Here is a 72089-nt window from a genome sequence, read left to right as displayed (position 1 = left end):
GAAGTATTTTGGAAACACAAATGGTTTAGGGTTCAAAAGCAAAACTGTGAGCACAAACAACTCATTTGTCTCAGCCGGTTTGGAATAATTAATGATGAATATTGTGATAAACAGGAGGCAAATAAGCAAGACAATAAATCTTCATTGATTTGTTCGTTTTGTGGAAATGCAAATCATGTCCAAGATAATGTTGGAAATTCAAGACGAATAACAAAACGAAATTGCCAAACTTCAAAATGACATGCAAAGAATGAGTCTGGCCGTTGGTAATCAACTAGGTACTCCTGAAAACAAGAAAAAATCCAAAAGAACCAGATTCTGACGAGGTAAGAAGTCTGCTTATACAACGCACTTGATATATCACTGTGATGTGATAAAAGATGTGAGCATTCGGCTCACTCCATCATTATTTAATACTAATGATGTCTGCATCCTCATATTTATCTTGAGAAAATGATGATTGCATCAAGGTTGCTCAAGTTTTGTATTTTTATTAATTTCTTATTTTATTTATGTTAAGAAAATATCTTCTTGTTAAAATAGATAATGGATCATGAACCGCAAAAGACTTGTTCAAAGTTCTTCTAGGGTTTGGCTTTCCATAGGTCTATTCATATGTGATCAAAATGCCCTTCACTTCTCTTATCTTTGAAAGATACAGTTTCATGAATCCTGCGACTAGAGGTACCACAAAAAGGGATGTTGTTGAAGCAGTTAATGTGTATCTTTGTGAAGCAATCATTTCCTCAAGGAAGAAGAAGGAGTGATTCACAAATGATGAAGAAGGTTGTTAGAGCATAGCTCGGTTGAACCCACCAAGCATTGATATGTCAAGTTTGGTTGTCATATTTTAGTGAGCCAAAACTCATTTAAAGAGTCGCTTGATTATGTACTAGAGTCAACTTCGTATAGGTTAGCTTGAAAGTATTAGGATATGAGACATTACAAGTTTTGCGAAGACTTGAAGAAGTGAAGACGTGAGGAGCTACAACGACAACATCATCCTTCCACTTGAGGTTAGTGATATTTGACTTGAACTGTTTCATTCCCTAACGTATCTTGAAGTCGTGCATATTGAAAACATAACTGCGAAGCATGAATGGTTATACTCTAGTTAGACGTAGTATTAAGGAATACAATACGAGGTTTATTGCTTAACCATTAAACGTTGTATATAAGACATCGACATAATCGTTTGAATGCTATTGTGATTATGTATGAGTATAAGGTGAAGATTTCATCCTAGGAAACAATGTTTTACATTTTTTTAAAGGATGTAAATTCATGAACTTGTTTTGTGAATCGAAAGGGAAATTGCTAGGCTTTATTGGTATTGCTATTTATTGCATATCTTTTGAACTACCAATATATGTGATTACTATAACCGCTCATGACTTGTTTATGATCTTGATAAAACTATTCACAAAGGCCTGACTTGTGTATTGGTATGAATTTTATTAGTGAAACCGATCTTAAGTAATCACCTGAGATGGTATGATCGATTTAGTGTTATTGGTATGACCAACTCTAGGCAAAGCGGAACCGATCCTATGATGAGGTGCAACCGATCACAAGAGGGGAATCGATCCTTGTATGAGGTGCATCAAGTTTTCAGTAGAAAGGGGAACCGATCCTATGAACATGTGCAACAAGTTTTTAGTGAAAGGGGAACCGATCCTATGGACATGTGCAGCAAATACAAGTAGTTACCATAAGTATGTGGGGAACCAATCCTAATACCTAGTCAACCGAATTTTGGTAACTAGCATGACTATGCAAAGTACTCACATGTAGGTAAAACCGAAACTTATTTTGGTAGAACTGTGAAACCCATGATTTGTGATATAGTGTTCTTAATCAATCACATAGTTCTTGAAAGTCAGATGAACCAATTCTAAACTTGTTTGGAAGTGTGGCAAATCGGTTTCAAGATTGTAAGTATGAAAGAGGACTTACAAAGTAAAGATGTCGACATACTTTGAACATGTGCAGTAACGCTTATCTTTAATTGTTCAAAGATATTCCTTAATATCTAAAGGAAAATCCCGGATCGAAAAATAAGTTGAGAATCTTTTAATTAAGGTTTTTAATTTTAATTTTGGAAAATAAAAATTGTTAATGTGCATTTACTAATTGGAGATTTTCTAAGAGATTTTCGGTCATTGTTTGGACAAAGTATTTCCAGGAATTATGGAAACCGAATTTGGAATATATTGCATATCTTGAGAATATTTTCGGTTTTTGAAATTCCTTGGTGTCCAAACTTCCTTGTCTATAAATATCAAAGTTGCATTTCTAGCAATCAAATCCTCAAAGGCAGCAAAACTACCTCAGTTGTGTTGTTACTGGTGGAGCCGCCTATTCGGAGAGGAAAGTAACCTAATTAGGAGAAATCTCTTACGACCGCTCGTTTTAAAGACTTCTTTGGGATTGAGAAGCTTTATTAGTATAACCTAATTATCTTGTGTTTTCGATTGATTTGATTGACTAACGGTGGTTGAACTTTGATTGCACCTAATTTTTTTATGCTTGAGAATCTTCTCTTCTGATATAAGATTCACTCAAACTAGATCGAAGTTTCGACGGGGATCTTTAGATTGTTTGTAGATCTAAAGACGTCTTGTGATAATCCATTCTTAACATACTCTGTTCTGCGCATGATTGATCACAAGAGATTCAAGTTGATTGTGTGCAGGTGTTTGTTGAAGATCTAAGAAGATTTGAAAACAAAGAAGACTTTGAAGATTTCCGATTTGGGTTCATAATCTTTGGTGTGCACAATACTTGTTTCGGTAAAAGAGGATCCAACTATAATCGATTTATCCTTGTGGTAGATTGGATTGAGTAGTTTTCTAGATCAGCATCAATACGTTTCTTTGTGATTAAAAGTATTTATTGCAAAATCTTAACAATTACTTTGGTAGTTGTTGATAAGATAGATCTAAGAACCTGACAAAGGAGTTTATTGAGATAAACAGAAGAGTCTTTTGTCGAACTCACATCATTTGGTTGAAAAGAGTTGATACCAAACATATTTGTTGTTCCTTTACTGTTTGGAATACGAACCAAAGGAATTGTTCCAAGTACGTGACTTATTACAAGTCGGAGGCGTGGGAATACAGACGGAACTAGGTGAAATATAGGTTTAGTTGCTTGGTATCAACTATACGAAGTTGGTTTGATTTTGTATACCGGCTTAATGCTGAGAGTATTCAATTCTGGACAAGGTCTCAGGGTTTTTGTGCATTTGTGGTTTCCTCGTTAACAAAATCTTGTTGTGTCATTAAATTTTATTTTCCGCAATTATAATTGTTGTTATTATAATTTAAAGTAAATTACACAAACGTTAATTCTATTATCTTAATAGTAATCTTATTGTGTTTGGTTAAGTCCAAACCATTTATCAAGTAAACATACTTCGTTTTTGTATTGTCTCGATCTTGTATCCATAGTCAATCACACAAGTTATCTTGTTGTAGTACTGTCTCGATCTCGTATCCATAGACGATCACACGAAGTGTGAACCGATTTGTTGTATTGTCTCGACTCAGTCTATAGACAATCAGTTTCGGAGAAAGAACTTATAGGTGGAAAAGTTTTAGATTGAGGTCTATTTTGGTACCCTCGTATTTTCAATTGGTATCAGAGCAGACAAACACGAAAAGATCTAACAATCTGTGTTTGATGCGATCCTACCTAAAAGACATGAGTCAAAGTAAAGTTAAGCGAGAGAGAAAACTAAAGAAAGACTCAGTTAACGTATCGCAAGACGTTGAAAGTTTTTATTTCAAGATATGCTTAAAAGGAGCTTCTTCATCAAGTTCTACTTGCTCTTCTGAGAATAAGTCTGAATGTAATCTAGACGAGACTAAGTTAAGCCCTGTATTCGAAATCAATGATTCCGACTTTGAAAAATGTCTTTTTGATAACGAGAATTTTTTAAGTTCTATGCTTGAGATTTCTGATGAAAGATCAAGTGTAAAAATATCTGAACTAAAGGTATTGAGCAGACAATTTCTTATTTGTTCTAATGAACTTCTTTCAGCAGTTGAAAGAGAACGAGATTTAACCTTAAAGTTTCAAAATCTCGATGAAGAGCATAACTTGCTGAAAGAAAAATTCTCACAATAAATATAGAGTCTTCAAGACAAAGTATGTGCGAGTCTTTCTCGAGCGAAACTTTTAGAGAAAGATTGTGATGCTACTCTTGAAAAAGTACATTTCTTGGAAGAGAAACTTGCTGATTATGATGCAATGATTAACTCTCAACAAAAGAGTTTTGAAGATACAGAAGGTGAATATCTCTCTCGAGAAAAACGCCTTGAGGCTGATCTAGCCAGTGCTCTTGATAAAATCAAGACGTTGGAAGAAGAAAATTTGAACTTGAAAAATTTCAATGATAGCACAAACAATTTAACCTCAATGTTACAAGTATTGCGAAGACTTGAAGAAGTGAAGAAGTAAGGAGCTACAACAACAACATCATCCTTCCACTTGAGGTTAGTGATATTTGACTTGAACTGTTTCATTCCCTAACGTATCTTTCAAGTCGTGCATATTGAAAACATAAATGCGAAGCATGAATGGTTATACTCTAGTTAGACGTAGTATTAAGGAATACAATACGAGGTTTATTGTTTAACCATTAAACTTTGTATATAAGACATCGACATAATCGTTTGAATGCTATTGTGATTATGTATGAGTATAAGGTGAAGATTTCATCCTAGGAAACAATGTTTTACATTTTTTTAAAGGAAGTAAATTCATGAACTTGTTTTGTGAATCGAAAGGGAAATCGCTAGGCTTTATTGGTATTGCTATTTATTGCATATCTTTTGAACTACCAATATATGTGATTAGTATAACCGCTCATGACTTGTTTATGATATTGGTAAAACTATTCACAAAGGCCTGACTTTTGTATTGGCATGAATTTTATTAGTGAAACTGATCTTAAGTAATCACCTGAGATGGTATGATCGATTTAGTGTTATTGGTATGACCAACTCTAGGCAAAGCGGAATCGATCCTATGAAGAGGTGCAACCGATCACAAGAGGGGAATCGATCCTTGTATGAGGTGCATCAAGTTTTCAGTAGAAAGGGGAACCGATCCTATGAACATGTGCAACAAGTTTTTAGTGAAAGGGGAACCGATCCTATGGACATGTGCAGCAAATACAAGTAGTTACCATAAGTATGTGGGGAACCGATCCTAATAGCTAGTCAACCGAATTTTGGTAACTAGCGTGACTATGCAAAGTACTCACATGTAGGTAAAACCGAAACTTATTTTGGTAGAACTGTGAAACCCATGATTTGTGATATAGTGTTCTTAATCAATCACATAGTTCTTGAAAGTCAGATGAACCAATTCTAAACTTTTTTCGAAGTGTGGCAAATCGGTTTCAAGATTGTAAGTATGAAAGAGGACTTACAAAGTAAAGATGTCGACATACTTTGAACATGTGCAGTAACGCTTATCTTTAATTGTTCAAAGATATTCCTTAATAACTAAAGGAAAATCCCGGATCGAAAAATAAGTTGAGAATTTTTTAATTAAGGTTTTTAATTTTAATTTTGGAAAATGAAAATTGATAATGTGCATTTACTAATTGGAGATTTTCTAAGGGATTTTCGGTCGTTGTTTGGACAAAGCATTTCCAGGAATTATGGAAACCGAATTTGGAATATATTGCATATCTTGAGAATATTTTAGGTTTTGGAAATTCCTTGGTGTGCAAACTTCCTTGTCCATAAATACCAAAGTTTGCATTTCTATCAAACTAATTCTCAGAGCCAGCAAAACTACCTCAGTTGTATTGTTACTGGTGGAGCCGCCAATTCGGAGAGGAAGTAACCTAATTAGGCGAAATCTCTTACGACCCCTCGTTTTAAAGACTTCTTTGGTATTGAGAAGCTCTATTAGTATCGTTGGTGGGAAACTAGATAATTGCGGTTTATCTTTTGTTTTCGATTGATTTGATTGACTAATGGTGGTTGAACTTTGATTGCACCTAATTTTTTTATGCTTGAGAATCTTCTCTTCTGATATAAGATTCACTCAAACTAGATCGAAGTTTCGACGGGGATCTTTACACTGTTTGTATATCTAAAGACGTCTTGTGAAAATCCATTATAAACAGACTCCGTTCTATGCGTGATTGGTCACAAGAGATTCAAGTTGATTGTGTGCAGGTGTTTATTGAAGATCTAAGAAGATTTGAAGACAAAGAAGACTTTGAAGATTTCTTATTTGGGTTCATAATCTTTGGTGTGCACAATACTTGTTTCGGTAAAAGAGGATCCAAGTATAATCGGTTTATCCTTGTGGTAGATTGATTGATTAGTTGTGTAGATCGGCATTAATACGTTTCTTTGTGATTAAAAGTATTGATTGCAAAATCTTAACAATTACTTTGGTAGTTGTTGATAAGATAGATCTAAGAACCTGACAAAGGAGTTTATTGAGTTAAACAAAAGAGTCTTTTGTCGAACTCATATCACTTGGTTGAAAGAGTTGATACCAAACAGATTTGTTGTTCCTTTACTGTTTGGAATACGAACCAAAGGAATTGTTCCAAGTACGTGACTTATTACAGGTCGGAGGCGTGGGAATACATACGGAACTAGGTGAACTATAGGTTTAGTTGCTTGGTCTCAACTATACGAAGTTGGTTTGATTTTGTATAACGGCTTAATCCTGAGAGTATTCAATTCTGGACAAGGTCTCGGGGTTTTTCTGCATTTGCGGTTTCCTCGTTAAAAAAATATTGTTGTGTCATTTACTTTTATATTCCACAATTATAATTATTGTTATTATAATTTAACGTAAATTACATAAACGTTAATTCCTATTTAATTGATAGTAATCCTATTGTGTTTGGTTAAGTCCTAACCATTTATCAAGTAAACATACTTCGTTGTTGTATTGTCTCGATCTCGTTTCCATAGACGATCACACGAAGTGTGAACCGATTTGTTGTATTGTCTCGACTCAGTCTATATACAATCACTTTCGGAGAAAGGACTTATAGGTGGAAATTTTTTAGATTGAGGTATATTTGGGTACCCTCGTATTTTCTGCCTCTTGTCTGTTTGTCATTTTGATAATAACTTTAGAGGTATGGTGAAGGATTTCATCAACAAAAGAAATGATTTAAAATCTCAAATCATTTTATCTTTAGAAAAGATAGCTCACTATGAACGTATGTTGTCTCTAACGAAGAACACCTTGTGTGGACTAAAAAGATAACTTAGTAAGTTAACTGATATTTCTGAATATCTGGAGGAGTTGAACGATTCCATAATCAATGGGTTTTTCAATAATGAGAAGGAATTCTCGGCAGATGCTCTGAGAAAGCTCTACGATGTCTATGAAACTTCTTATGAGAATTTATTCTTGTGTTTAGAATTTATTTAAATTCTAAAATTTATTTGGAAGATGATTTTGTAGTATTAATCTTGATGGTTTTATATATTGCAACTTGTTATTGGATATGTGTGTTTGCGTCCGTGAACTATGATTGTCCCATATATGCTCAAAAGTCAAATCTATCATATGAATGAACTTTTGACAACAAAAGTTCAGCCTATTATGTCATTATGCAAATATTGATGGAAGATAGGATGAACTTTTGTCTACAAAGATTAAGTCTATTACGTCTCTATGCAAATATTGATGAAAACTAGAATGAATCTTTGAATATTCCTTAGTATTGGTCTTTCCCTGATCTACATCTTTGTGTAAATATTGTGCGTCTCCATAAGTTCTCTTATGTTGAGCATTTCCGATTAAATTAATCATGGGTTCTCTTGTGGTTAATTTAATTGAGTATTTTGGATACAAATTCATGTTTCATGTGATTTGTTAATGTCCAAAGAAATCCTTCTTTTCTTGTGAAAGTAAGGTCGCTCGTGTTGTTCTTTCGGGAATGACATTCTATGGGGGAGAGTTCTTATTTGAACTTGTGCTTAATTGCCAAATCTTTGTGGGGAGTGCGTCTGTGGAATATTGTAGGAGTTTTCTTGTATATTTATAAACTCCTTGATGAATACACTAGTTTCGAATATGTGAAATCATCGAAACAAAGTTGATATGTTCTCTTTTGGTCATGAAGTATCTCTATGGAAATTTCATTAGGATCCCACTAGTTTTCGTACATTTCCCAATTTATATTGATAAAAAGGGGGAGAATTAATGTGTAGTTCACACTAAAAATACATATGGTTTAGTATCATTATGTAAAGGGGAGTCGTTTTCATATGAGATGAAGTATTGACTAAGGGGGAGTGATACATATCACCATAGTATTATTGTCAAAGTTGTGATACAATTGGACTTTGATGTTGTGTAATAATACTATGACACTGTGAAAAAGTAGGGGTACAACAACCTCACCCAATATTTGGCTTAGCAATCTGTATGGACTAACTCCAATATACTTTTAAGAGAATCAACTAGACAGTCAGACTCAATCTTAATAAAAGTATATCAAAGAGTTGTATCTCAATTTCTCGATTCAATACTTACTCAAGCAAATAGAAACTGCGAGACCAATTGAATACAAGAGATTTTAACTTGAACGGTACTAAAGACCAATTTTCAAGGATCAATCAATTTCAATCAACAACCAAAGGTTGGATTTACCAATTGATCGATTTAACGCACAACCTGTGATATTTCAATTATATAACAAAATATAATGCGGAAAAGAAATAACACAGACACCAAAAGTTTTGTTAACGAGGAAGCCGCAAATGCAGAAAAACCACGGGACCTAGTCCAGATTGAACACACACTATATTAAGCCGCTACATCCACTAGCCTACTACAAACTAACTTCGGTCTGGACTGTAGTTGAACCCCAATAAATCTCACACTGATCCAAGGTACAGTTCTGCTCCTTACGTCTCTGAACCCAGCAGGACACTATGCACTTGATTCCCTTAGCTGATCTCACCCACAACTAAGAGTTGCTACGACCCAAAGTCGAAGATTCTAATAAACAAATATGTATCACACTGAAAATTCTACAGAAATAGATAAATCTGTCTCCCACAGAAATACCTAGGAGTTTTGTTCCGTCTTTTGATAAATCAAGGTGAACATGAACCAATTGTATACCGGACTTATATTCCCAAAGAATAGCCTAGAAATATGAATCACCTCACAGTAATCTTAATCGACTAGCGAAACAAGATATTGTGAATCACAAACGATGAGACGAAGATGTTTGTGACTACTTTTCTATCTTGCCTATCGGAGAAATTAATCTCAATCCAATCTTACGATTGCACTCAATCATGATAGAAACAGAAAGATCAGATCACGCAACTACAGAGAAAATAGTTGGGTCTGGCTTCACAATCCCAATGAAGTCTTCAGGTCGTTAACCTACAAGGTCTCGATATAAACCTAAGGTTAAAGGAGAATGGAATCTAGTTTATACAACTAGTATCACACATGAGGTGTGGAGATTAAGTTTACCAGTTGCTAGAGTTCTCCTTTATATAGTCTCCAAACCAGGGTTTGAAATCTAAGTTATCTTGGTAACAAAACATTCAATATTCACCATTAGATGAAAATATGATTAGATTCAAGCTAATATCTTTCAACCGTTAGATCGAAATTAGCTTGTTATACGTACACAAATGAAATGCACGTTCATTTAGGTTTGTGTAACTGTACCTTCCAAGTACTCCAATGATTCCAAAGATATTCAATGCAGCATCATCGTTGTTGAAGATACGTAGCCATAACAATGAGAAAACAAAAGCTCTCAATCATTGTTACAAAGTATCATAGTATTATTATACAACATCAAAGTTCAATTGTATCACAACTTTGACGACAATACTATGGTGATATGTATCACTCCCCCTTAGTCAATACTTCATCTCACATGAAAACCACTCCCCCTTACATAATGATCCGAAAACCATATGTATTTGTAGTGTGAGCTACACATTAATTCTCCCTATTTTTGTCAATAAAATTGGAAAAGGTACGAAAACTAGTGGGATCCTAATGAAATTTCCATAGAGACTCTTCATGACCAAAAGAAAGCACATATCAACTTTTTAGATGCAATCATATAGTCGAAACTAAATGCATTCATCAAGGAGCTTATAAAGATACAAGATAACTCATATAATATTCCACAGTCGCACTCCCCACAAAGATTTGGCAATTCAGCACAAGTTCAGTTAAGAACTCTCCCCCATTAAATGTCATTCCCTAAAGAACAACAAGAGCGACATTACTTTCACAAGAAAAGAAGAATTTCTTTCGACATTAACAAATCACATGAAAATATGAATTTGTACCAAAAACTCAATTAAATTAACCACAAGAGAACCCATGATTAATTTAATCGGAAATGCTCAATATAAGGGAACTTTACGGAGCAACACAGTATTCACATAAAAATTATGGATCAGGGAAGATCAATGTTGCGGAATAAACAAAGATTCATTTTATCTTTTATCACTATTTGCACAATGACATACAATAGACCTAATATTTGTAAACAAAATCTCATCCTTTCTTCCATCAAAATAATGACATAAAAGGCTAAAATTTTGTTTTGTCAAAAGTTCATTCAATCTTTTATCAATACTTGCATATCGACATATGAAAGACTTAACTTTTGACCACGTATGGGATAATCATAGTCCACGGACGCAAACATACATATCCCATGACAAATTGCAAAATATAAAACCATAAAGATTAATACTGCGACATCATCTTCCAAACAAACTTTAGAATTTAAATAAATAAATTTAAAAACATTGAATATGAAAAACGTTGGACATAGCTATGCGTAATCACAATAATGACTATTCCAAACTCTAGTTATTTTTCTTAAAACCTCAAGAATAAATTTCTCGTAAGATTTTTTCTATACAAAATCAAAACAACCCTTAGAAAACATATCTGGAAAAACATTAAACATGACCAATAACCAGAGATTGAACAAGAATGAGCTCATCAGTTGCTTTCTTCAGTTCGCTTTTCAGAAATTCAAGATTCCTTGTTGCAATTCCAAGTTGTTCACGAACGACCTCAAAATCTTGAAGAAGATTTCCTACCAGTTGTGATGACATCTGAACAAGTAGTTTGTTTTCATGATCAACAACATGATAGTAGGTTATGAAAACAGGTTATCGTGAAACTCGATAGTCTTGCCCTTCTCAACATTGTCTTCCTTGTTGCATCCATCCATTCCATTGTGCACACAGAAATCAGGTGAACCTTTTGACGTTACGTAACGTGTATGTATTAAAACGGAGCATGATACATATATATGAGTGTTTCATAGGAAACCCTAGGGTTACTCGTATAAGTTCCGTGTGGGTCATTTATACATGCACTTATGGTTACAACCTTGGTACGAGACCAAGAGAATAATGGAGCCAAATTTAGAAGAACTCTTGAAAAACTCAAGAATCATTCTAAACAAAGGTTGACATTCTTAGTTCAAAGGAACATAATAGAATTGTTGAAAATCAAGGCAATCAACAAGGACTTATTGTCAAGAGTAAACAATCAAAAACATTACATCATGTAAAGTACCGGAGCAAGGATCAACATTTTTATGATCATCGTTTCGTATAGGCAAAATAAAGTAAAGTATAACAACGACTACTTTCTCAAGACACAAAGGCTTCTTGATAATTATGAGCATCCTTACACAATTACAAGAAGGATGCTACATTGAGCAGATGAGCATTTTGCTCATCAAGAATATTGAATTCTTCTCTCTTTCCTTCATGAAGATTTTCAGAAAAATCACTAGGATTAGTCGAAGGAGATTTAACCAGAGGGGAACAAGGAATACCTGAACCAGCTGCTATCCTTTCCTTGTAACATCTTACATGATTTGTGTGAGACAGTCATTTGATGTAGAATTGGAATGTTTCGTATTGATCATTCTATCACTTGAAAATTTCTTTGAAGCTAATAGTTTGTGTGAGACAGCTATTGTCGTCCTTCCGAGAATGTTTCAATGATTGAAATGGAGTTTAGAACAATTGGATATAAGCATAGTATGCGTACTTGCATGTATGTAATCCAAGTCCGAGAACCATAGTATGCATACCCGTATGCGTACCGGTTGGTTTAGTGAAAGTGCGGGAACCTTGTACGCGTACTAGCGTGAGGTTCAGGTCCGGGAATTTTGCTGAGTTTGGAAGGTATGCGTACCCGTTCGCATACTGGCGGACCCAAACTTAGTCCGGGTACTTAGGTATGCATACATGTACGCAACACATGAGTAAGTTAAGTTCTAAAATCTATTTGTTCATGAACTAAGACATTTATATAATAAGGAATGCAATATTTTGCAAACCGTGGCTATAATGTTCATGACTTGATTCGAGTGAATCAAAATCGATTTTGCTTCAATTGTGTCTAGTATACTTCTATGAAAATATTAACAATTGAAAAACTCCAGAACTAGTTTCATTTGAATCATTTGAACTAGTTATATATGGTTGAGATGAATGAGGTTGATATGAAAGTGTTCATATGGCTAACTTCGGTTAACTACTGTTGAGCCAACAATGTGTACACGTTTAGGTACGGTTACTCATATCTAAAGGAAGTCACTTTTCATTTGTGTATAACAAGCTGATAGACGCATATATGTGTCTATTTTGTTCTCAATTCTATGTATTGTTAGTACTTGTTTTCGTCCTTATTATGGTATTTTGCGTGTTTGTAGGTATTTTTGGGAAATAAATAATTTTGGAAAAATCGGCTCGAAAAATTATGCGGAGCATCCCCGGTGGAAATTTATTATTCGGACTCTCATTTTGGTTAAGGGGAAACCCAATTACTAAGGGGCCCTCAGTTGGGCATTTGCTATTTTCACTCCACAGACGGTTAGGGGGACACCCTTCTTCACGATTTGAAAATTCAAAATGGCGGGAAAGTTCATGCAGTTCACGGAAGAAATTTGGGTTCGATCTTGTGTGGGCTTTGAGCGAGATTCAATCACTGGATTTTGTTTTGATTGACCTGCTTGGGCTAAACAGGGATTGTATGGTTAATGAATTCGATCCAGTTGGGCTAGAACATCGAGTCTTGGTTAAACAGGGAAGAGAGATTATCACGGGATATTGGATGATACGTAACTGCATGGGAGAATATTTTCTTCTTTATTCAACAAGATTCGACCAATCAAGCCAGGATAAACAAGGAAATCCAGCTCAGAACAAACGTGTGAGAAGAGAACATGAAAGTAGCTAACAGAAGACGCGTGAAAGGTGAACAGGGAAAGAAAATATTCCCGTGAAAATAAAAATCATTAAGGTAGAATTATTTGTATTTAACTCGGATTATCTCGGTGCTTTTGAGTATAAATATGTCTATGGGGTTGAATAGAATGGTTGTCGAGAGTTGGGAGGAGAGAAGGAACGCTGCAGAATCGAGAACCATGATTTCTCTCTGCTGCTGCTGCTGCCATTGATGAAGATGAAGAACACTAAGAACAGACATCCAAAGACCTTCGTTCTTCAACAGTGTATAAGACGCACGGCCGTGAGTCGTAATTCGTCGTACAACAGCAGTTATCATTTATCGTTCTTCTTGTAATAGCTGAACAACGCCTTTGCAACAGTTATTTCTGTTGCGATTTTTCTGTTCAATTGTTTTACACCTTTTCATCATTTGTAAACCACTTTTTGAGCAATAAATAATTATTTTGAGAGCATTTTTACTATGATGAGCTAAAACCCAACACTGGGACGACGGAGGGGGCCAAACTTCATACTTGGGGTAATTTCATTTAATTCTTTTTTATGACTTTTTGCATTAATTTAAAATTAAAATATGATTTGAATTAATTGGTTGTTATTTAATTTGATGATGTATGCTTGGCTTAGGTATTTTGATACATCATGCTTAGGACTTACAATCAATGTTTTGAAAATCTACTTTGGCAAAATAAGAGTCCATATAATTTATGTTTTGAACTATAATCGCCTAGAATTAAATTCTGAACCACTTGAAAATGAAAAATGGCCGAATCTTTAGTCCCAGTACTCTTGCCCATATTGTTAATATTTTTTGTATATATTTTTATTTTTAAATCTTTACAAGTCCGAGCAACGAACCTTTACTACCACTTTCAAAACTATAACACAAGCTAAGTTCGATCTAACGGTTGAAAGATATTATCTTGAGTCTAATCAGATTTTCATATAACGGTGAATATTGAATTTTTTATTACCAAGGTAGCATTAATTGCAAACCCTGATTTGAAGACTATATAAAGGAGAACTCTAGCAACTTGGAAACCTAATCCCCACACCTCTTGTGTGATGCTAGTTGCGACTAGAGTCGATTCTCCTTTAACCTTAGGTTTTTCACGAAACCATATAGATTAACGACTTGAAGACTTCATTGGGATTGTGAAGCCATACCCAACTATTTTATCTGTAGTTGCATGTTCTGATCTTGTTGTTTTCTATCGTGATTGAGTACTATATTCCATAAAATTTGCTCGATATTTAATCTCCGATATGCAAGATAAAAAGTAGTCACAAACATCTTCGTCTCATCTTTTGTGATTCCACAATATCTTGTTTCTCTACCATACGATTAAGATTATTGTGAGGTGATTGATATATCTAGGCTGTTCTTCGGGAATATAAGTCTGGTATATCAATTGGTTCCTGTTCACCTTGATTTATCAAAAGACGGAACAAAACTCATAGGTTTATCTGTGGGAGACAGATTTATCTATTCAATAGACTTTTTTGTGTGAGATAGATTGGTTTATCAAGTCTTCGACTTTGGGTCGTAACAACTCTCAGTTGTGGGTGTGATCAAGTAAGGGAATCAAGTGCGCAGAATCCGGCGTGGTTCTAGAGGCGTAAGGATTGCGACTGTACCTTGATCAGTGTGAGATTGGTTAGAACTCAACTACATTCCAGTCTGAAGTTAACTTGGAGTAGGCTAGTGTCTGTAGCGGCTTAATACAACGTGGTGTTCAAATCTGGACTAGGTCCCGGGGTTTTTCTGCATTTGCGGTTTCCTCGTTAACAAAACTTTTGGTGTCTGTGTTATTTCTTTTCCGCATTATATTTTTTTATATAATTGAAATATCACAGGTTGTGCGTAAGTTCATTGTGAATCCAACCTTTGGTTGTTGATTAAATTGATTGACACTTGGATATTGGTTTTTGATATCGTCCAAGTTATTTCTTATATTCAATCGGGCTCGCAAATTCCTATTTGTTTGATTGTGGATTTAATTGAGAAATAGAGATATAACTCTTTTATATACTTTTTTTAAGATTGAGTCTGACTGTCTAGTTGATTCTCATGAAAGTATATTGTAGTTAGTCCATACAGATTGTTAAGCGAAATATTGGGTATGGTTGTTAGACCCCGCTTTTTCACCTTGTACTTTTTTTTCCCCTTCGCCAAGGTTTTTTCCTACTAGGTTTTTCCTTGTCAAAGTTTTAACGAGGCAACATATGCAAATCTAATTTTTTCCTTAGTATTGTTCTCTTTCTGTTTAGTTCAAGTTTTGTCCATATGAGTTTTCTTTAGTGTGGTTTTAATTAATGAGGCAATTGACTTAGATACAACAATCATCAAAGATAAAATCCAGATGTGAAAAACTATATCTAAAGCACTACATATGAAGCAATGTTGTTGGACCGCACATGGGGGGAGTTTTGTGGAGACTTAGGCCATTTATGTTTCGTCATCTGTACGTAACCAGGGTGTACTCTCTAGGATATAAATATAGGCATATTCTTATGTAATACTACATTAATATCTAATGAATAAATTCTTCTTATCTTGCTTATATCTATTATTTTGTATCCTAGTAAATACTACGACAATATCCTAATATTTTTGTAATAGCTAAACTAACCTGGTTAATTTGTGTTACTGAACATAATTAGTTAAGCTAATTAGGTGTTATTGGTTAGATTAGTGAATTTTATTTTATTCTTTTCGTATCCACATAAGGCTATATTTGACGTGAAATTTCCATCTGCAACCCCATCTATGATTGGGAATTCATGAACTCCTAGTTGTAAACATGTTCAGACCTAGCCATTGTAGCTGATAGAAAACTAAAATCCCTAACAAAGTGTGATCAAAGCTGATAGGAGGACATATGGAATATGGTATCCAAAATTTGAATTTTTTTACTACTCCAAACGAGGTGATGGTCTTCTGAAGTTTTTATAATGAAGGGTTTTTGATCTTGTTCAAGACTGCTTAAGTGTCTTATGTGTATCTATTTCCTTGTTCTCAACCTGACTTATCATGACTCATATGTAGAGTTCTAGTTATGTATGGTGTTGTTTATCTATGTTGTTGAACAAGGTTTTTAAAATCGTGCGATTCACGATTCGAATCGCATGATTCGCTTCATTTGCTACCGAATCGATTCGAATCGCATGTGTAAAGCGTTTTGCTTGAGAATCGGTAGTCAATCTTGGTTGACTACTATTCTTGACTTAATTCAAAGGTATATAAATGATTTTTCAAAAGTGACTTCTGGCGTCACACGCAAGGACTCCAACCACTCTTCCATCTTGGTTTTTGGTGCTAATACTAGATAATATTTTGTACTTATAAGAATTATTCATCAAAAATCAAACCATAAGATTTATTTTTTGTGTATACGATATTTATAGGAATACATTTACGATTTGATAATTAATCATGAATCTACGATTCACAATTTAACATACGATTCGATTCACAAATTTCAAAAATGATTCACGATTCGATTCACGATTTAAAAACCTTGTTTTTGAGTATGATAATACTAGTGTTAAGTTCTGATTTCGACATAAGGTGCATTTTTATGTTTATTTAGTCTCAGAGTTGGTTTGTGTGCATATTTCCTATGAGTGTTGTGCATGTTAGGATGTCGAATGTGGAGATGTATTTTTCTCTATGAGTGATGTATAAATACTTTTTCATTTCAACGAGATATTTATTATTATTTCTTAAGTATCCATCTTCTCTGGAGCTTTCATCTTGATTTTTCCACTTCTGAGATATCTTCTGGTTATCTTTCTACGATTTGTTGTTGTTTTACTCCATTCTTCCCCATATTTTTTACCTTTATCCATTAGTTTCATTTGTAGGTTTCGGTGAAGGTGCTTCCACTAGTCATTGCATATACGATCACACCTTCCGTTATAATAGGATGGTTCGAAATATAAATGCAAGGCATGCTACTCCTAGTCTTCCTCTGGTGATGCTTCGATAGATGCTTTTTCGGCTGCCAGTGTCATATTTTGTTTTGGGTTATTTGTTTGATGTTGATGATGCTCTGTTTATTGTTGAGGGTGGCCATTTTGTTTATGATATGAATTTTACTTTCCAAATTTCCTTTAGTATTGCGTTCAGGCTCCATGATTGTAAGGATAAAGCTTCATTTGACTTGATTGTTGTTGATTTGTAACTTGCTCAACAAAAAGAGGGTATATGCAAAGATTTATCATAAGACTGCGCAGATTGTGCTTAACATTGTCCATCATGCTTATTTTCCTTGCAATGATAACCTGAATGTTGTTGTATCTCGTGCGGAAGCGGTTGTTGCTGTTGAGGTGAAAACGCATCATTCTGTCCAAGTGCCTTAAGCTCCACCAATTTGTTCAACATCTTACTGATCTTCAGCGTTATTATGATCATCTCTTCCGGTTGATCTAATTTTATATTTTTTTCTTCTTTTATACGTATAGATATATTTTACGGATAACTTTGTTATATGAATGAAACTTTTATTACCTTATTTATTTAATTCTTTTTTTGCTCTTTCCGTGTATCTTCGCTTTTCAACTTGTTTGTTGGGAAAATCTTAACCGTCACTTAAAAATTTCGTTTGAGTTGTGTAAAACTTAAACATCACTTATTATCCTAACTCATTATTTATCTTGTCCGCTTTCGTTTCCGTGTAGGTACTACTCTTAGATGAAGTGTGTAAGTCGGTTTCGAGACCTTTTTCTCCACATATTGTGGTTGGTATTTATACTTCCCCGTCTATTTCTGAAGGTGTATCCCCCTCCTCCATAGTGATTTTAAGAAATATCGAAATATCTATCACAAGAATGTGGGCTTAGTCATGTTTCATACTGCTCCTTATCTCATATTTACATTCAGAGCATTCAACACAGTCTACCTTTGAGATTAATTTCGACCTGGCTTTTGGACCAGATTATCGATTTTGATCTTTGTCAGCGCACGCTTCAGAATTGCGCTGAGAGTTCTGTTTAGCTTGGTCGATTGATGACGTATTTATAACTGAACCTCAGATCTCAAGTCGGTAAAAATAGGAATTACTTGTCGTGCGGAACCGTATTTCAAGGAATAACTAAGGGTGGGCTAGGATTAGCTTACCTAGTTATTGTATTCAACCGATTTTACTCACTTTCGTGATAAAAATAATTCGGGTATTTCGTAAACGTGTCATAGACCGTCATACCAAAATCATAATTGGTGGTATCCCATCATTTGTGTGACTAAGTCATCCATTTAAGTTTATCTGTTGAAAATATAGTATCGTTCTCTACAACCGGCGATGACTGAGATGGGTGTATATTTCATAATTTGTTAGTATGACTAGGACGAATCACGTGATGGGAAATAAATACCACAAAAATCATGTGTCAAAAACGAGAGGACCTGAGAGCCTCAGTTGTACATGGCCGGCCACATATGACTTGTGGAGGGAGGCTCCTCTCTTGCGGGTCTCTATGATGAGCATGTAGATCTCCTAGAGGTTTATCCACGTCTTTGGATAAGTTTGCATGGCTCAGACTCAAGCTTATGGTGTCAATCACTATCAAAGTCACTATAATAAATTTGATCTTGCACTCAATGCTCTTTACTGTGCTTATGAAACAAACACCACAGTTCCAGATTATTATGATAGTGGAATGAGTTCAGTTGGAATGGAGATCTCTGCAGCTACAACATCATCATATGAATTTGGTTATGATGATTTTATTATGAAAAACAATGTCTTTGAGGTTCAGAAGTCAGAGTTGGAGACTTACTTAGCAGAACCAGTTCTTCCTAAAGGCACAACCACTGAAGAAATGAGGTTTGACATCTTAAGTTGGTGGAAGAATCATGCTCCTAAGTACCCAACTCTCTCAAGGATTGGAAGAGATGTATTGGCAGTTCCAGTGACAAGTGTAGCTTCAGAATCTATGTTTAGTATTGGTGGCAGGGTTCTCACATCTCACAGGAGTTCATTATCTCCAGACCTTGTTGAAGCATTGCTTTGTTTGGGTGATTGGCTGCCAGATCTCACTCTCAGTGACAATGATAGTTGTGTTACAGGTACATCTTAATCTTTTTTTTTTTTGCAATGTATTGGCTTATTGCACTGACAATGACATTGCCAACTTAAAATGTCTAACACTTTTGATTTTTCTTTCAAAATACAGAAGTTCAGGACTAAGGAGTAAGATAAATGCATTTGCAGATGCAGTTGGCACTTGGGACTTGGCGGAGGAGAATCTGGAGATGGAAGAGGAATGCATTTGCAGTTGTTGACTCAAATGGAGATGGAGATGTCTTTTTCTTGCAAAAAAAATCATGAAGATTATGAACTTGTTTTCTTGTGTGGCATGAACATATGTATGTCTTTTATTATGGAGCTCAAGTGTAACACCCGCACTTTTCGTAATGCTAACCCATGATTAGCATGTTACGCATGCTTACCACTATTGTGTTATTAACAATTGAGATGTTGGCCATGAGCTAAAATGCAGTATTATGTTGCGTTTAACAAGTTGAGCATTGGTCAATTACCGGATATGCATCTTCTCCTAGTTCGTTATCACGGAAACAGGGGGACTTGGTATATGGTATTTTACTCTAGATGGGCTTGTAGGAAATTTTGGGCTTGGAAATTAGGCTTGGGAGCCCAATGGAAAGGGTGACTGCGCACCCTTGTTGCACATTGGATCCGCCACTGACTTTGTGCAACCGGGTAATGTTTGGGTCACATGGTATTATTCGGCAAGTGATATAAATTTTTTGGATTAAAACTTTGGTGAAGGTGAAGGTTTAGACTGAAGATACCAAAGAAAAGGATGTCGTTTCTTTACAAATCTCAGCTTCATCGAGGAGGGAGGGGTTCTTGATTCAATAACTTTCTCCAACTTCAAAATGGAATGTAACTGTAAGTACCAGATATCAATTTTTGATGTAAAACAAAAATTTCTTCCATAATTTGTCCAATTTTTGATTCAAAACAAATGGTTTTATACTTTTATTTAAGAAATGCATCGCGTTTGCAACTGTTGCTGCCTTGCCTTCCTCTCCCTGATCAAATTTAGGGATAAAGGTGGTGTTTTTATTTTCCAGTTGAGAAAGAGAAAAACGGACGATTTTCCAAGTTTGTATCGGTTTTTTTCATTTTGAATTGATGAATCTTTGATTTAGAACAAAGGGTTTGATTTAAAATTAAGAAAGGTACCAACTTTGGCAATGCATTGCAACTGTTGCTGCTCCCTTTTTTTCATTCCATCAGTTTCTTTTCCAAGAATTTTTATATGAAATTACAGTTTTACTCTTTCCTTAATCATTGTCTAAGATGGATTAGGTAACTAATCTCCCCTATATATAATTCGTTAGCGAATTAGGTTTTCAGCTCACTTTTCACTTTCACTTTACCTTTTGTTTTCAGCCTCCAATGGAAGAACCAGAGTTAGCATGGAGTAAACGTAGATCTCTCCCATTACCAAAGGCAGCACCTTGGCTAGTAATTCCATATGGAAAAGGTGAGAAATTTCAAGCTTTTTATAACATTACTGAACCAAATAACACAAATTGTAGAAAATTCATACCGGAATTGAAAGGTAAATCTTTTTGTCAGAAGACTTCTCATCAAGGGTGGTTAATTGTTCTTTGTGATACTGCTGAATATGATTACACACCATGGAATTATGGGGATTGTTTTTTATGGAATCCATTGTCAATGGAGAGTATAGAGTTGCCATCTTTTCTCTATTGGGGCACATTACATGGGTATTTTCTCAGCGACTGTGTTTTGTCTTCGCCTCCTAAAAATATTGATGATAATGGAAATTCCATGGTTTTTATGCTTTTTGTTAGTAAAGATCATAAAAAAGGCAAGGAAATTCTTCTGTTTTGTCATCCAGGTAACACACAATGGAGGACTCATAAGTTCCCTGACGTAAACGGAGTAGACCTCCGAACGATGTGTTACCTCAAAGGTAAGTTATATATAACGTGCTATGGTAAAGAATATCTGGAGATAGAAATGCAACATGGGTCTGAGCCTAAAATCCTCTCTATAAGTAAATTCGTTGTTAGTGGACACAACAAAAATGCAACAATAGGAGGAATCTGGGATACTCAATTTCTAACATATTATGTGGTGTCTTGTGATGAAATCTTTCGGATTAATAAAATTTTCATTACTAGAGGTGTTTATCAATATTGTGTAACCAATATGATGGTATCGAAGTTGGATTTATCTTCACTGTCTTGGGTGGAGGTGACAAGTCTGGATGATCGTGTCTTTTTTATAAGCAATACTACTAAATTGTGTTGCTCTGCCAAGGAATTGGGCTTTACACGCGGTTGTGTGTATTTTACACAACCTGATGAAATGAGCTTCTACATGTATGACTTGGAAGATAAAACTGTGATGCTTTCATTGCCATGTCCAGATCTACCTAAGCCATGGTTCTCGCCCAACTGGCTCATGATTCCCTCAACAATCTGGTAAACTCAGAAAACACTACCTACCTACATATTTTGTTTTGTTTGTTCTAATAATTTACACTTTCATGTATATAACGCACATGCAATTTTCTAAATATTACTGCCTCCATAGTTGGAGATTTGTAATTTCTGTTTTTCTTTATATAGTAAGGACGACGATGATAGACGAAGTGGAACCGAACCTGTGTCAGGTAACAACAGTGATGGAGGTAACAGTACTAAGGCAATAGAAAAACCCAGCTTAGAAATATCGCCAATCAGGAGGAACAATGATACCGAGGAAGCAAGGCCTTTGGATATACTTAACGAAGATATAGTGTTGTTCATATCAAGTTATCTAAGCCCATTGGATTACATACATCTACGTTCTGTTAGTAGAAACTACCTATTGGTATTTCCTTTAGTGAATTTGAGAAAATTTTGTTCTACTAGGAGCTTACAAACCACTGTTTTGTCTCCATGGATGGTTTTCGCCAAGGATAATGAATCTGTCTACAGTTTCATAAACCCAATGCATAATGATGAGAATTACCTCGCGGGTATCCCTGAATTGTTAAAAGGTTCAACGATTCGCTTCTCGAAGGGCGGTTGGTTACTCATGTCAAAAGGTAATTATAGTGTGTTCTTCTACAATCCATTCGCCAAAGCAATCATCAAACTTCCGGACTTGCCAGTTGATCATCCTTATCAGTACCGAGGTATCTCTTTTTCTTCCTTGCCAACTTCTTCAGATTGCGCTGTTTTTGCCATCAGTGATTGGATGGTGGATTCAGTATCTATTACCTTCATTAAGCGTGGAGAAAAAATGTGGACGTCTGATATTTTTGATACTGTTTGCTTACCACCCAATAGAACAAACATGGATTTCGAGCCGAGTCTTAACAGTCCAATTTTCTACAAAGGAGCTTTTTATTGCTTGGATCTGAACGGAACTTTAGGTGTATTTACAGAGAATGATGACATAAAGTGGAAAGTTCTGTCCATGGTACCCCCACCTAATTGTGATTTCATCTATAAGAATTACTTGGTAGAGCTCGAAGGAAAGTTGTTATCTGTACTGTTAGGCCATTATGGAAAATGGGTTCGGATGTTTAGATTGGACATGTCGGAAATGGTTTGGATTGAAGTTGAACATTTAGGACGGCATGTGTTGTTTATCAGCAACACATCCTGTATTGCTACAATTGCTCCGACTAGTGAAATGGAGAACAAAATCTACTTTCCCAGGTTGCAGAACAAAGGAATTCTATTTTACTCTCTGGATTCAGGTAAATATCATTCTCTTGGGAGTGAAAATTATGGTACGGATTATTGCAACTCTAATGATAACTTAAGGTGCAGCTGGATAGAACCTAACTGGTCGGAGCCCACAGGGCCAAATACTGACTGGTAGAACCTGGCGTTATTTGTAACTGTTTCAGTTTCTTCCTGTATCAAGTGTAACTTTATCTATCTGTATGTCAAGAAGGCAGTATAATGTGTATTTTAGTTCTCTTCTGGGCCTCTGGCAGTGTAATGATATTGAATGACAAACTTCTCCTTATATCAGTTTCTTGTATTATAATGAGATTTTAATCCATCATTATCTTTCCTTCCCTTTTCTTATTTCTATGTGCTGACGGTCATGTCTGTAACCTCCAGAAACCTGCAAAGATGTCCTATTTTTGTGAAAGAAACTGAAGAAACCTTGATTTTGTGAAAGAAACTGAAAAAATAGCAACCTCTAACAATGAAACCAGCTCGGACAAACATTTATAGTAGATCGTTATCCCATCCAGTCACAACAAAGAACCGAAGACAATTGTTAAGAGCATCCACAGTGGGCGAAGAAGACTAAAAATTTGGGTTGATTTTCTAACGCAGCGGGACGGAGTAAAGATCAAAACCCAGCCCACGATCAAAACCCAGACCATATTTAGTCGCGACCAAATCCCAAATCCTAATATAGTCGGGCGTAAATTTAAAATCCGTTTGTTGTCAGGCGTAAACTTAAATTGCGTTTGTTAACGGGCGTAAACCAAATTTACGTACGTTGGTGGGGCGGAATTTAAATTTACGTTTGTTGCGGGCGTAACATAAATTTACGCCTGATGAGACGGACAGCAGAATTCCGCGCGTTGCCAGGCGGACACCAAAATTCCGCCTCTCTGGGGCGGACACCAAAATTCCGCCCCTCTCAAACGGACTTTCTTATGTCTTACCTCTTGGAAAGAGACTGTTTCAGTATACATGTTATTAAGTCTTGGTTTAACAGATGTTTGTCCGATGATAACCTTAAAAAGAATGTTTCTAAAATTGCTTACATTGTCTGGTCAATTTGGAACCAAAAGAATGGTGTTGTTTTCAGACATATTAAACAGGAACCTTTGCATTTTATTAATAAGATTTGCCAGGACTTATTGAGATTTCATGCTGATAAACCAACTCAAGTGATCAACGGGCGGAATTTAAGATTCCGCCCCATACGAAACGTAATTTATATTTACGCTCGATAACAGACGTGATTTATATTTACGCCGATTTGAAACGTAATTTATAATTCCGTGCAGAAATGAAACGTAACTAATACTTCCGCCCGTCTTCATGCGTAAAATTGTTTTACGCGCGACCAAATTTGGTCTTCTCCCCATAACGTCACAATACAGATTAAACTCATATTTAGTCTTTTTTTTGGTCTTTGATCTTTGAGTTTAGTCGTACCATTGCAGTCGCTCTAAGCACCCATAACTCTCAGGTACATGACATGCTGGTGAAAACTTAAACGGCACTTTGATAAGACAAAACATTAATCAAATATCACCAAAATTTACTTGATATTTAAGACCAAAATATATAATCTGATATTTAAGACCAAAATATATAATCTGAGTATTAAAAACCGATATCTTAATGAGGAACTACCAGTCTTCAATTACAATAACGGCGTGCTCAGGTACCAAAAGAAAAATGTCTTGCTCAAGTACTAGAAGAAAAAACGGCGTGCTCAGGTACCAACAGAAAAATGGCTTGCTTAAGTACTAAAAGAAAAAACTGTAAATGATGCTTTCAAAGAAGCCAAAGACTTAATGCATCCTTGAACGCAGGAAACCAATTGCATCCTTGATCGCCATCTACAGCTCCATCTGATGTTTACCTGTAACAACACAAAGTGAACAACATTAGCACATATATCGGACTTTCACCAGTCTACAGAAAGCTATTTATGTTCACACAGCAAACCCATCAACTTGTTTGAATTCGATATAATATTCACACATGAACAAGTAATTTTCAGATTATTTCTCTTCCTGTTTTCGTATGGTGTTGGAAATAGAAGACAAACAATTAGACTAATTAAACTATGACCTCAAACAATGCTCTTCATCATAAGATGAAAACAGCATCGTGATAATCTCAACCTCATACAAAACCTTTGAATTCAATAAAAAGTAAAAAAAGCAAACAAAAGAAAAAGTAATATATGATGGTACCAGATGTTTAACAAGTTGATGTGCTAAACATAACCAAATAAGTTCCATCACTGCCACCATTGGCTAAAGTGGGGAGCAGAAGATTATATCTTTAATCAAACTTGTTTGATGCTAAAACAAGTGATCCTCTTCTCTTCTAATACTTCTAAATAATATTAGAATGTGCGAGGTTTTGTTTACCCAAATAACGAATAACCATTCAAAGTTAATTGATTTTACCAACTTCAAAGAATATGATATATTAAGTGAAAGAAAAGGGACACAACAGAGTTAAGTGTGACAGAACATACTACTTCTTTTCTACTCAGTCCTACTGAGTACTGAGTGACTAGTCTGATTTTTCCTATCTAGATATCATGATTGCAAGCAAAAAATACAGCACCGGCCAGTAGTAATAAATACTACTAGTATATTACAGGATTGATTACTAAACAAGAATATATGCATTAACCCAAACATGTGCCCCTCAGTATATGAGATTAGTTCGATGTTTGGTAAATTACCAAGGATATGATGAGTTGAATGTAACGGTACCCACTACGAAAGATGAAAAATCAAACATTGTAAGAACCTGGTACTGAAGTTACATTATTCTCAGGTGCATGTAACATTTTTTTGCTAGGAAAGAGGCTTAGCTAAGGATGCACGAAAGAGAGTTCACTTGTGTATTTAAAAAATGAGATTTTGCAAAAATCCTTTTTTTTTTGAATTTTGGTCGAGACGATAATCGGACCCCCCAGACCCCCTGTATAGCGTAACGGCGTTGTATTCATAAAACGTCCATGCCGCCATCGAGCTTTTTCAACCGCATTGGTCGAGCCTATAATCGGTAGTAAATGAAAGTATCCTAACATGATCGGTAGTCAGGATAGTTCATATAATTACCAAATATAAAGTTGTCCCAAAATGAGATTTTGCAAAAATCCTCTATTTTTCTAATTTGGTTAAGCTTATAAGCGGTAATAAAAATAGTTCACATAACTACCGAATATATAATTCCCAAAAAATGAAATTTTACAAAAATCTTACCGATTATGAAGGGACATAAAAATATTTCAATTTATTTTGTCTTTTGTGTCGCCACTAATTCTGTTTTGGTCGCCCTAAAAATGCCAGACAAATAAGACCACTGGATAAGAAAATGTTCATAATATTTTGAGATGACATTACGTCGGACACCAACCTCTTTGCGAAATTTTCCAACTCTAGCATTACTGCAATAACACTCTTATCTTCGACAGTGTTTCTCCTTCCAAGATTAAAATATCAAAAGATTAAAATAAAAGGGACAAAAGTAAAAGATGTTGGGTGGGTAGCAGATGAAATTTACTCCATTGGCTTCATAAGCAGGTGTGCAGTGACCAGTCAAGTCCTATCTGCCTTTTGAAACAAAGTCCAATATATATAAATGCAGTTGTTGATTTTTGCCAAAACCGAGATCTGGTTGCTGTTTAACTGTTCCCCAACCAGAAAAACTACACGGACTGAGCTCATTGGACTCCATCATGACCAAAGTGAAAAGTAAGCTAAATACTTGATTACTCCACGATGATTTCTTCCTACATTGGAACAAGTTACTTTATGACTCATCCTTTAGGCATTCATCGTAGACAATGTTGCCAAAGCATGGAACCAAATTACTAATCAGATCCAGGACCATCTTAGGAGTAGTTACTAGTAAATCCTTTTTAACCTCAAATCAAAATTGTGAAGGAAATATTGGGCCAAACAAGTGTTGGCCAATGCTATGACACGTGTTTTCCAATAGATGCCAAAGGCTTTCATTTTTCTTTCCTTTTTTTAATAAGCTGATGCCAAAGGCAATTGTTAAGCAAAAACGAGAATAATAATTATATCTTTTTCCGACAAACCTCAACTGAGAGAGGCTTTTATTAAAATTCAGAAAAGGAAAAAAAAAAACATGGGATAGTTACCAATCCCTCGTAAAAAACTCAAAAATTTTAAACCGTGGTAATTCTATTTAATCGGACCATATATAATACAAGCAAAAGCTAGGTGGAAACTCTAAGTACCAGAGGGAGCTTCACACTTAATTAACAAATCAATGGTTGCTAATAGGAGTACCAAATTGTTTGGGGGTGTACTAATAGGGGAATGCTCTTAACAAATCCACACGCCACCAAACTACCCATATAATTGAGCATACTGGTGTCCACAGTAATTGTTGAACTTGCATTTCGGGCGAATATATAAATTAATGTAACCAAAAAGAGTATTAAGTTAACCTATTTGAATTTGGAGTTTGAAAATGTTGTCAATCCAACTCTTGAACAAAAGAGAAAGTGAGGAACAATTGTTCACTCGTCTCCAAAGCTTGACGGCAAAAATAAACAACATGAAAGGGACGCTGATTTATGAAAAATAACCTTGTCTTTTGGAAACCTTCAATGTACAGATTTCAAATCACCCAAGATCTACGTGGGGGGACTGCAGTTTACTAGTTTCTAACGACACCACTACTCCACATGAAATTGTTTGCATCTTTAAAAGACAGATTAGATTTTGTGCCCGTGCTATGTCCGGGCAGCTTTGCAAACTTGGTTCACCAATTCAATATACGATTACAAATAGAACGATATTTTTGATTTGGTAAAGCTCGGATTCGCCTCGCCCAGTCCGTCCCAATATGATTTGGTAAAGCTCGACTTCGCCTCGCCCAATCCCGATATTTAATGGTACGAAAATTATATGCAAATCACATCTAAATTTGCACTTCACTTGAATAGAAAGTGATATGGTTTTGTGGATAAGAAGGATAATTAAGCGGCAATTGGTCCCGTAACCACATAATTTTGTTCTTAATGTTGTTCTTAAATAATTATATATATACAATCAGGTTCAACTGGTTGATTGAGATAAAAGGCTTCAATTTGCAACAACACCATTTTGTGGTGAATTACATTGCTTTTGAAAGCAAACAAATTATACCAAGTAAGCTCGTACTTTTTCCTATTGAGAAACTAAGTTTTACTAACAAAATTGAACATGAACGATGAACCAATTTCATCAAACCATCGGTACAACCCAAAACTATAAAAAAGCAAAGCAAAATAAATGCAAAAATCATTAGGAGCCAAATGAATATATTAAAAAAAAATCACCAATAATTATGTTACATCTAAAACTGCATGATAAAGATAGATGACCATAAATATATTTTGCGTCATATACATGAGAAATGTGTAGCGCTCATAGTACCTAGTTTGATAATTTAGGCTAATATTAAATGTTATACACATGTGTAGGTACTTTGCCGTGTTTGGATGCCATTTAATGAGCAAACAACTGGAAACAGTAAGAACATTGAAACGCTGAACTCAAACTGCAAACACGATGTCATATGCATACATCAACAAATCAAAAATCCACCAAACTGGTGCCAATACCCTGTAAAATCTTGGAAACAATGATTTTGATGCTTCTACGATACAGGTCTCAAAAGCCAAGGTAAGTATATTTTAAGATAATGCAGAATGAGTACCTTTCTAAAATACAAGTCTCAAACGGCATTGTCAGCAGATATTGTTAAGCCAAAAATCGTATGCAATGCTGCACCTACATACATCATATCAGTGAATCATTAACTTGAAAAGGATTGGGTAAAAGACAATAAATTAAAAAGTAATAGTACCTGTATTAGTCTGCCAACAATCTAGAATATCTGATCATCGAGGTAGCTGAACAATTCTAACAGTGGAAACAATCTCCGTATCACTGCAGTATCGATAGCCAATTAATCGAGCAGTTGCCGGGAACTAAGAAAGAGAATGAAATCACTAATTAAAAACAAAACTTACCTTAAGGTTTTGATTTATTTTCTGTATATGAATCGTTTTGATTGTAGATTTCCTGTGAGATGATTAGTTTCGCTTGTTGAGAATGTTATTTCCTGCGCAATAGATAAGTTTTGTTTTTCTCTGCAATAAGTTGGAATTTGATGTTTGTCGTTATTGTGTCAAATGACAACTCCAGCAGTTGATTACTACTAAAACATTTTTTACTGATTTACCTATTATCCATCCAACTGCCGTCAACTCCGATGCAATACGCCAAGGTAATTTCCTGAAAATAAAACATTAATTTTTATTACTAAAAATTAGATTGATATACATCAAGCAGAAAAACATACCCTTTCAGTCTTCATAACAATATTCGTGGAGAGACAAAAAGAAAAACCTACTTCTCATCCGCCGGCTCATTACGTATAACTTCAGGAGCCATCCATTGTGGCTGCAGAAAATAACAATATCTGAAGTATAAACTTTGATGATCCAGTAAAGAAAAAAAGAACTAAGGCCGTGTATCGAAATGTGTTACCGTAAGCAAGGGTGATACACTACTTTTCCGTTTAATTATTATAGTTCCAAAGCGTATTGCACATGAAGTCATTCAACATGGGTGGGAATGGTCAAAGATTTAAGCATTCCAAGTGGTTTTATCATCTCAAAGCTGTCTGTAAGCATGTATGACATAAGACCAACTACAGTGGTTTCAATCCAACAACTCTACTTGTTTCTATCCAAAATGTTCTGCTAGTATTGTTCACATGGTTTCCATAAGATGCAATTGAGAGTGCTCGCATGGTGGCAACCCGAAAGGCACTTGTTAAGGAGGCTTCCCGCTGCAAAGTTTTTCAACCCGAAACTTTAGACTGTAAACGCAGCTACAAAATACCTTCAGAAAAAAGACAAAAAACAATGGTAGCTGCAAAATAAGGATATTTCTCCAATCCCTGAACATTGTTAAAAAGTTGTGCCCATCCCTGCGTCATAAATTCCTTTTTAAAAGTCTGGTATACAAACACAAATTTGAAATTGAATTACTTGCATAACATTACATCAACTCCCTGAAGTTAATATTATTAAGATGAGAAAATAAATCTGGTCACTTTTAAGAAAATTTCACACATATTTAACTATTTAAATATCAAGACTTCTGATAAAAAAATATAAATACAACGAAAACAATGCTTAGTGCTTAGAACATTAAAAAAAACATACCAAGCAAATACTCATGTTATCTGGAACCGATACGATGTACCTGTCTAGTAGCTTCTCTACCATATAGTTTTCTAATAACTTTCTTTAATTGTTCATCTTTTCCATGTGCTCATCTTTTGCATGTGCTCATGTTTTGTCTGGTGTTTGATCCACTCATTCTTTATACCATTGCCTGAATAGCGATTCAGCAAAATTAGTTTCAAAGTATAGAAAAATATTCTTTGATAGTTTCATTGTTCAGAGATGAGATTAGAGAATTTTTCTAATGATAAATCAAACACAAACAAACAGATCACTGATCAAACAAAAGAAGCGAAAACATAAGATAAAATTATAGAAGTGAATGGATACCTGAATGAGCTGAAAAGATCAAGAGACCTTCAGTTAACAACTTAAGAGGCTACACCTGAAGACCCATTGCATATGCAGTCACATCAGTAAACCCTAATTTACCTGTTGAAAGTTGGTTTTGTGATCCGGTTACCAAAATGAGATAGGATGGATAGAAGATCGCGTCCCTCTCCAACATCAGTTCCTCTAAATATAAAACAATCGTAGTGCGAACAAACAAAACTAAAAAATAGAAAAGGAGCAAACCCCTATTTCTGTTCCACCAACAGCTCTGCAATAGGCAATCTACCGATAGCATTAACAATGCATTTTTTATAAACTTTCTTAACCCAGCATCGTTCTCCTTTTCTAACCAAAGGGGCTTTTGCCCTGCAAGGGCACAAATATAGGATCACCAAAATGAAATTAGTGCTAGATGATATGCATTTGAGGAAACATATTAGTCATATATAGTGAGAGCAGTCAAAGCGCTATCGAGAAAACGAAATCCTATAAACTGAGTTTATAATTGATCTTAGAATTCAAGAAAATCCTTATAAACTGAGCTTTAATTGATCTTAGAATTCAAGGAAATTAAATTATAAGGATGCAACTAAGAAATCAAACTATAAAGAAATCTAGAGACAAAGAGATTCTAACCTCAATTTCCTTGCTCAAAGTCTCATCCACCACCACCACCAAAGATTGCAGGAGAGCATCAGTAAGATACTGAACACAGTGTGTACAATGCATCAGTAAGAGAGTGTTGAGACCAGAAAAGTTCTGGAAGAGTAGTACTTGACTTGTATCAGAAGGTGAAAGCTTTTGGGAAAGCTATCAAAGTTGCCTTTCTGAGCATTGTATTTCTCCTGACCAAAAACTTGTCCTTTGGTGGAAATAGGTAAGACCTATTTATACAAGTCTAAGTGAAACGTACTCTGGCCTCGTAAGAAAACAAACATATGAGTTAAATGGGAAGAGGTGGTAACGCTTGGTATTGATGAAATTTGATGGAATTGATGTTCCATAATGAAAGAGCGTTTCACCATTATTTCCTGCATTTACTAACCGTTTTATTCTTAATACACTGTCTTGAAACGGGCATTTGTGTATGTCGCACGTTGTAAACCGCCAAACCAAAACCTTAAAGAGCATCCCCCAGTTTATGACATGTATTGATGTCTCGAGTGTTTTCGTGGAAAACGTGTAGTATCTCGCTGGTGTTTGATAAGTTGAGCTTGAGAGACGTGTCGGCTCAGTGGCGACCTTCGACGATCGAGATTTTGCATCTTAATAGGAATCGTGGCCTTTGATGTAGGCGCGGTATGCCAAAGTGCAAGGGTTGCACGACATGTGCCAATGACTTGTGTGGAATGCCTTGGCTGTAGGTTGCACATCGGGTGCAAGTGGCAATGCCAAAATGCAAGTGTTGCATGCATGTGCCAATGACGCGCTTAGCGACTTTGGCCTTGGGTTTGCACGACTTGCCAAGCCAGGTTGCAAGGGTTGCGTGGCATGTGCCAATGGTGCGGCAGCTTGGCCCTAGGTTTGCACGTCTTGGCATGCAAGGTTGCAAGCGTTGCTTGGCATGTGCCAATTGCGCATGTGGCGGCTTGGCCCCTAGGTTTGCACGAATTGGCATGCTAGGTTGCAAGGGTTGATTGGCATGTGCCAATGACGCGTGTGGCGGCTTGGCCCTAGGTTTGCACGGCTTGGCATGCTAGGTTGCAAGCGTTGCTTGGCATGTGCCAATGGCGCGTGTGGCAGCTTGGCCCCTATGTTTGCACGGATTGGCATGCTAGGTTGCAAGCGTTGCTTGGCATGTGCCAGTGGCGCCTCTGGCGGCTTGGCCCTAGGTTTGCACGGCTTGGCGTGCTAGGTTGCAAGCGTTTCTTGACATGTGCCAATGGCGCGTGTGGAGGCTTGGCCCTAGGTTTGCACGTCTTGGCATGCTAGGTTGCAAGCGTTGCTTGGCATGTGCCAATGGCGCATGTGCAATGATTGCGCATAATGATTGCGCGCAATGATTGTGCCAGTGGCGCGTGTGGGATTTTGGCATGGTTTCCATATACAACGCAATGATTGCGCGTGTTGGGGTTTGGCATAGTTGCCATATTTTGCATAAGGATTGCATGGTACATGCAATTGCTATGTTTTGTGATGAGTACACGGTGCGTGCGTTTGGCATGTTTTCCATGCTTTTGCGCAATGATTGCACGGTACGTGCATTGTGGCGTGTTTGGCATGTATGGCATGCTGCTGGCACGATGGTGCGACTGACATGTCTGGCATGCTGCTGGCACGGTGGTGCGGCTGACATGTCTGGCATGCTGCTGGCACGGTAGTGCGGGAATTAGGGTTTGGTGTATCGAAACCCTAATTTAACGTTAAAAAGGTACCCCGGTAATTTTTGTGTAAGCGTGTTAAATTCTCTAATAAATGTGTTAGTGTCACCGGTAACGTCATGCTATAGTGAGGTTTTTACGGTTTTACCCCTGGTCCTAAAACCACCATCAACATTAAGTCCCCTGCTTAGCTTGGAACAGGGGCCTTGTTGCGAGGTAAGCATAAGATGGTGACAGGCGAAGATAGAACTGAGACAGTAAGTCATGAAAGAGGGTCGAGTATATTTGTCTGACCTTTTTCGAGATGCAAGTAGAATCCGCAATCCTTGCATCTGGTAGCTTTGCACGAATCCCAGTATGACTAGGTGTCTTTGGGGCCAGGCTTTGGGACGCGAGGCGGAGCTGCTAGCATAGACTTGGCATGAAAGGGATTTTTCAGCACCAATGGGTTTGGAATATGCGTGGGACACTCGGCAAAGCATGGCGTCGGCAAGGGAAACGCGGCAAGGAGAATGCAGGTTGCCGGCAAGGCTCTGACATGGTCCACTGGTAAGGTGTTGGCATGGAAAGCACGGATTTTCCTGGCTGGCACGGAGCGTTGGCATTGGATGGGATTAGCATGAAAGACGCGGAGTGTTGCAAAAGCTGTCGTGGAGCGTTGGCAAGACTGGCACTGGAAAGGAAAGCGCAGATGTCTTGAGAGTGGCAAGGCTTGATCTTGTGGGTCCATTCGCCTTTCTTCATGCGCGGCTTTAACAGGGAATTCTTTCCTTATTCAAAAATCTTTTTCGAGAGGTAGGTAGCATCCGCAATCCTTTCATCTGGTATCTTTGCGCAAATCCCGGTATGATTGGGTGTCTTCAGGGCTAGGCTTTGGAACGCGAGGCGGAGCTGCTAGCATGGACTTGGCATGAAGGGGACACATTAGCACTGACGGGCATGGAACGGATGTGGACCGCTCTGTAAAGCGCTTGGAAAGGGAAGCGCTTGGGGTTTAGCGTTTGACACGCCGAAACCCTAATTAACGCCCTTTACTAGAATCGTTGTAGAATCCGCGTATGGACTCGGATTTTGACTTTCCGCCCCTTTATCGGACATAAAACAGAATTCTCTATCTCCCCACGAGGGAATATTTAGGTTTAGAGCTCTCTTAGGAGGTACAAACGTCCCGACAGTGAAAATCAGGAAGAAGTCAGGAGGGATGTTGCGGGCCCAGGGTGGCATAGTCGCGCGCCAGTCACCTATTCCCGTTCATGGAGCAAGAAGGAATCTTCATTCTGTTCAAGCTCTAAAAAATCTGTCTGCATGAAAAGAGGTATCAACCCTCTTCTGTTTTTCTGTTGTTCGTCTGGATCCGTGTTTTCGTCTGCAGTGTCTCTCAAGTGGATTCCAAAAGTTTACCAAAACTTCGTTGTATTCTTAGGATAGATGGATGAAATATATGCTCGGAAACAATCACGTCAGGGATAATCTTGGAGATTGTAGTTGCGTCGTCGGTCCATCCTCGACCTTAGGTTGTTCAGTGGACCTTTTGATTGTGATGATGATGTGTTGTGAATGCTTGCCTGGTAGAAAACTTCTGGCTCCCCTGGATGAAATATGGAGACGTTCCATTGCCGATGTGTTGCTATCAAGTCTCCCGAGACTTTGTTCCAAGCTACATTCTTCGAACCATCTTCTAAATCTTGGATTATCGTACGGAATGAGATGCGGTGAGAAGTCCCCAGCTATACTTCGGTTTGATATGATGGCATGGATGAATATGTTAATGTAACCTTCTGCCGTGCTTTTGGAGTCTTCGGTTCACATGTACGGCTTCATGTTGAGAAATTCTCGCGGCTCGTAAAACCTTGACAGTGATGATGTTGAAATCAGTAATAACCTGGTTGAGAGGAGTGAAAGAATCTCATGCTGGTAGTTCCCATGCGTAACCTACTTTTACTACATCACCTTGAATCCCCGTCCACAGGATTCGATATAAGCCTATCTTACTCTTATGGATATGACACTGGGATGCTCAGAAATTACATGATGAAATATTCTGGATAGTGCAGGCTTGGGATCTTCCGCGGCCTCGTAAAGTGTTGAAGGCGTCTTCTAGACAGAGAGGTGATGATATTCTTACGCTGCACCCTTGAAGAGTAGATGACCTTGTTGTGGGTACGGCTTTTGGTTGACTGTGTCTTCTGAGCTTTGTAAGTGAATGGATTCTATGTATATCCTCAGTCCTCAAGTATGGTTTACATGTTTCCATCTTTGTAGTAATTACTGTTGTGGTGAAGCTCTGGATGGTATCAACAAATGAGCGACAACAGTTCTTGGTAGGAGATGTAATCATAAGAGACTACATTGTCGTGGTAACAAAGTAGGTTGGTTGGAATTGTATGGGCTTACGTGGAAGTAAAAGGATTGGCTGGATGCGTAAGCGAGCAAACTGTCCATGCTCACGAGTTTTGGCGAGATGGATTAAAAGGTGGCCATGACTACGAAGATTGGCTGGCTGTGACCATGATCCTTGACTTGGGGAGCGTGGTGGTACGACCCTTTGCAAGAAGAAGCAGCGTTGAAGCAGCTTCGACTCTTGGAGAGGATGTCGAAACTTAAGAAGCCAAACGCTAAAGCTTCGGATTCGGATCCTATAGCAGCTTATGGAGCGGACGCTGAAGCGGAGCGGCTGCTGGAGCGAGCGTTGAAGCGAAGCAGCTGTCGGGTGAACGTTGAAGCGGAGCGGCTGCATTAATCAGTGGGTTGTCAAACTGGACACCCTTCAGGCGAACAATGGTGGAGTCACCAGTTCCATCTATCAATCGTGCTTTCCAGGAGAGGTTGGGGTTTGGGAATGACTTCTATGGTTGGAAACGGTTGCTTCCCTGGTGCGGTGCGGTTGAGGGCTGCGAATATGTCTTGACGTTGTGCCTTGGGAAAACATAGAATCTCACATAAATGTTTCATCATGGACCACACGATTTTGTGGGGCGAAGTCCCCAGAAATCATGCATCTCTTGACAGGAATAGAATCTTCGTGAACCCAGAGGGTTTGCTGATTTTTCTTGCTTCGATTTTGGAGAAGTCGTTCCTGATCTTTATGTGTGATGAAATAAGACTGATGATTCCCTGTGGGGTGTTCAAATGCCACGCTAGAAGGATGCAAGCTTCCAGCGCTGGGAGGATACAAGTTGCTGTAAAGATGCAAGCCGCTGTAAAGATGCAAGCCGCTGTAAAGATGCAAGCTGTTGTAAGATGCAAGCCACTGTAAAAATGCAAGCTGCTGTAAAGATGCAAGATGCCGGCGCTGGAAAGATGTAAGCTGCCGGTATTGGAAGGACGCAAGCTGTCAGCGCTGGAAGACGCAAGTTTCCGGTGCTAGAAGGACGCAAGCTGTCGGCGCGCTGGAAAAGATGCAAGTTGTTGGCCCTGGGAAGATGCAAGTTGTTAGCGCTGGATCTTGTTGGAACGAGCGCTGTCTTGGCATGGACGCTGGCTTGGAAAGGCGCTGGCTTGGCGTGGGCGATGGTTCCGGCGTGGGCGTTGTCTTGGCGTGGCGCGGTAGCAGTAAAGTGGTCCAGCATATTCCAGGTATGTACTCCAGTGTTTCTTATGTTGGTGCAAACCCTAGCCATAGGTATGCCTTCCATAAATTTGTAGAAATATTGTTCTTCTCTTCAAATATTACCGTGGTAGCGTCAGCTACCTCATGAATAGTGACCGGTAATCGTTATGATGCAAGGTAGGTACACATGGGCATGCAACTGATTCCACGAAGACTGGGCGTTAGGGTTTCTCTGAGATACAAGGTTGCAGGCCAAGGTAACCGAAGGTCCTTCTGCAGACGTGGTCAAACAACAAGAGGTGGAGGTTGGAAGGATGTACAAAGAGTTGGATCTGAAACAGGCGGTCCTCCAAATGACGAAGGATGTTTTCTTCGAGAAGGGCAAACCACCGTTGAATGACTTCCTTTAGATGCAATTATGTCTTCTGAAATTCTTCTGTTTTTTTTTTCGAAAGGAAAATGAAACACCTGACTTATGGTTTTGATTTTCTGAATTTCTGGGTTGATAGACAAGTGTTACTTATGGGGGTTTTGGGTTATTATTCGGGATGAACCGTTTTAGGATGATGTCATTTTTTGGTTATGATTGTAAGTGATACGATCATCCCAGGGAAGATATGAAATCGTGAATGTTGCGTGTTGGTAGATGACATGGGATGAAACATAACATGTCTATCGGTTTTATCATTCCCGTGAAACCTTGAAATTGTAAACCATATATTCTGTCTAGGCAAGACTTACTCGGTTTTCGGGATATCCTGATGAAAAAGGGATCCTCCGTGTGTAAGATCGAGTTTTGTGGGAAGCACCACCGTGATTGTGGAAAGTTGATACTATTTTTATATGATGTTGTAGTAATGAGTTTCAAACTCTCGGACTTGTGAAGATTAAATTTAAAGATTTAATAAAATTATATACAAAGATATTAACAAAGTGGGCGAGAGGTATGGGAAAATAACCAAGACACTGATTCCACTATTACACATGAATTAATGATGGTAAATAATCCAAAACTCTAATTATCTTTTAAGTCCTTTATATCTTAACTCACTAATAATCAAGCAAATTCTCAAACATCAATTGTATCCCTTAAGCATAGATTATCTAAACAAAGCATAACCAATCTAATTGAATCACAACTGATTAGGAAAATTACGCAAACAATTTAAAACTCTGCAAAAGCAGTGATTGAATGAATTATAATTAAATATTAGAGAAAATAAAATAGTTACCAATTATTCATGCGTAAATAGCTTCCTCATTGCCTTTGTTGTGGGATAATTAGCCGCTCATCATGTTGGAAAACCTCTCAAAGAATTTCATTGATGCTCAAAAATGGTTTACAAATGATGAGAATATGAGAAATACAATAAAACCGGGTTTGTAACAGTTATAAGTGTTACAAACCAGAGAACTACGACCCATAGTATGTGTCACTGATACTGTTGCTCTAAGACCCACGGCTCTGTGTCGCAAACGCTGGCAAATAAGTTTTCCTCTGATGTACGACCCACGGCTGTGAGTCGTTACTGTTGGAAAACGACGGTCTTGGATGGTCCATTCTTCGTGTTCTTCATGTTCATCAGCAGCAGCAGCAGCAGAAATCCAGTTTGGGAAAACTCGAATTTCTTCTTCTCTGGATCTCCTCAGCCCCCCAGACTCTGGACCCCTTCTATGAACCACAATCATCCTTTAAATACATATAATCACCATAAAATATCGGCCATAACTCGAGAATCACCTTCATCACTTCGGAAATATTTTGTTTCATTTTTTTTAGCAGTACGAGAATAACTCTTCGTTTCTTATCCTCTCACGCGTCTGATAACACCCAACACACTCCAAAACCCGTTCTTACACGCCTCAACTGACGACAAATACTCTCGGGCCACACAAAATCTCCAAAAATAACTCGGAGAATCCCGAGAATATCTTCCTTCCTCTGTCCTGTAAAATCCACATACACAGCCCTTTTCTTTCGAAATCAAAAGACTTACCATCCCTGTCTAGTCGTAACAGGGTGGTCTCAATCCGAAACATGCAACAAACCCGACCAAAACTCGTTAAAATTCAATACAGAAATCCAATCAAACTCCCGTGAATATCATACTCTCTTGCCTTGCTCCGAATGTATTTATCCAGCCAATTTTTGCTGATTCCAAACCCCATACCATCCCTGTTTAGCTGAATTGAGACGACCCAACAACAATCTCACTACAACAAGCTCAAATTTCCAACCCTAATTTCGTTCTTCCAATGCAAAACTTTCCCGCCAAAACTTGGAATTTGAATGAAGAAGATGACCTCCCCCTAACAGAGATGGGGGTGCGTTTAGCAGGTGATACCCTGGGGTGCAAATAGTGATTGAGGTTCCCCTTAAACAAAACTGAGAGTCCGAATAACATGTGTCCTCCGGGTGCCAAAATCAACTTTTCGAGCTGAATTTTCCAAAAAATGTTTATTTCCCAAAATGCCTATAAAAACATAAAACACCAAAATTAGTAGAAAATCGAGTGCCAACAATATATAGTATTTAGATCAAATTAGACACAAAAATGTGTCTATCAAAATTCCCCAGTCGTTTTGAGTCACTTGATGACTGGATCGTTTGCTTTCGGTTTCTGTGAAGTCCCCAGCCGTCTCTTGCGGTTTGCGACTGGTAACTAGGTTGTCTGGTAGTCGAGTTGTGGATCCCTGAACAGATCGCTCGCTTCTGCTGTCCTGATGCCTGGATCGAAATATGAGATCGAGGATTGAAAACTGATATTGTAACCGATAGATCAACCCTCCCACTGTGGTCTCCAATTGTTTATGGGTGAAAATCGTTTCTGCCGATTTTGGTAATTTCAGTAGGTGAGTGAGAAACAAATCTAAACCCTAAACAAATGTACTGCACGGGAGTACTTTAGATTCGAGAGATCAATCTGTACAACTCCGACCTAAACCAAGAAATGGTCGTTCCGGATTTGCTTCGGTCACAAAGAGGAGGAGAAGGGATGGTTTATGCAGGGAAGCGAAGAGAGTGTTGAGACCAGAACAGTTCTAGAAGAGTAGTACTTGACTTGTATCAGAAGGTGAAAGCTTTTGGGAAAGCTAGAAAAGTTTCCTTTCTGAGTATTGTATTTCTCCTGACCAAAAACTTGTCCTTTGGTGGAAATAGGTAAGACCTATTTATACAAGTCTAAGTGAAACGTACTCTGGCCTCGTAAGAAAAGAAATGGATGACTTAAATGGGAAGAGGTGGTAACGCTTGGTATTGATGGAATTTGATGGAATTGATGTTCCATAATGAAAGAGCGTTTCACCATTATTTCCTGCATTTACTAACTGTTTTATTCTTAATACACTGTCTTGAAACGAGCATTTGTGTATGTCGCACGTTGTAAACCGCCAAACCAAAACCCTAAAGAGCATCCCTCAGTTTGTGACATGTATTGATGTCTCGAGTGTTTTCGTGGAAAACATACATGTCGCTGGTGTTTGATAAGTTGAGCTTCAGAGACGTGTCGGCTCAGTGGCGACCTTCGACGGTCGAGATTTTGCATCTTAAGAGGAATCCTGGCCTTTAATGTAGGCGCGATATTCCAAAGTGCAAGGGTTGCACGGCATGTGCCAATGGCTTGTGTGGAATGCCTTGGATGTAGGTTGCAAATCGGATGCAAGTGGCAATGCCAAAATGCAAGTGTTGCATGCATGTGCCAATGGCGCGCTTATCGGCTTTGGCCTTGGGTTTGCACGGCTTAGCATGCCAGGTTGCAAAGGTTGTGTGGAATGTGCCAATGGCGCGTGTGGCGGCTTGGCCCTAGGTTTGGACGACTTGGTATGCTAGGTTGCAAACGTTGCTTGGCATGTGCCAATTGCGCGTGTGGCGGCTTGGCGCCTAGGTTTGCACGGCTTGGCATATTAGGTTGCAAGGGTTGCTTGGCATGTGCCAATGGCGCGTGTGGCGGTTTGGCCCCTAGGTTTGCATGTCTTGGCATGCTAGGTTGCAAGTGTTGCTTGGCATGTGCCAATGGCGCGTGTGGCGGCTTGGCCCTAGGTTTGCACGAGTTGGCATTCTAGGTTGCAAGCGTTGCTTGGCATATGCCAATGGCGCGTGTGGAGTCTTGGCCCTAGGTTTGCACGGCTTGGCATGCTAGGTTGCAAGCGTTGCTTGGCATGTGCCAATGGCGCGTGTGCAATGATTGCGCGCAATTATTGTGCCAGTGGCGCGTGTGGGATTTTGGCACGGTTTCCATGTACAACGCAATGATTGCGCATTTTGGGGTTTGGCATAGTTGCCATATTTTGCACAAGGATTGCATGGTACATGCAATTGCTATATTTTGTGATGAGTGCACAGTGCGTGCGTTTGGCATGTTTTCCATGCTTTGTTGCAATGATTGCACGGTACGTGCATTGTGGCGTGTTTGGCATGCTGCTGGCACGGTGGTGCGGCTGGCATGTCTGGCATGCTGCTGGCACGGTGGTGCGGCTGGCATGTCTGGCATGCTGCTGGCACGGTGGTGCGGCTGGCATGTCTGGTTTAGCGTTAAAAAAGGTACCCCGGTAATTTTTGTGTAAGCGCGTTAAATGCTCTAATAAATGTGTTAGTGTCACCGTTGACGTCGTGCTATAGTAAGGTTTTTACGGTTTTACCCCTGGTCCTAAAACCACCATCAACACATTTATAGGGCTTGTTCGCCCTGCACTATCGACTCTTTTCAATACTTTATTGTATTTATTGACGCATCGACTGGGTGGTATCTTATTTATATTAATACGTAATATTGTGTTTTCCAAACTAATTGTGCAAATTTTGTGGTTACCTATCTAATTTTGGACTTTCCATTTAAGTCCATTTATCTTGATGGTAAATTTATCAGCTTCTGATGCTTTGCCTTAAGTTGGTGTTTTATCGAGCATGGAAATATCGCATGTGCAAGCTCAAGATGGTATAGTTGAGTTCTCTGTTTAAGCATTTTTAGTTGATTGCTCGACCAACTGTTTATCATCAATTACGTCTTGGAAAGAAGCCTCACATGTCAGATTACGTGTTTGTCCCATAGTGTCACCTAACTTTATATGTTGGTTTTAATTCATCAGAAGACATTTAAACCTTCAATAGGTAATGTATCTTCTTCCAAATGAGACTGTATTTCCACTGTTAGGGGGAGGAAGTAAGTCTTCAAAAGTAACAGTGTGAAATGTCTCATATTTTGTCGAGCATGCAGCTGTTTTTGGGATACCTATTGTTTGGTTTAGTTTAAACCCAAAAACTATCATGGGCAGAGTTGTCTTTGAAATTCATACAAAATTATGGAACCAGAAGTTTCCGGAAATGAGATTATAATGTTTGCACCATGATCAGGAAAATTAAAATACCACCAGAAGTTGGCATGAAAACCCTCCACAAGAAGTTGGTGTAAGTAAGGTTGATCACCTTTAAGGTTTTCCATTTTAATCATGGAAAGAAAAGTCACCACATGAGGATGGTGTGAATTATGTTGATAACCTAAAAAGGGTTTACCCGCCTTAACCAGGGGGAGAAAATTGCTACCAGAAGATAACACGTGTTATGCCGACAAGCTTAAGCACTCTCCACCTTGAAGTCATGGAGACGACAGGTATTACCTAAAGGTTGCAGTAAGCAATGTCGACATTTAAATATGTTATATGATTAAGCTTTTATCCTGATGAAAGAAAGTTTGGTTCCCACTAGAATTAACGTGAAACATCTCATTTGTTTTACTCACACCAATATATTGTATGTAATTGAGGTGTTGGAGATTACTAATGATTAAAACACATTGTTGTAGTATCTCTTGGAAAATATTTTTGTCACTTGATTAATGATGCAAACACGTGAAGTTGTCACAGCAGGTAAATCATGCATCTCGCAGTTACTAAGTAGTGTGTTAAGACACGCTTGAGGCACAGATGACTGCCTCATATATGATTCATAAAATAGATTTCAATCACTCTTATAATATGTAGTGTTGTTGAAGATACTACAGATAGTGCTCGTGGAGACTATCGGAAAATGATCCAGATTCTCTAAGTTTATTCATACCTCCTTGTTAAAGATGAGGATATAATAATGCCCTTGAAGCGGCGCTGGTACCAGTATATGAAACTTTGATTGATTGTGCATGCACTAGAGAAATGTGTGAGATCTATGTTTGTCGATTATTTATTTTTAATTGTGGTTATGTACCCCTATGCATAGGAACATCCACATCGTGATTGGTAGGCATATAATCTAATCATCTCAAACTAAGGTAGAGATTGGAATGTCTCTAAAAAGCGCAAAAAGTTCGGATCCGACTCACATTGTAAAATTTTGAGGCCTGAATATTACAGGTTGGTGTTTGAGATGAAGTGCAGAGAGAATAATATAATCGCTTTAAGTGCGATTTGAGGGTTTTCTGTTGAACCCCAGGATTAGTTCTGTAAAACTAAAATATTCTCCTAATATAAATGCACTTCAATTAGCGTGGTAGTCTCTGAAGGTCTCATATTCCATCTTGTTATGACTACTGATTGTAATGAATTCCTGAAGGATTCGAGTTTTCGACTCAGGAAGCTACCTAACTTTGTGAAGTACGTCAGTCTTGAAAGTAAGTCATTATCACCACATATGAGAAATTCATGAACAATCCTTGTATGTATTTTATGTTCTTGGTATAAGGTTAAAATCCGCTTGGATTAATGATATCATATTTGGCTTCTTGAAAAGACCTTGATATCGCCAAAATCCACGCTTGAATTAATGTATGACATCTCGTCGGCCTAAAGTTCGAGAATATGCTAACATATAGACTAGAGTACCAAATTTTTGATACTCATGATACCTATTGTGCTACTAAAATTAGCAACCCTTACTTTGTGATTCCCAATAGAGGGAAGTGATCAATCTATCTGATACGTACGTTAAATTTATGGTCCAGAAGTACCATATACGAATATAATGCATGCATTATTGGATTGTTGTTCTAACTTTTGTTTTGCAGGTTACACTTTTATAGGCCAAAATTGATTATACGATAAAAATGAGTTTATAAAAGACCTTTCTTTGTTATCTTGAAGTTAAAAATGCCAAACTGAATTTGGTGTGCAACAACTGGAGGATCTAAATGCCAGGTGTACATTGTTAGTGGTACACCTGGTGCAAGACCTGCAGTTAATCCTCCATAAAATGCAAATGCTAAAGCAGTTTTACATCGACGTCGATATTATGAGTTTTTTTGGCGTTCAATTTTTTTCCCAAGTGGTTTTCTTGGCGCGAGCGTTTAAGTTTTGTCCCAAGTGGTTTTCCTAACGCAATTATAATTGAGGAAGTATTTCATGGATGTGACCAACCTCACTCTAAGCTCAGGTTTTTCCCAAGCGATTTTTCTGACACAACTTTGAAGAGAGAGAAATTCGTGGCGGCGACCAACCTCATTCTGCGAACATGTTGTTGCTAAGAGGTTTTCCTGATGCAACTTCAAAAGGGGAGAAAATTCGAGATGAAAATATACTAGTGATTTAATGAGGTAGTACACAACTAATGCAACACTTTTCTATATGATTTGTACTCTTTTTCGTTTGTCTAGGTTTTGTCCCTTTTGGGTTTCCTGACAAGGCTTTAACGAGGAAATATTGTAGTAGTGTGGTGTCATCCAAGGGGGAGTGTTGTAAATAATATATATGGTCATTGTGGATTTCCACCCCACATATATATTGTCAGAGCATAGCTCGGTCGACCTCGCATGCGTTGCTATATCAAGCATGTTTGTCAATGTTAGTGATCAAAACTATGAGTCTTAATTTCTAGTCTACATAGCTAAGTCTCGGACTAGGATAGAAAAGTGTAGTTGAGCTCAAGGACTTCATGGAGATTCATCACACAACGACGAAGATCTACTCAAGGAACCGTGGAACTTCATCAACAAAAAGGTATGTAGAGACTTGAACTTATCTATCACTCAAAAGTCTATCTCTTCTATCTCCTACTTCTTATGAAACAAAAGTCGTATGCTATATAGACTGGATCATACACATTTTATATTTCAAGCCGAGTATATCTTGCCTATCTATATCTCGAAATCATGTGTTGGTAAAGCGTTTCACTTTGATCAGGTTTATCTTCACCTAGTGACGAAAGTCATAATGTTTCAATCACTTTGAAAATCGCTTTGACGAGAAATAGTGTAACAACTATATAACGCCCTCTAAAAATGTTTCAACGGTTGGAATGAGAGTTTAGGTCAATATAACCAATGATGGATATAAGCATTATATGGTAACACATATGTGCACAATTCCTATTCCGTAATCCGAAGTTTGCGAACTTTGATGATTGAGAGAAACCGGAGGAACTGGCTTTGCCTAGTCCGCGAACTCAGTTTGCGACTCAGTCCTCGAACTGATGGAATTTCTCTTACCGAGAATTTCTGCTGGGATTTACAAAAACTCGTTTGCGTGTTTAGTCCGTGAACTCAGTCCGCAAACCTAGTCCGCGAACTGGTGGAAGTCTCTTTGCCGAGATTTTCTGCTGAGTTTGGAAAACTCTGCCGGTTGCCTTAAGTCCGCGAACTTGTTTGCGTACTTGAGTGGGTTATGATCTAAAGATGTGCTCTAAACATGAAACTTAAATTACTAAGGAATGCAGTATGCAAACCGTGGCTATAAAGTTCATGAGCCGATTCAAATCGAATCGAATCATCTTTGTTTCAATTGTGTCTTATGTAGTTACATAAGATCTCATAGCAATTGAACAACTCTCTAACTAGTTCATTTGAGTCAATTGAACTAGTTATGGTGAAGAAGAACAAGGTTAATATGAAATGCTCATATGGTTAACCTTTTGGGTTACTATGTTGAACCAACATACACATACACGTTTGGGCACGATTTTCACAAACCCAGTAAACGTATATCTCAAGTGTGTGTAACAGGTTAAGTTTTTGATCTAACGGTTGAGAAATATTAGCTTGAATCTAAAATCAGGTTTTCATCTAATGGTGAATATTGATTGCTTTGTACCTAAGGCAAAACCCTGATTTGAAGACTATATAAAGAAGACATCTAGCATTCGCCAAAACTAATCCCCACACGTCTGTGTGATACTAGTGCGCTCGCTAGAGTCGATTCTCCTCTAACCTTTGGTTTTCTTCTTTAAAACCATGTTAACGACTTAAAGACTTCATTGGGATTGTGAAGCCAGACCGATACTACTTTTATCGTAGTTGTGTGATCTGATCTTGCATCTTCTATCGTACGGGTACAATCTTTTTGATTAGCTTGAGATCGTGAGAGTTCTCTGATAGGAAAGATAAAGAAGTCACAAACATCTTCGTCTCACTGTTTGTGATTCCTCGACGTCCTCTTGTTTATACAAGTAAGACTGTTGAAAGGTGATTGATTAATCTAGGATGTTCTTCGGGAATATAAGACCAGATTATCAATTGGTTCCTGTTCACCTTGATTTCATATCATAAGACGGAACAAAATCCTAGGGTTCTTCTGTGGGAGAAAAATTTGTCTTTTGATAGACTTTTCTGTGTGAGACATATTTGTTTATTATCAAGTCCGCGATTTTGGGTTGCAGCAACTCTTAGTTGTGGGTGAGATCAGCTACGAGAATCAAGTGCGCAGTGTCCTGCTGGGATCAGAAGCGCAGGGAGTACAACTGTACCTTGAATTAGTGGGAGACTGATTGAGGTTCAACTATAGTCCAGTCCGAAGTTAGCTTGAAGTAGGCTAGTGTCTGTAGCGTCTTAATACAATGTGTATTCAATCTGGACTAGGTCCCGGGGTTTTTCCTACATTTGCGGTTTCCTCGTTAACAAAAATTTTGGTGTCTGTTTTATTTCATTTTCCGCATTATATGGTTTATTTTTATAATTGAAATAATACATGTTGTGCGTTTGTGATCATCAATTGAAAATCCGACCTTTGGTTATTGGTTGATATTGATTGATCCTTGGACATTGGTCTTTGGTACCGTCCAAGTATTCCTTGTGTTTGATTAGGACTCGCTGATTTCTATTAGCTTGAGTAATATCAAAAACAAGAGAGAGATATTAACTGCTAGAGATACTTTTATCTAGATTGAGTCTGACTGTCTAGTTGATTCTCTAGCAAAGTATTTCGGAGTTAGTCCATATAGATTGCTAGGCGAAATATTGGGTGGTGTTGTCAGACCCCCGCTTTTTCACATATCATCACCTTTCCACTTTTTCTTCATCTTGTAACTCCCACTATTAGTATATGTTTAATGGCTAGTAATGGTTGCATGTCATTAGACTCATTACTCATACTCAATGCCATTTCTCCCTCTTATGTTAGCTTATGAATAGAGGGATTTTCTCTTTGTACCATATACCAATTCTACTAATAAGAAAATCTCTTCTTCTCTCCATATTTTTTTTTGTGTAATTATTTATCAATTCATTTAGTCTATAACACAAATTATGATTTTGATTAGGTTAATTTTGTTTTGTTTTTTTAATGTCAAAATTTTATTTTCAACCTCAAAGTTTTTCAGCCTTGTCTCCGTCCCTGCTGTTTGCTCAAGAACGCTCGAAAATGGTGAGAACCCTACTGAGCCAACATCATATAAAATGGAGCTAACTCCAGGATGCAGTGGCACATCAGTACGTTTGGCTTTCACCTCGTTGTTTGGCATAGTCAATGGTGTGCAGTTTGTATTCGTGTCTTATATAGTTTCTAGGTTGACGCTGGAAAAACCCTACGTGGGGATGAGACGAACGAGGAGAGGAGAAATCCCAGGATATTCTTCCGGGATGTAATGCATTTTCGGATATAAAACCCAACAACTAAAACAGACAAGACAAACTAGACAAGCAGTCTGATATTTTATCTATTTTCAAAATAAGTGTAAGTGAAATTGGAAAAAGCTAATGATAGACAAAATTTCATAGTCCGATTTTTAGGAAGGTCGTAATAATAGTCTGTACTCTGAATGCTTTCGTAGTTTCTACGGACACGCTTCATTCAATAAGTAAAGTGCTCTTACTTTGTACTACTCAAAAGTCCAAAGTTCAAAGACCGCAGCTGAACAGAGGGCTGTGAATAACTATTCACAGGGCCACCTAAGTAGGGATTACAATCGATCAAAAAAAATCAGAAATTTCGAAAAGCAGTACTTTCGATGGCATGGCACCGTCACTATCACCGCTACACGCTGGCGTGATTCTGTGTAACAGGATAGATCATCATACCCGTTGAACTGGATTTGTGCCAATATTTTGATCTATTTCTTCAATTTAGAATCCAGAACCATAATAAGAAGATCTCGAAAGAATAAAATAATATGAATCTCCATCATAGTTGTTTATCAAAGTTTTGCTGGGAATCCGAGATAAAAACAATACCGCTCATTGTGGTGGCATAGTTAGGCCCGAGCCCACCTTTCTATCCACTTTTTATCTAGTGAAAGAGGAACCCTGATTTTAGGCATACCAAAAACTTTCAAGGCATACAAAGGACTAGTCCTAACTTGGGTGACCTTATAAGGGGTACCCTATGGGTGGTTTAATTACCTATATGCCCTTAAATTCTATAAATTATTAATCTATGTCTAACCTTAATACAAAAATCTATAATCATAAACCTAAAATCAGTTTCAACCCCTTCTTCTTTCTCCTCATCCTGCACAGCCGAACCCACCTTCTCCTTTTTTTTTCATCGTATCATCGCCGAAATTTAATCGTCGATTCGTGAAAATTTAGTCGAAGATTAAACTCATCTATATAATGGTTCGCCGTAAGCCAGTATCTCGTTCTAATCGAGCGATTGAACAACCCATTGAAGAAGAAGAAGAAGATTTAAAGAGTGAAGAAGAAACTCAAAATCAACCACAAAATCAACCGGAAGAAGAGTTTGAAGAAGAACCAACTCCAGAAATGAGAATAAGAAGGTTAGTTTTACAAACCCATCTCGTATTTGATGTTTTTGATTGGTTTGATTGATTTAATTCGTCAAAATCATGTTTCTGCGGCGGTTACAGGGTATGGTTCGGCGCAAAACAAATCTTAGATGTGCGCCGAGCTGTTCTTGAAACTGAACCCTGAAAGTGCATATGAACGGCTCGGTGTATATCTGAAATCCGTTTTGAGCCGAACTTAGTGACACAGAGACTTATATTTAGGATCGGCTTATTCGATGGTGTTAGTTTTGTGCCGAATATGTTTTGTGAATTTCAGAAATTTTGCATGTGCGTAGGATCGGCTTGTATGGTAGTATTAGTTTTGTGCCGAATAATTGTTGTTTGAATTTCAGAATTTTTGCATGTGCTTAGGATCGGCTTGTATGGTTGTATTAGTTTTGCGCCGAATAAAGGTTTCGATTCATAAGTCTAGATTCGGCTTATTCGATTGTATTAGGGTTGCGCCGAATATCATTGTTAAAATTTCATAAATTTTACTAGTGTGTAGGATCGGCTTATTTATATGATATCATGTTGCGCCGAATACATGTTTGAGTTCATAATCATAGACTCGGCTTATTCGACGGTATCGGTTGTGAGCCGAATATATAGGATCGGCTTATAATTGTTTTGTGGTATGAGCCGATCCACACTCTGTGTAAGCTAATAAAAAATTCAAGACATGATTCGGCTCATATGTGTTATTTCGGGTAAGCCGAGCCATCTTATTTTCTTACAAGTTTTTGGCTTTCCAAATCTCTTTTTTGTTCGAATTAGTCTTATAACTTTCATACTTGTGTCAGGACCAATGCAGCTACAAAGAGGAAGAATATGGAGGTAACACCTTCTACTTCTAAAACTCCCGATCCTAGAGGAGGAGGTAAGAAAAAGTTGGGAGCGGGAGGTAGAGGAGGAATTTTAGAAGAAGAAGCTGAACAAGTAAGAATTGAAAGACAAGAAGAAGGAATAGCTGAAGATGAAGAAGTTGATGATAATCAAGAAGTTCATCAAGAAACACAACCCCAAGGAAAACCCAAGAAAGACAAGAAAGGTAAGAAGGTGGCAGAACCCGAGAAAGAGAAGAACGATGATGATCGAAGGATCACTGGTTTATGAGACTCCTGATCACAACCGTGCAGTCCGAGTATTGAGACACCAGAGGGCAGCGGAATGGAGTCTTGATGAAGAGGTTCCTGAGGTGATTGCTTACGTACAACGCAGTGCTTTATGGCCTATCATCAATTATGGACATAAGGAATATGATAGTTTGTCGGCCTCTGCATTTACCGAGCGCTTTTGTCCAGAAACTTACACATTTCAATTACCTTTTGGAGAGATGACAATCACTCCTGATGAGTCTAGTAAGATTACAGGCCTTAAAGCAAGGGGTGTAAGTGTGGATGCTGGTTTTTATGACATGAGTTAGGATGAGCTATACAATTTGTACCTGGAATGCCTTGGTTGGGGTTCAATGAAAACTGAGTTGGAGTTTTGTCGATCAGTTAAAGATGTCGATACCGTTTGCATACCAGGTGGCAGAAATAAGAAGAATAAGAAGATCAAGTTGACTAACTTGAAAAGGGAGTTTGAGAACACAAAGGAAAGAGTCACACAAGGTTTGTTGATAATGGATCCCGTCAAAGTGAAGCAAACCGGAACTGCCTACTTGCTTTATACTCTTGGTAGAGACATCTTTCCTGACACTACCGGAAACAAGGTAAATTCTAATTATCTCCAATTGGTAAAGAATATTGAAACTTGTAACAAGTTTGCTTGGGGAACGGCTACGCTCGCTCACCTGCTGGACCAACTTGCCACCGCGTCTAGGTTGACAAGTACAAACATCGGAGGGAACTTCACTTTGCTCCAGGTAACTTTTGGGAGTTCAGAGTATGGTTCGGCTTATAACCATAAAATCTTTTAAGCCGAAGTTTTTACTTACTTGGTTCGGCTTATAATACTTGATCCATATAAGCCGAACAGTTCTCTGAGTTTGCAAACTTTAGTCTTACTTTGATGTTTCCAAGTAAAACTTGTTTCTATCAATTCAATTCCTTTGATTTTTTAATGTGGTTCTTTGGATGTAGGTGTGGATATATGACCATTTCCCAATTTTGAACTTGGCTAAAGTATTTGAGAAAGATGTCGATTATGTTGATACTGAGCCAACTGCAGCACGTTACGCGTACGAGGACTCCAAGAAAAGGAACAAAAAGAAGTTGGTGGCAAGTTTGAGAGAGACGTTAGACCGTCTTGGTGTTGATGATGTCACTTTTCAACCATATGAGAAGGAAGATGAAGAAGATGAAGTTGTTGAAGATGAGGATATGCCGGTAGGTATGTATCATGGGACATTGTGGTATCCCGGTGGTTATGTTATATACGATCCTAGGCGAGTACTCCGTCAATTAGGATGCTTCCAAAAGGTTCCTTTGTTTGACGAGAAATTCAGGTTGTTACTAAAGAGTGGTAAGGGAACTAAAAGCACCACTTCATCTTGGGAGCCAAAGTATGATCCTGATCCCACCGTTGAGTTTTGGAATAATTTAGACAATCACACATTAGATGCGTCCAAGTTAACACCTTTACTTGATGATCCATGTGAAGAGGATCCGGGCTATATGGATTGGTATAACCAAATTTCTCATCCCTTCATTATCAATAAGAAAAGGCAAAAGATAGCTGATAAGGGGAAGGCGAGGCCAATCAAGATCACCAACAAGTCTACTTCCGAAGATGTAGTCAAGGCTTTCAAGATTATGGTAAGAATGACTTCACTTTATACTATTTTCATATATTAGTTATGGTAAAAATGTCTTCAACCTCATGGTTATAAGTTGCTGACAAATGAAAAAATAGGTTGCCGCGGGTAGGGACATGTTGAAAAAAATGAAGGCCAAACTTGGTTGCAAAACACCAATGACCGTGGAAGAACAAAAATACCTCATCAACAAGTGGGATGCAATCATCAACAAAGGACAAGGACCCGAGGAACCCGAACAAAGGCCTACCACTAAGAGGTCTCGACAAGTTGGTGAAGGTACAAGCCAAGGTGGTGCTACCGTCCAACCCGGTAATGATGCGTCGGAAGATGAAGACCAAGGTGGAAGAAGAGGTGGTCGTGCAACTAAGAAGAGGGGTCGTGGTTAAATGCCATTTTATGCACACTTTTATGGTACACTTTTTCTTAAGTTTTAAGTACACTTTTATGGTGTTGCAAACACCTTTGCTTTTAGGTGCTGAACTTTGTTTTTAATGGTGCTGGGATTGGGTTATGGACACCTTCAATTTCATGTTTTAATGAATAGCTTAACAGTTATGCGCCGAATTTATAGAGTTCGGCTTATCCTCTAATGTTAGTTACGCGCCGAATCATTTGTCCTTCAGGTTCGGCTTTTTCTATAATTTGAGTTATAAGCCGAGCCTTAAAAATCATTATTGATGTAATCCAGTATTGGTGTTCCTCAAGCACGATCAGGTTGATGTTCCTCAATTTCATGTTTTAGTGATCCTTGGTATCCTCGTGAATTATGTCTACTGGATCAGGTTGATTTTCCATGGGTCCAAGCACAATCTACAAAGAATATCACAAGGTTAAACACTAGAAAGGGAATATAATAACAAGGTTCGGCGCATTCGATAATCACATTATGTGCCGAACTATAAACATTTACAGGTTTCGGCTTATACGATATCCTCAATATGTGCCGAACCTCGAACAATATTTTAACCCAAAAATTTACAAATTCATGTTCGGCTCAGACTATAATCATATTATGTGCCGAACCTAAACATAAGAGGTTTCAGATGATACAATATTCTCCATATGTGCCGAACCAATAACAATATTTCAACCCAGAAATTAAAAAATTATGTTCGGCACATACGATTTTGGATATGTAAGCCGAATTAGTAATGATTCTATTCCGGGCTATTCAGGATGTTGTTCGGCTTACTATGAAACTTTCATATAAGCCGAACTAGTGTCTAGCAAAAGGGTTGGAATTGGAAATTATAGGTTCGGCGCATGCAGTAAACAGATTCAGTAAGCCGAACCGTTCATCAATTGGTAGATTCGGCTCATAGATGTGAGCCGAATCTCAACCTGTTTCGCCGAACCATGATTCAAAAAAACCTAACTTTTGATAATTGAGAGCTATAGAAGTGAGATTAAGTATAGGATATAAGTGTGCCTGTGTATTAGAAGCATTGGGTTCCTCATCAATGTCTTCATCATCAGGATTTGGCTCATAAAAATCATCATCTTGAGTTTGTGTTTGAGTTTGAGCTTGAGTTTGAGTGGGTGTAAAATCATTCTCATAATCTAAGAAATCAGCCATTTGGGAATCATTGGTGTAGTTGATGTGTATTTTCCTAGGTTTTTTAGATGATATATGACCCTCCTCATCCTCCATTGAATCAAGAATTAGAATTTTCTCATTTTCTCCTTCTCTTTCTCTCCTTCTTAACCAAACCAAAACTTTGATTTTTTTTCCTCAAATTTTTCATCTAAACAACTCTTATAATTCTAAAAATTATTTTAATCACTAAGCAAAATATTTAATCACTAATCAAGATTATTAACACTAATATGTAAAGGGCGGATTTACCATTAAAAAAATTTTGGGTTAAGAGTTATCTGATTTTGCTATTTCACAACCTTTTTTTGTCTTGGTTCAGTATGCCTTAAAAGAGTCAGAGGAACGCCTTTTCTTCATTTTTCTTCCTCAGAGAAAAACAAAATGGCGATTTCTAGGTTTCTCAGAGTTCTTTCTGGAGAAAATCTCAGCCTAGTGATCTCTTTAGAAAGGAAATGGGGTTGATCCGAAGCTGGAGAGAAAAGTCAGTGTGGATATTAAAATGAAATGTCTGGAAGAAGTTCAGGTGGATGATTTGGAGAATGAGGAAGATACCGAGTTAAGTCTTGGGCAGGAAAGAGATGAGATTAAGCAGTAGCTTTTAGTAGAGTACCTGCTAATCTTTGTACTAGATGAAACCTTAAAGGTTTGATTTCTTCTTCTCTTCTGTTTTGTTCATTTCTACTGTTTGGGAGTTTAAATTTGAAATGTGATTGTTGTTTAGGTTAAAATGAAAACTTACGGTTATGATGGATAGGAACAACTCGAATTACCTGATAATTTGTAAGTTTTGAAGAATTTAGAGTTCTGAATTTACTACTGAAACCCCAGAAATGACATTGCAATACTCTTATATTGGATATCCTTTCTTATCTGTTAAAAATGGGTTTGGACTTAGGTGTTAGGTCGACCTAGTTCGTGATTTTTTTTAATAAGAAAAATGATTGCTTAAAATGAAGATGTTACAGAATTGAGGTCTAGCTGAACAGCCTCGTCAACCCAATTTGGTAAACCATTAACCCAGACATTCCTACTAAAAGAACAACTTGCATGTTTTGATAACTTATGAGCTACATTATTTGCATCGCGGGGGAACATTTCCAACTATTAAAACTACTGTTTAATAACTCAATGATATCTTCCATCCAATTATTAGTCGTCCATTTAACTGCGTGTATGTGATAAAGTAATGATTTTTTGAGGTTTGTTGTTTGTTTCTGTTCGCCATGACGCATTGGGAACTTGAGATAGTAAACTGAGGTTTTATGCTGTGACAGACGCATACCAGTATAGTTATGACACTTTCACTATGATGAGCTTAACGTGAAGTCTTTAACATACATCTTCTAGTTAGTTGTGTCCCGATCTTCCGGTTTTAGTTTGTCTTGGGAGCTTCTATTGAATTTTTGATTTGAGCTAGAAGAGTTTGGGTAGTTCAAGTATTTTCTGTGCTGGCCTCACACCTAGTTGCAAGATCAGACCTCTCTCTCAATATCTTGGAGTTAACTTGAGCAACTTAAGTGTGCAATGCCTTGGAGTTAATGCAGGAGTTCTAACATATTCTTGTACTGGTTAACTTATCCAATCTGATTTGTCTTGGAACGTTATTGTGTGCTAATGTGATTCTGTCCTGCTCTTATTTTGTTTTGCAGAGCAAATGGATGAATGTTGCTCCACTCAGTTTATAGATGGAGATGGTTCATTTAATGTCGATGGACTTGCTAGAATTTCCAAGGCAGTTAAGCTGGCTGAATTTGGACTTTCTTATGCCGTGGTTTCCATGATGGGTCCTCAAAGTAGTGGTATATTTTTGTTTTCACTTTGAACACTATTTGGCTCGACTTGATGTTTTGGTACCGTTGCAAACTCGAATGAACCCTGTCTTTTTCATTTGGAGTCTGTATCATTCATCTCAGAGATACAATGTTAAAGTCCTTCAGCTATAATGCTTATCTTGTACTCCGTAATTTGTGCAGGAAAGAGCACACCCTTGAACTATCTTTTGTACCGATTTTAGAGAGATTGAGGCTTTTAGAGGAAGGCAAGTTACCTCATCATTTACTGACTCCATTTCTTGTTACTCTGGTATTGATTCAAGATTTTGTATTGAATTTCACCAGAGATGTAAACTTTATGTCTCATTTTCAGGTCTCAAACTAAAGGTATTTGGATAGGTACATGTGCTGAAATTGAGCCTTCTGCACTGGGTTTGGAGGATATTGATGGAAGACAAAGAGGAGAGGTGTGTTTAAAAGACCCTATAAGACTTAGTCACATGCACAGTTCAGTTTTATTTTCCTAGTGTTTACTTTTTATCCAAAATCACTTCAGTTCACTTCAGTGTCCTTGATATATTACTGACCTGAAATTGTACCCAAATGCATCGCGTACTTCTTTTAATTCAATACATCTGATTTATTTTCAGGATGATCTGCATTTGAGAAGCACAATGCCCTTTTTTCTCTTGCTATATGGTGTATGTCAGATGTTGTCCTTATAAACATGTAAACTCCCTTTTTACTTACAATTCGTGTGCTTCTTATATAGTAACCTAGTTTGTTTTCTAAATTTCAAGGTATTTTCTTAAAGTTTCCATTTTCGTTGAATCTCATGAACAATTATTGCTGAAGGTGATGTCATGATATCGGCCATGAACATCTGCCAATAAGCCACTCTTAAAGACTGTTTTTCATGTGCTATTATATTACATGTTATGCCAGCTAATATTATTCATCTTTGAAGTGGTGAATTTAATTCTTGCCGTGCTATTTTTTTAACAGTTTATAATGCGGTTGTGCAGTCCGTGTAAAACAAGGGTGCGTCTTTTAACATCTTATTAACTATCAGAATTTTTTTCCACTGACGCAAGTCTTTTTATCATTGATGGTTGATAATTTATCTTACATACCCCCCCTGTTCTTTATTTGTCGTTAGACACCACTGGAAAATATAGAACCTGTTCTGGGGGAAGATATTCAGAAGGTAACAGATCTACTAATCTTTCTGCAGTTTGAACTATGAAGAACTTGTTAATTATAGGCTAAGTCTGTACATTGTTACTGGCAGTCCATGTACCACTTTAGAAGCGCTTGTTATGCAACTTATGCGTACCTACTTTGAATTTTCAGGTTGAGGTTACAGCTCGTAACAGTTATGAGTAAAAGGAAGAGCAATTCAAGGAACAGGTATGCACAATAGATGTGAGCATTACAATGTTTAGATCCTTAGCTTTGCTGTCTTCTCAAGTAAGGAAAAAGTGAAACAAAGGGTCTGTTTAGTATAACTAATTTTCTTGATATAAATGAAGGTGGCTGCTCGTAGCCAGCGATTCTACCATTCTATTGCTCCTGGTGGACTTGGTGGAGATCGAAGGGCTGTTCCTGCATCAGGGTTTTCTTTTTGTGCATAACAAATATGGAAAATTATCAAGGAGAACAAGGATTTGACCTTCCTGCTCACAAGGTGATGACTGAAATAATCCCTTAGTTTTTAACCACCTTAAAAAGATGAACACTTGATCTGATTTCTTTGACACAATAAAAGGAAATTCGATAACATTGATTTTATATTTTTCTCATTCGTCACTTTGTAGGTGTTATTTTGATATGGTAGCTATAGATTGATGAAGGTGTTAGGATCACGAAGCGGTAAAGTCTGGAAACAAAACTACTGCAACTATAGCCCAAGTTCCTTAATTTTCCTTGAGACCTTTAACATGTATATTCCAATACTTGATTAATGGACTTTGTACGTTCACTGAAATTAGCGAATAATCTATGTTGAGGTAAAATGGGCAAAAAGTGCATTACCTGATTTTTTACTGCAAAAGCTGAATGCAATGAAGATAGTGATGTTTCGAATTAATTTATCAATTGCCCCCCACCCCCTTTACAATTATATCTAAATGGGAACCTTTAGTTTCTATTTTTAGCTAAATTTATATTATTATGATTTTATGCAGATGGTAATTTCTATATAATGGTATTGGATGTATGGCCTTATGAAAACTGAATGACGTATTGTGTACATATATATTCTAATTGCACGTAGTTTTCTGCTCTTATCAGCTAGTCCAATCTGCATATCCTGACAGACGCGGGTTTAAAACATGGGAGGGCTATTGTGGTGTCAACATGTGCTGCTGTCGCATCCATTGTGACTGGTGTACTTGCTGGCATGTTCGCTTTAGGTGAACAATTGCCTTCAGCTCCAGCTGCTCGCCTTCTCCTTTTGCTTGGATGGTTAGTGTGGAATTTTTCTCTTTAACAAGTTTTAGTTAGTAGTTTTTCTGCCAAACACTGGTTCTTTATAAAGAACTGATAGATTACTGAAACAAAAAATTGATTTCTTATTTACTTTTACAGGGTATGCATCATCTTTGCTGTGATTCTACTGGTGAGTTCAAGAAGGTTGATTCAGCACCTTCCACGGACCCTCCGACGTCTTGTACGCAGTAGCACAGAGAGGAGTAACAACCTCCGACGCTCAAGTTCAGTGCGAACAAGAGAGTCAAATCCAAGTGCTGTCATCCAAGCAACCACACTGCATCATCTGTTAACGACGACTACTGCAAAGGAGAAGGCCTGAAAAAGAAGTGACTGAATTGCAAATTGCAACAAAGGTACGATTAAATGTCAACGTATTTTGGTTATGACTTAGGGTTGCCAATAGGAATGTGAACAAGTAGATATCTAATTCGGTGTACCCTTCGAGAAGAAACAGATCCAAAACAAAGGCTGATTGATTTTGTTGAGCGTGTACAGCATTATCATTCCTAATAGATGATTTATTTTTGATCATGATAAATTTCTCTTTGTTTTGGTTTCCTCGGTACTGATTTGGTATTGTGTGTTTGGATTTATTGTAAGAAACCAGAGAAATTTGAGCATACACAATATGATACTCCGAGTATAAATTTGCTATTTTTACTAACATCCATCTGAGATACATGTTTGGCAGCTTGGTTATTATATTTAGGACTAGCATTCATAAAGTTGTAGGGTTTCAGTCCAACCATTTCAGTCTGACCAAGAGGTGTCTCCAAAAACGGAAAATTCGAAAATATAGGTGAGATGAAGAGCGGTGACAAAAATGATGATCAACTCTTGCACAATCTGATCAAGCAGAGTCAATCACCATTGTTGTCACCAACCTTCTAAATAACACATCATTGTATCTTTCCCATTCTCAGAAACACACTTGACCAGAAAATTTACAAGACTAGAGAAATAGTAATTGAACTGCACAATGGGCTGCATCCCAATTCCTTGACTACAAGCCCAGAATTTGCTAACCTAAGTTGCATCAACCTTTGGCAATATACCCAAAACACTCGCAACACAACAACAAAATGGCAATTTAGAAGGGAAAATTTGCTGTTTGGTCCTAAGCCCATATATTTAGTTATAGTAGGGTCCAACCGGGTTTTAGACTTATCACTAGGTCCATAATATTTTGAAAAGAGCAAAATGACGAGCTTACCCTAGTAGTTACCACGTGTGAAGAATGCACCCACTATCTATTCCCGTACAAAACCGTTGAAACGGTCAGAAAAATCATTCGTTTGTCTTTCCCGTACCACCAACTTCTTACGGTTTTCAAAGAGAAAAAAATTTCTCTTCACAGAGAGAATTCAGAGAATCAAAAACCAAATTCATTTAGAGATTTTTGAGACAACAGATCTCAAAAATCATTCAGAGATTTTTGCTAGTTTGAAAAACCCTAAACCTAAATTTCTCTTCTCTTCCGATGATGGTTAAAACAAGAAAAATCACAAGAACAATCCAAGAAGAAGAAACAATAATGGATGATAGCACTGCTCCTAGAACATCAGAAGACGATTCAAGAATTTCAAGATGAAAATCAAAGAGAAAAAAGAGTAAAAAGGTTGAAACACCGAAATCGAAGAAAAAAGGTACTGATTCAGAAAACCTATCAGAGTTTACATGCAACTTCTACTTTGTGTTTCTAGCACTTAGAATTGGCAGTACATAACTATAAAACTGTAGAATAAGAATCCAAAGTGATATGCAATTTGTTTCATTTTATTTCTGATACATAGAGCCAGCAGTACATATATCAAATACTGAGGTTTTTTCTTAATTAGGTTGTTTTTTGGCAGTACATAAGTCCAGTAGTGAATGGGTAACATTGTTTATGTGTCTATTTACCACTGTTTGTGTTTCTGGCACATAATTGGCAGTACATAACTAAAAAACTGAGACATTGTAGTGTTTATGTACTCTAAATTCATCTGTTTCTTTGTTTATGTGATAATGATCTTTGGATATGAAGTACATAAGGCCAATAGTGATTGATTGTGTTTCTGAGATGATGAATGTGTAGTCCATAAATGTTGTACTGAAATAAAACCAATTAAATTTTGCAGGTAAGGTTGTGCCAAAATCTGTTAGGAAGTTGTATAGGTCTGGTTCACAGCATTACATAGCCTGGTTGCCAGAATGAAGGCGAGTAAATATACTTTGAGTGAAGCCACATTGGAAAAGATAGCCGAATCTTCTTATGGACAGATGTTTTTGATGTTCTTGCACACTAAGTACTCAGAAAGTCATTGGGAAAAGTTGGAAGCTGTAGTGAAAAAGTACTTGAAGTGTTACAAAAGGGGTCAAGTCAAGAATGAGCTCACATTTGAGTTTGTTAGAAGAGGTGAAACACACATTATCACGTCGACACCAGAAAAAATGGGTGTAATGTTTGGAATGCCAAGAATGGCAGGAAGAAGAACTGATGACACCTTTTTGATGGTAGGTGGTGGATGGAGGCAGAAACCATTTTATATTAGACACTTTGGTGATAGCAACACGGTTACAAGACCAATGCTACAAGATGCCATCTTGAAACTGCTCAAGCGTACTGGTATCAAGAATTGTAAATCTAAAGGTGGCGAAGACAGTGATGATGACAATGATGAACAAGTAACCGATAGTGAAGATGATGAAGATATGAAGTACATGATACCAAGAGTAGAAACTGAACAAACAATTGAAGATATGGTTAAGCTATTATGCCTGTTTATGTGTATTACTTTGTTTTTTACAACAAAAGATGCTCATAAACTCAAAGAAAAGTACTTTGGTTTAGTTGATGATCTTGAGAAGTCAAAGAATGTATCTTGGCCTGACCTGATACATAGTTTCTTAGAGAAGAAAATCAATCAGAACTACAACACTCCCGAGGACATCACTGGTTGTGTCGTCTATTTGTTGGTATCGATCATCTAGTACAAGCTTTTTTTTTTTCCAAGTACATATTTACTCTACTGTCATTTAAGTTTCTGTATTTGATTCTATTGATGTTATTTTTGTCATAGTTGTTGTATGCGGAGCATACTCACTTGGTGAAACCAGTGACGTTACCAGATGATCGATACCTTCCAAGAGCGGCAAGGTGGAACATCAAAGAAATATCTGTTGAGTTTCTAAAGGATATGGAGGCTTCGCAATACACAGTTTGTCCCTAAGAAAAACAATACATATTACTAGGATAAGTTTTATTTCATTATGCTTCTTGTAGTTTTGGTTTAGGAAACAATGATGCACCAGTACATATCTAAAAAACTGATTAAAGTTGATGAATTTAAGTATAATTATTTGTGTTTTCATAAATAATTATACTTAAATGATTTGTTTTAGGTAGGACACTATCAGAAAAGCAGTTTTCTGATTGACCAAAATGATTGTGTGTGTGTCATATGCACTATTTATTTGAGTACATATATGTTATACTGATACAAAAACTGGTTATATGTGTGCGTTATATGTACTTTTCCAGTTCTCTAAAGAATTTAAGGATGAATATACTATGTATGAAAAAGAAATGTTAAATGAAATTGCTCAAAGGCTTCCAGTTGAAGAAGTGCCATTGACAGTAGATTGGCAAGAAAAATTCGAGGATTTGGAAGTAAAGAATGAAGATTTGAGGCTGACAATTGCAGAAAAATGGTGTGAATTACAGAGCAGGAAAGAGGACGGCCTCCCCATTGATGTGAGTATCCTAGAAGATCTTTTGAATGATATATATCACAGAGCTTACCCACCTCCACAACCAAACTCGAGAGAAGAAGAATCTAGCAGTAGCTCTGAAGAAGGTCATGATGATTTGGATGACACCGTTCCATCAGCAACTACTCCTTTGGTAACAGAGGATGAACAGGAAATTCCAGATGATACCCAAGAAAAGTCGAATGAACAGGGAAATGCTACTCCAACAATGCCTGTTATGGGGGGCTCTGAAGAAAATCTCACACAGTTCGATATTGAAGTTTCACAGTTTAAAATTTGGGCTAGATCTGATTTGGAGCGAAAGGTGAAAGAGCTGCAAGAGGAAAAGAGCATGCCAGAACCATCACAGGTAAGTTATATTCTTTCTAGTATTAGTTTAGTTTGTAAAAAACTAAAACTTGTCAGTACATATCTACTATACTGAAAAAACATACAAGTACATATCTGCAATACTGATTAAAAACATATCACCTTATGTTGAATAACAGACTGAAAAGGCTGAACTCCAACAAACAGCAGCGACACAAGTTCTGGGTAATATTGAAGTGGAAATTGGTTCTCTTAGAGATAGACAGGTGAGCGAATTGAACGTTACACTAGTTACCAATTTTATACTTTGTCATCCTATAAAATAATACGGTTTGGCATTGCATTTATGTAGGGTGCATCGCTTGAAGAAATGTTGCCGAATATGCAGTTTATGCCTTTGGTTTGTGAGCTGCCGAGTCTCAAAGAACTGCATACCGTGCCGATGGAGAAACTGATTGACCTGGCCATCCATGGGAAGGGTATTTATACCGATGAGTACTCAAAATATCTACAAGCTGAAATTATGGGAGATCCTTATCCATCCTTAGGAATTCTTAGTCTGGAGTACCCGTCGACTGGTAGTTTACCAAGCTTGGAAAAAATGGAATCTTCTCAAATCTTCGACAAATTTTATGCTAAAGATCTGGATCCTCCATCACAAGTTTCAAGACCAACTTTTGACTTGGGTTTAGGACCAAGTGATCAAAATGGAGAAGAGGTGCAGCAGCCTGCAATTGATCTAGGTGCACCTGATCCACCTCAAATCCATCTTGCAGCTGCGCCTGCGCATAATGAAGCTCCAGCTGCTAGAGGAGCATCAGATCAAGCTCAAACGGATCCCTCGGATGAGCAAGCTCAAATCGATACTGCACCTACACTTAATGAAGCCTCTGCAATTGTTTTAGCTGCAGCTGAAAAAGCTCGTTTGAAAGCTGATCTTCAGCAACCTGAACAAGAAGTATGAACATGTTCTAAACCTAGTACATATATCCTTCTGATACATATAACCAGCAGTACGTATATCAATTTTTGGTCAAATAGCTCGTAGTCTGATTTGTTTCAAATGCAGGGAATAAGGAAACCTTGGGATCCCATTCCATTCAATGAAGTAGAAAGGAAGAAGAAAATGAAGAATGACAGAAAGCAACAGCCTACTAAAAAATTAGAGAGTCTTGTAAGTACCTAAATCTACTTCTGTTTAATGAATTTATGTTTTGTTTTTAATGATGCTTTTAGCATATGTACTAATGCTGCCGATTCTCAAACAGAAGTATCCAGTTTTAGATGCTGAAAAGGCAGAGGAAGCTCGACTGAAGAAGAATATGAGCGCCGAAAAAGCTAAAGCATATGCTGAGACTCTCCAACTTCTTTCTGAGCTACAGAAGGTAATTATAATTACCAAAAAAGTGAAAAGTAACAAATTTATCAATACTTAATGGACCACTTATGTTACATATGTTCAATAACATGGGAAAAACCAACAGTACATATGTTATGTACTCAGTGAAACTAAAAGTACATAACTTCTGTACTGAAAAGAATCCAAGAATACATATGTTCTATTCTGTTCATTTTTTTTTTGCTTTTTTAGTCTCTCATTTTTTTTACGTTTATGGTATATTGAAGGATAACGAACCTGGAGTTAGTCAAACATCAGAGGAAGATGACGTAACACTTGCCAAGAGACTCGAAGATAGGCTGGCTACAAAGAGTAATGAAGTCAAACCAATAGCGAAGTCGACCACGTCAGTCATGGACAAGGAGAAGAAAAAGCCGACTATCTCAGCCAAGGAGAAGAAACTTACTCCAAAAATCACATACACCCCTCAGAAGCCAGTAACTCGGAGCCACCCGCAGAAAAGAGTTGATCCTGAGTTTGCTAGTGGCAAAGGACTGTCGGGACATAAAAGGCGAAAAACAAAGTCCAGAACTGAAAACCCAGTTGGAAAAGATTGCCCAACAGAGAAAGTTCAGAAAAAGGATAGCGAGAATGTGAGAAAGAGAAAAGCTAAAGGTGATCCAAATCTGCAAGAACTTACTAAAAAAGTGAAGAATGCACGCAAGTTGTTGAGCCTAAGGAAATCTCCGTTCTATAAGGATTTGAGTTCACAACAAAGAGCGCTTCTCTCTCCTTTTTTTGACAAAGCTACCTCAATGTGAGTCTCTCTTGGATATGTCCCTTTCATTTTAACAAAACTTTATGTACTTCGTTTAGAATCAAACTTATAATTGATTTGGATTATTTGAATTTGCAGCAACAGTGCTTGGAAAGCTCCTGCTGTGATTGGTCATCACATATTATCTGCAGAGACCTTTGAAGATCTGCTACATAACAGGGCTTTAGAGGGAGATCTTATAAATTACTGGCAATACCAACTGAAAAAAGCATATCATAATGAGCAACCAGTGAATGGACAGAGAAAGTACATTCCAGTACTCCACATTGATCCAACAGGCTGGGTATGTTTTCCAATTTATCTTGATAAACAACATGCATCATGTCTTTGTAAAGGGCATAGCATATCTGCGAAACTAAAACGAAACAATTTTTTTTGATGTTGTAACAAATATTATGCTTTCATATATGTGTTTTACACTATAATTTTCAGTACATATTTACTACACTGATAAATTTAATTCTTTTTCAGTTTTATTTAAGTGACCCAGTACATCAAGTAGCAGCAAACACTGCTGTATTCTTACCCATCAGGAATATGGAGGAAGGAACCAGGAAGATTATTATTCCAATGTCACACCAAAACGTGCATTGGACGCTTCTTGTGTATGAATGCGAGAAAGGCGAATTCTTCCACTACAACACTTGGGAAGCTGTATCCAAAAATGAGTGTCTCGATAATGCTAATCTTATGGCAGAATACTGCTTGTTAGCAATTAATGAACGCTTGTCGAGCCTGCGCCTTCCACTTGTAAGCAGAGTAAAGATGATTAGTTACCCAACACCTCAACAGGGAGACTATCCAGATTGTGCAATATATATCATGCACATCATGAAGAAAGTTGCAAAGGAGGAAGTAATTGATGGAGTGCGAATGAGCTTGGGAGACCCAGAAGAACTAAAGGACAAAATACATAAGAAGAGGATCTCTTTAGCATGCAAAATACTCTCAGCAACATCTCCTCCTGAGGAGAGCTGGAATATTCATGCTCCAAAAGGTTTTTAAGACAGTGCTTATATGAATTAGGAATGCATAGTAGAAGTTATCATAGAGAACATATTCAGAGTTTGCTAGTTTGTTTTAGACAATATCAAAGTTTAGTAATTATTCTTATTTATTTTGATAACAATTGTTCTCGAAACTATGGTGTTTGTGTTTAATCTATGTACAGTTGTTTGGCTTTATAAAAATGTTGACATGTTGGATGGTAAAAGTCCATAGTATGAAGTGTTTTGGTGTGTATTATGTAACATAGACCAGCTATTAGAGTCAATTGAAGAATATGACTCTCTAAATTTGTTAATCATGATGGGAGAGAACATGAATCTCAGAGCTGGTCTCTTTGTTTGGTGTGTCTTAATTGAACAAAAGTACATAATAGTTGTGCTCAGAAAGTCTTGAACAAACTTGGAAATCAACCTGAAAACCAATAATATTGAAAGTGGATAATGCAGTACAAAGTACCATTAAAAGAGTCTTAAATGAGCACAAAGTACCTTGTCCCAGAAAGATATCAAACAGTACATAATTTCAGCACTCTAAAAAAAGCGAACAAAAGTATTTAAAATGATGCGCAAAACAGAATCTGCATTGTGACCAATAGAACTAATAAGGGAGAACTGAAAATCTAAAACTCATGGGTATGAAGGAATGACAGTGCACGTTGCCTTGTTGTGGTGAGTTTTCTTCTTACAGTTGGAACAACGGACGGACTTCCTAGCTTTCTCCCATGCATTCTTGATACGATTTCCCTTTGGCCTACCTGGTGGAACTCGTGGATGGGGTGGAAAAATAGTATCCTCTGGCAGATACTGCTCTGGCCTGTTGTAGTTGGGGATTGGTCTGATAGCAATTGAATACAGCTGCTGAAAATTTGTAACTTTGAAGTAGTCTTCGATATAATCTACGTATCGATCACCCTTGGCAGATATAGCTGCTGTAGCATGAGAGCATGGAAAACCATAAACACGCCATCTTTGGCAGGTGCAAGTCTTGTTCAGCAGATCAACAGTGTGAGACCTGCAGATGCGTAAAAAGCTTTTCAGCACAAATAACTTAAAAGCAGTACATATATGCAGCACTGCAAACAAATACAAAAAAACAAAACATATGATTCACTCCTACATGTATGCTATAGTACAGTAAAAGTTGTTTTATGGGATAAAGCTAACCTAGGCGAATGAATCTCATACTCATACGCAGATGACTGAGTAACATTCCAAACTCGACCAATTTGAATATGTTCTTTAAGTAACGCCTCGTAGGTAGGAGTGAGCTTCTCTGGGTCCATCAAAAGACTCATTTCGCGACGTTCATTCATCAACTCCATAACGCGTAACCTATGAATGGAACAAAAAGAACACCTGTAATAAATTTTGAACAAAAAAAAAATGAACCAAAAACAAAGAAAACACCAACAAAAAAAACACACACACACAAACCTGATCATGTCAACGAGGGCGCAGGCAGGCAACCTCTTGTCTTTCCGAATCCAATTATTGAAGGACTCACAACGCTTGATGTAGTCTGACCAAATCTACAGCCAGTGAAGAACGCGCTGGACCAATGTTCCCTAGGCATATTGCGGCAATACTCAGCAACCCCAGGCCTTCCCATTAACTCCATTTCCATTAGTGCTTCTTCATATCTTGCTGGTGTGAGAGCATAAGTTGCTTTTTTGAAACAAGCCATAACTTCTTTGTACTTCTCGTCCGATTTCCTGATTGGTAAGTTTCCTTGCAAGTGGTAGTAACAATAGCCATGATGGGAAGTAGGAAAGTGTTTAGGAATAGCCCTCAACAATCCTTCATGACGATCAGACATAAAGGTGATAGGACGGTCATCAACAATGTTGCTAAGATTGCACATAAACCAATCCCAATTGTCAACATCCTCTCCTGGGACCAATGCAAAGGCTAGCGGATAAAAACCTGGAAAAAACAAACAGTACATATATTATATACTGTCACTAAATATGTTGCTATATTCATAGACGTAACATATATTATGTACTGGAAAATAGACTAAGAATTTCCAGTACATAATAGACATATTGTACTCAAAAAAAGGTCTTATGCTTACATATATGAATTAGTGTGTGTTAGACACAATAACTTTTCAGTACATAAATGGTATACTCAAAAAGTTCCAACGATTAAAAGCAGTGAATAACTTGTAAACAATAACAATTAAAACGTAACAAAGAGCACTTGCCTTGATTCCCATTCAGACAAGTAGCAGCCATAAGGGTACCTCTAAATCTCCCGGTCAGAAAAGTTGCATCAACAAAAATCATTGGTCGACAAAGTCTATAACCTTCAATACAAGCGCCTATTGCGATGAATAACCTTTCAAATGTCTGAGTTGCATCGTTAAACTGAAAATCCTCATAAGAGCCAGGATTTGTTTCTTTCAATGAATTCACCCACCAAACCAGATCAGAGTAAGACTTTACATCATTCCCAAAAATTTCATGGTGTGACCGTTCCAAACCATGATATGCATGGTGATATTTGATATTAACACCAGCACCAACTTTTATATAATCTTCAATTTCGCGAGGCTTGATAAGTGGGTTGTGCATCACACGATCATGAATAAGGTTGTGTACCAGCTTCTTCGATACTTTAGGACTTCTCAACTTCACACCAGCTCCACAAGTGTGCCTCCCAACATACTTTTTTATCCTAAAAACATCGCAAGTAGAATCAATAGCAACTGCATGGATCATCCAAGTGCATGGGACTTTACATTTCATTGTGAACCTTTCACGATCATTCTTCACCTTTGTTACGCGATACCCAGTCTTCAAACAATACTTTTGACAGGCCAACCGAACAGCATCAACACCACCACGAAAAAGCTTGTTAGGATCATCAAAAACATTCTCCCACCCATCGGACAGAAGAGGTTTAACAATTTCTTTTCCATCAGTTTCATAACTATCTCTATCTGCCCTAATCAGTTCTGAATTGTTGTCGACGTCGCTGAATGTAGAGGAACTACATCCACCAGCAGAAAGAAAATCCACATGCAGCTCAAAGAACGCCGATTTCTTTGAAAAATGCAAGGCAGCGAGACCATGAAGTTGAAAGTCAGCAATCACAGGCACTTTGACACCATTCTCAACATAAGTGATGATAATCTCAGAAGGGTTCAAGGTTCTCCAGTTTTCACAAATAAGAAATTTCAGGTCATCAATACTAGACTTAAAAGTAACGAGGTGAGCAAAATGATGATGCTTATAGTAAATGTATGCATAGCAGTAGGTATTTGGATTGGAACACTCTGCATCAGACATGTTTTGAACCTGCAAATGTGACAAAGATGTAACAGTATTAAAATACAGTATTTCACATACGTACTGATGGGTCAAACTAAAAAAAGTGAGAGATCTATGCAAGAAACAGAATCTAAGAGCAGAAACAATGAGTATGTCATATATGTACTGCTGGATAATACGATCTGAAAGTGAGAACAAACCTGATTTTGAAAAGAAAACAGAAAGATAATCAAATCGAAAGCTAAAATAAGCTAAAAACTTAACAATCTAACCAAATAACTGAATAAATACGAACAAGATTCATAAAAAACAAACAGAACACAACCAATCTCCATGATCCAAAATTCAAATCTTAAACATGATTCAAAAACTGTAGCAGAAACAATGAGTATGTCATATATGTACTGCTGGATAATACGATCTGAAAGTGAAAACAAACCTGATTTTGAAAAGAAAACAGAAAGATAATCAAATCGAAAGCTAAAAAAGCTAAAAACTTAACAATCTAACCAAATAACTGAATAAATACGAACAAGATTCATAAAAAACAAACAGAACACAACCAATCTCCATGATCCAAAATTCAAATCTTAAACATGATTCAAAAACTGTAGCAGAAACAATGAGTATGTCATATATGTACTGCTGGATAATACGATCTGAAAGTGAGAACAAAACTGATTTTGAAAAAAGAACAGAAAGATAATCAAATCGAAAGCTAAAATAAGCTAAAAACTTAACAATCTAACCAAATAACTGAATAAATACGAACAAGATTCATAAAAAACAAACAGAACACAACCAATCTCCATGATCCAAAATTCAAATCTTAAACATGATTCAAAAACTGTAGCAGAAACAATGAGTATGTCATATATGTACTGCTAGATAATACGATCTGAAAGTGAAAACAAACCTGATTTTGAAAAGAAAACAGAAAGATAATCAAATCGAAAGCTAAAATAAGCTAAAAACTTAACAATCTAACCAAATAACTTAATAAATACGAACAAGATTCATAAAAAACAAAACAGAACACAACCAATCTCCATGAAACTGTAGCAGAAAGAAGAAAATAGAAAAGATTAAGCAACATACCTGTTAAAATCACTAAAGAAATTTTCAAAAACCCTAGTCCAAAAGCGAGAAGAAGAAATAGAGCAGAAACCGGATGTGAATTCGCTGTTTTTTTAGAAACTTTGAAATAGGCTGCTTAAATATATGTAGGATTGGAAGGGTAGTTTAGGTATTTGAAAATTTCACATGATTTGTCCCGCACGTGTACAGGACCTGGGATTAAAAAATTGGGTCCATTTTTATGTTTTCTTTTTATTATGGACCACTACTTACCGGGCTTTAGTGGGTGGACCTGCCACTAATTAGTATCACTATAATAGTACCTATTGGTAATTCCTAGATTTAGAAGATTGATAAAAATACTAAGTCAGTAAAACTTGTGCACCGTGTAGATGTACATATAACATTGCATCAAATTCAGGCGCGTGAAAAACTCTTGAACCCTGGCTGACATCTTCTGACAATTCTACTTGAACTGTAACATTGCTGATCTTGTACTCTTGTTTAACATGTTGGATCACTTTTTTCAACACGATATATGGGTTGGCGTGAGGATTTACCCTTAAATGGCAAGACAATATTACTTCCCCTGAAGTTATAGACCAGATATGGAGTTGATGAACAGCATCAACTCCATTAACTGTTTCACATAAATCACGTGCAAGCTTGGCTGAATCAATATGACTCGGAACACTCTGCATCAAAACTCCAAACATTTTCCTTTTCAGTGTAATAGTTGTTCTGAGGACCAAGACCGAAAAGATGAACGTGAAAATTATGTCAACAAAACCTCCACTTAGGTTTGAGCCGAATTACTATTCCCCCGATTAGAACCCCGATACTCTGGATTAAATCTCCCATCATGTGTATATAAGCTGATTGTATGCTGACATTAGTGGTATGAGATTCATGATCATGATCATGAACATGACCAAACAGAAGAGCCAAAAAAATATTCAAACAAACCTCTAAACTACCGATCAGGACCATTATCCATCCATGAACATCATGACCCTCAGTTCCATGGATAATTCGGTCGATGACCTTGTAGCATAAAATCACGGTTACGATCCATGTAATCAAGACTGATACAAGAGCACCTAAGATCTCTATCCTGAAGAAACCATAAGTATATCGTGGAGTGGCTTTCCAGCCTGAAGCCCATAAAGAACACAAAGAGATGGCGAAAGATAGAGTTAGAATATGGATTTTGGTGAATGCTTTCACACCTGCTATGTGCAGAGAATGGTTCAATTTATATTAATCACTTTCAAAAATAATCTGTTACAGATTTGGTAAACAAATCAAAGACTGAGCATGCCACTAATGTAGGCTTTAGAATCTGACACAAAACTAGGTCAAGAGACTTGGTGTGCAGTCTTTCTAGCAGAGTCTTCAGGACTTGGCTTAACATCTCCCCTCAAGTTGAACTGCAGCTGGCGAAGTTGCAACTTGCTACGCAAAATATGAAACCTTGGTGATGGAAGCCCCTTAGTAAAAATGTCAGCAACTTGATCACGTGAACTGATGAACCTGACATGAAGTAGACCAGCAGCCACACGTTCACGGACAAAATGATAGTCTATCTCAATGTGCATTGTGCGGGCATGGAAGATGGGATTTGAAGTTAAGTATGCGGATCCTAAATTATCACACCAGAGTAATGAAGGTGAAATTTTGAAACCAAGTTCCTGCAGCAAGGATTGAATCCAGATAATTTCCGAAGTAGCTATTGCAATTCCGCGGTATTTTGCTTCAGTACTGGATTTTGAAACTGTCTTTTGCTTGCGTGCTCTCCAAGAGATCAAGTTGCCCCCGAAATATATACAATAGCCACTAGTTGATCGTCTGTCATCCATACTTCCAGCCCAGTCTGCATCAGAGTATGCTTGCAAAGAGAAGTCTGAGGTAGAACGAATATGCATCCCATAGTTTACTGTATTTTTAAGATAACGAATAATTCTTTTGACCAATTCCCAATGCTCCTCAAATAGGTCATGCATGTATTGACAGACCTTGTTAACTGCCACAGAGATATCAGGTCGGTTTAAGTGCATATATTGCAGTGCACCCACAACACTGCGATATAATGTCGAATCTGAAAACCTTTTTGAACCTTGCTTCCGAATTTTTGCATTCACTGCCAGAGGTGTGTTCACTGGATTTACACCATCGAGCTTCGTCTTGGGCAGTAGGTCTGTAACATACTTACGCTGTGATAGAATCAGTTCAGAACCCTGTCTTATGACTTCAACTCCCAAAAAGAAAGAAAGATCACCCAAATCCTTTAATGCAAACACAGCACTGAGATCTTCAATTAAGCCAGAGATCTCAAATGGATGTGAACCGGTCACTATTATGTCATCAACGTAAACTAAAACGTACAATGATGATTTCTGTGTTTGACGAATGAAGAGAGAAGTATCAGCTATTGAACCTTGAAACCCCAACTTTACCAAGTAGTTGCTCAGTTTTGAAAACTACGCTCTAGGCGCCTGTTTAAGGCCATAGAGTGATTTGTGCAGCTTGCAGACATGGGATGGATGCAGTTCATCGACATATACCTGAGGCTGCTGCATATACACATCCTCCTTCAGGTCTCCATGAAGAAAGGCGTTCTCCACATCCAGCTGTTTGATATCCCATTGATGCATTACAGCAATTGACAGCACAAGCCGAGTAGTGCACGGCTTTACCACTGGTGAAAAGGTTTCACCATAGTCAATTCCAAGCTGTTGGTTATATCCCTTGGAAACAAGACGCGCCTTTCTCTTGTTGATTGAACCATATGGATTCTGTTTAACTCGATACACCCACTTGGATCCCACCACATTCATACCTTTTTCATATGGCACCAGAGAGTATGTGCCATTCTTAATTAATGCATTGATCTGAACATCCATTGCATCCCGCCATTCCGGAATTTTTCTTGCAGCCGAGAAACAAGTTAGCTCCATGAAATCGTCATCATGCAGAATATGCTTGGACGCAGTTAAGCACAATTTTTGAATAGGCTTGTGTATACCGGCTTTTTCCCTTGTGACCATAGGATGGGATAGAGTTGTACTCTGGACATCGTCACCAATATGTGAAGATGCAGCAGGCAGAGTTGAAGCAGGTTCATAAGTTGAAGTTGCTGGACTAGCCGCATGAGAGATTGTTGCATCAGAGCAAGGCAAACCTTCTGAGGCAGATGCTGGAATATTCACGTTGTCTGATGTCTGTGCAGCAGTAGGTTGTGAAGCATTACCCTGAATTACAGTAGTATTTCCTATACCAAATGGAGTCTTAGAGAAAATACTTGTGCTGGAATGTACAATACCTGGATTTGGCACTGTGGATTGATGCTTGAGAGGCAAGAATGAGAATGTAGATTCCTCAAAGCACACATGTCTAGAGATGTAGATTCTGTTTGTTTCTCTGTGTAAACACATGTAAACCTTATGTGCATTACTGTATCCTATAAAAACACATTG

The 72089-nt window shown here is 37.5% G+C and overlaps 2 protein-coding genes and 2 long non-coding RNA genes across 7 annotated transcripts; all 4 read left to right on the top strand.

The window, feature by feature from the left end:
- The first annotated feature begins 20041 nt into the window (after nt 1–20041).
- Nucleotides 20042–23341, top strand: LOC113350531 (F-box protein At1g49360-like). Of its 4 annotated transcripts, none has more exons than XM_026594679.1 (4): nt 20042–20185; nt 20693–20786; nt 21168–21756; nt 21904–23341. In XM_026594679.1, the coding sequence occupies exons 2-4, from the start codon at nt 20699–20701 to the stop codon at nt 23147–23149; spliced, it is 1923 nt and encodes a 640-aa protein (XP_026450464.1). In that variant the 5' UTR covers nt 20042–20185; nt 20693–20698; the 3' UTR covers nt 23150–23341. The 4 variants fall into 4 exon arrangements, with proteins under 4 accessions (XP_026450464.1, XP_026450466.1, XP_026450463.1 ...); XM_026594681.1 differs by having other exon boundaries at nt 20693–21756; nt 21904–22454; nt 22609–22751; XM_026594678.1 differs by having other exon boundaries at nt 20693–21756.
- A 29790-nt stretch (nt 23342–53131) lies between these two features.
- LOC113354551 lies at nt 53132–54776 on the top strand. The gene is made up of 3 exons (XR_003361947.1): nt 53132–53393; nt 54400–54549; nt 54724–54776. It is a non-coding gene; the product is annotated as an uncharacterized LOC113354551 (long non-coding RNA).
- Nucleotides 54777–54893: 117 nt separating this feature from the next.
- On the top strand, nt 54894–57647 carry LOC113354550. Its single transcript, XR_003361946.1, has 8 exons — nt 54894–54989; nt 55173–55251; nt 55528–55563; nt 55682–55729; nt 55876–55932; nt 56055–56209; nt 56815–56988; nt 57112–57647. It is a non-coding gene; the product is annotated as an uncharacterized LOC113354550 (long non-coding RNA).
- Nucleotides 57648–59208: 1561 nt separating this feature from the next.
- LOC113352863 lies at nt 59209–64278 on the top strand. Its single transcript, XM_026596623.1, has 10 exons — nt 59209–59973; nt 60078–60215; nt 60539–61117; nt 61257–61343; nt 61430–62035; nt 62147–62251; nt 62346–62462; nt 62704–63233; nt 63333–63537; nt 63726–64278. The coding sequence occupies exons 1-10, from the start codon at nt 59209–59211 to the stop codon at nt 64257–64259; spliced, it is 3666 nt and encodes a 1221-aa protein (XP_026452408.1). The 3' UTR covers nt 64260–64278.
- Nucleotides 64279–72089: the final 7811 nt, after the last annotated feature.

Source organism: Papaver somniferum, chromosome 2 (assembly GCF_003573695.1).
Source record: "Papaver somniferum cultivar HN1 chromosome 2, ASM357369v1, whole genome shotgun sequence".
Lineage (NCBI taxonomy): Eukaryota > Viridiplantae > Streptophyta > Magnoliopsida > Ranunculales > Papaveraceae > Papaver > Papaver somniferum.
The sequence above is the reverse complement of the archived record's forward strand: the minus strand, read 5'-3'. Positions and strand labels throughout refer to the sequence as shown.

Coding starts and splice junctions, on each gene's coding strand:
- LOC113350531 (XM_026594678.1), top strand. CDS start 20,699: ATGGAAGAACCAGAGTTAGCATGGAGTAAACGTAGATCTCTCCCATTA. Junction 21,757..21,903: donor ATGATTCCCTCAACAATCTG/GTAAACTCAGAA, acceptor TTCTTTATATAG/TAAGGACGACGATGATAGAC.
- LOC113352863 (XM_026596623.1), top strand. CDS start 59,209: ATGAAGGCGAGTAAATATACTTTGAGTGAAGCCACATTGGAAAAGATA. Junction 60,216..60,538: donor TGGAGGCTTCGCAATACACA/GTTTGTCCCTAA, acceptor GTACTTTTCCAG/TTCTCTAAAGAATTTAAGGA. Junction 63,538..63,725: donor ACATTGATCCAACAGGCTGG/GTATGTTTTCCA, acceptor ATTCTTTTTCAG/TTTTATTTAAGTGACCCAGT.